The sequence below is a fragment of the Catharus ustulatus genome, chromosome 2 (genome assembly GCF_009819885.2).
Source record: "Catharus ustulatus isolate bCatUst1 chromosome 2, bCatUst1.pri.v2, whole genome shotgun sequence".
In the NCBI taxonomy this organism is placed as follows: domain Eukaryota; kingdom Metazoa; phylum Chordata; class Aves; order Passeriformes; family Turdidae; genus Catharus; species Catharus ustulatus.
Window position 1 is genome coordinate 119852658 of NC_046222.1, and position 60948 is coordinate 119913605.

The window sequence follows — 60948 nt, forward strand, 5'->3', positions numbered from 1 at the left end:
TTTAAAGCCTAACTATCCAATTAAAACCTAACATCTATATTATTTGTACTTTTGACCCAATGACCAAACACCTGCGACCTGCACTGCAGCACTTTCTAACCAACCAAAAACTATTACTGAAATCATGAAGAAGGAACAAGAAGAAAGAGCCAATGCCCAAAACCTCCATCTTGTCCCATACCTATTTCTATATTCTAAACCCCCAAATTCCATACCCTCACCATGTGATATTACACACTTCTATTCAAAGCACACACCAGTGATTCCAACTCCATCACTCAAATCTGGAAGCTTCTCCAAGGCCTCAAATCCAAAGCAGTGTTCTTTTGAGAGTCAATGTTAGAAAGCACAGGAAGCTCAAAACTCCCAGGATTTAGGCTTCCAACACTGAATATTTTTCTGGAGAGGGAAAAAAAAAAGTAGGTCAGCATTGTGATTTTCATCAGCAAAGGTGCTACAGGAACCCATTTGTGTCGATTTGTGACACAAATGCTTTGTGCTGATGGGGCCATTACGCAGTGAATGACGTGTAAAATCCCAAATACCCAATAGTCCTAAACTGCAACCATGGCAGCTGAGTGCCACCAAAGCTCCAGCTTCTAATAAAGGCTGAATAGCATGTTTGACACTGCAGATTGATTGCAATGGTGCTTCAGTGAGTGAAGATGTTCTGCTGGCTTTTAAAGCAATTGTCGCCAGGGGAAAGTTCTCAGAAATGGTTCATTTTGAAATAATCAGGAAAACTGTGTTTGGCTGACAGGGAGAGCTAACAGGGGAGAGAACTAGGACAGGCAAGGAGCTCAGAGCAGATGGGTGTTAGCAACAAAGAACAAACCTGTAGCCATGTGAACAAGGGATTTAACGCAAACACCTCCAAAAAAAAGTGTTGGTTTTTTTTAATGTGCCACTTCCAACAGGTGCTGTTCCCAAATGACTCTGGGTAGGGTATGGATCCTGCTACAGTCACACACCTCCTCTGGCAGAGCTCATGTTCAAAAGAAAGATTTCAGACAAGGTGCTAAGCTGAAGTGAAAAAAAATATGGAAACTGAAATCTTGCTCTGTTGAGAGCAGCCAAGTCACACAGTGCTGCCACAGGTCTCTGTGTGAGTCACTGACTTCATAAAGCTTGAAAACTCAACCATGATGCCATTAAACAGCTTGGAGAACAGAAAATACATCACAAGAACCAAGCCTGGCTCTCTGTGTTAAACCCAGAATGATGATCTCCAGACCCAGGTTCAGTTTCCCTCACTGCCAGACTGAGTCCAAGAAGGAAAATTCCCTGCTCTGGGGTGTTGGCTGCTAAACCTTCCTTAGGAGCAAAGTTCAGGTGAGAGTTCCAGATCTCAGGTGAGATTCCCAAGCAGCACTCTGCCAGAAACAAGAGTCCTCTTTGGGCAGAAGAGCCCATTATCACTCTGCAGACTTTTCCCTTCATCTGAGCCTTCTAAAGCATTTGAAAGCTGTGCTGGTTCATGAACATGAGCTGCCCAAATCCCTTAGGGAAAAAGGATGGTCCCTGTTCCAGCACACCTCACCAGGTACACAATGGGGCTACAAATGTGTCCTCAGTACCAGAAAAAAACAGCCAGACAAACAGACTTTGCTGTAAAAGATTTGTGCTGGCACTCAGAATGCATTCAAGTTCTAGAACCAGCTGGCAGCACTCAGGTGCTGTGGAAGAGGATGCTCCTTTTTCCTTTTTGCCTTCCTTGGGTGCTCCTTCCTCTGCCAGTGAATGGTAAATTTCCCATTTTTCACTTCATAACATTTCCTTTCATGAAATTTCCATGTACCAGAGGTGGGTAGGGTAAGAAAATAAAGTGCTTTTCTGCTGGAGACCAATGTTTTTATTCACCCAGCTGTGACAACTTCTTGTACTTTCTGATCTGCCTTTGCACACACACTGTGGCACCCAGTGATCTCCCCCTTGGAAAAGCCACCAGACAAAGTCAGGACCTTGTAGGATCTGTCTCTGAGTTAGATCTCTCAGGCTTCCTTCAACATGTACAGTAATTTCACAATTATAAGCCGCACCATTTTGACTAAAATTTTGGTCCGAACCCAAAGTGCGGCTTATAATCAGGTGTGGCTTATATATGGACAAAGAATGAAAAGTTGCTGTTTTAGTTTGGAGGACAGGTGTCTGCTGAGAAAGGCAAGAGATCCTCTTTGAAATGGAGAATGTAAACCCCCTCCCTCCAAATTATTATAATTTTGAAATCAAGGGGCTCTCAGGCAAAGAGATAGGAATTAGGAATAACAGTCTTTACTAGGGAAATTAAAATAGAAATACAGCACTACAAAGAAACAAACCCCAAACCCTGACACAGTCAGAGTACAACCTGACACCCATCAGGCAGGGTGTTGGCAGCAGTCCCATCCCATGGTGGCTGCATCCTCCTGCAGTGACAGATGTGGCTCAGTTGGAGCAGTGCTCCTGTACAAGGTGCAGTTTCCCTCCGGAGCTCCAGTGGGGATGTGGAGAAATCCGGTTTTCCTCTGGAGTCCAGTGGAGAAAGGGGCTCCCTTAGTGTCCCAAAACCTCTGTTTTTATCTTGGTAAGAAATGTTGGGCTCTTCCCCCTGGCTGGAGCAACTCCCAATGGGATGCAGTAATTTTATCAGTGCCACAGTGGGACTCAATGGCCATGAGCAGAAAATGACTGGCTGGAGGAAGGATGGGTTGTGAAAAGATAAAGAACAATGCCCTGCCTGGTTTCAATGGATGGCCCATTAGCAGAATATCTCCCAGGGAGATAAGGATCACTGCCCCACCCTCAACAGATGGTGATAGAACAGATACCTTTTATCACAGCCTGTATTGTAACCCCAGACAGTTGCCGACGCCTGGATGTGCAGTTTATAATCAGGTGCGGCTTACAATGGTGAAATTACTGTACTTCTGTCTCAGAGCACAGCAGAAGGTTGTTTTGGTAACCAGCAATTTTGAGGGATTCAGTACTAGAAGGCTAAAACTGAAATGAGAATCTGGAAGTCTTGAATTAAAATATTTCACTGCAGCTGAGCCAAATGTCTTAATTGATGAACGTGTTGCAGAAACTCTTGGAAATTCTCAGGGGTCTGACTTGAGTGTGGACTGACACTCCAATCTGTGGTGGTTTCAGAAATCTTCATGAGAAGTAAATTTGGGCAGTAAAATCCAGCTCCTTCCTGCCACAAAATGAGATTTTCCCTGCTTCTTACTGAGACTTACCATTACTCCTCATCCAAGAAATGCTTCACCAAGACACAGAATATGAGTTTCAATAAACAGAAGGAGAAAAATCAAAAGGTTTACTATCACTTTTGTTTTTTCTTTAAGTACTTTGGGGTTACTGCCTGATTGTTCTATAGGAGAAAGACAAAAAACACCTGTAAGACTCTTGATGAAGTGACAAAATCTACTTTGTATTCAACCCTACAGATGCCATGGGGATAAGAAAAAAGGTCCTAGGAACAGGTGGAGCTTTATTTTGTCTGTCCAGCAGAGCAAAACAGACAGTGGGACAAGAGAAGGACTCTGCTAGAAAGAACTGGGGGAAACAATGAAACTCTGAGGGCTGTCAGAGGCTGACAATGGATCAGCTTCATGTTTTCTGTCTGTGGAAGAGACAACACTGACTTTTTTCTCAGCCTTCCCATGTGTGTGCAGGCACAGGCTTGGAACAGGAATGTCAGGAATCCAGAAAAGCCATCACACAGAGTTAACAGTGCATAATAAAATACACAGATCCTGAAAAAATCTACAAGGCACAGAAAAAAAAAAAATAAAAGGACACAGAACCGAAATGAGGCTATGAAATTTAAAATGCACTAAACAACAGAAATGGATGCAATTAGTGTCAGTTTGACTAATCCAGCCCTTGACAGATTTTCTGCCCTTCAGTGAAGCTGGCAGCACTTCCCACCAAGCCCTTGATGAAGGCTGTCCCATGGGAAGATGTCAGTGCTGACAGCACAGCACCTGCTCACTGCTCACCTGGGCAGATCCCTGCACCCTCCCATGTTCAACGAGCCCATCTCTCACTCTGCCACCTCCTTGGGGCCTTCCAGCCTGCATTCCAAAGCAGGATTTAAATGGAGACATGTTAGAAAATGAAGTTACCCTTATTTTCAAATGCTCTTTATTTTATGAATCCATTTGGAGGGCACAGTGGGTAGGAACTGCATGTGGGGTGTATTAATTTTTGCAGTGTTGCTAATGAGAAGTTTATGGTTGGGTTATTTAACAGCATTAACTGCCATATAAAATGCTTAAAGTAATTTATGTTGCCACTCAGGCTGTGAAGGACTCCCATTCCTCCTCTTCCCTTCCTGATCTATGGACAGCAGTTGATACCGGAGGCATTTAGTTTTTGGGAACATAATTCCTTAAATCAAGTATTATTTCCAGGGCTTTAAAAATTAACATAAAATATAATCTCTGCCATCATGAGAAAACTGTCTTGAAAATGAAATCCTATGCCATCCTTAGAGCAATCCATGCCATAAGCATCACTGCTCATGTTATTTATGGGTGGTAATTATTTATTTACTTAACTTGCAAAAATTACGGCAGTTTTCTTTGGACTGTAGTGAGCAAGGAGGCAATTTGGTTGCTGTGGTGGCCTGGATGGGTGGCACTAAGACAGTGATGTTGTCTAAGATTGGCATTCAGTCCAACACACAAACACCAAGAAACAGCCTTAGAAATGAATGAAAAACCACCCAGGCAAAGTGAGTATTTACCAAAGTGCAGGACAGCCACCCTGAGCCCTCATCCTGGCCCTGACATTGTTCATGGGGCCTTGCACAGCTCAGGATTTCTGCCCAAATTTCCCTGCCAGTGCAGCAGGAAGCAGCAGGAAGCAGCAGAAGCAGGAGGCACATCAATCCTTGGCCAATGTGGATCTTCAGGAGAAACCCAAGAAATGAAAATACTGATTTCCTAAAGTAGCTGGAGACTTCCCTGATGACTGAAATGGCACAGGTGCTGTGGCAGAATGAGGAGAATGGTGTTTGTTAAATGGGAAAGGGACAGGTGGGACTGGCAGGATAAAACAGGAATTTTCTTCAGCTGGAGAGAAGGGAGGAAGAAGAAACCCACCCATTCCAGAGTGCCAAGCAGAATGCAAACAGGGAATGATCCTTTTCCTGCTCCTTGTAATGAAGCAGCACAGGGAACATCTGCCACTCACAGGTAGAAAGGACAAGATGAACAGAAGTTAGTCAGTGGAAGCAAAATCAACCAAAATTGGATGAAAATACAAAGGAAATTAATTTCATTAATTGTGTAGGATTTCTCAGAGCAGCACCCCCTGATGCTTGCCCTGTTTGGGTTGGAAGGGACCTTAAATCCCATCTAGTTCCAACCCTCAGTGTGAACTGCAGTTCTGCTTTTAAGGATTTTTACTGGATATTTCTGTAACCCACCTGGGACTGGGAATTACCTGAAACCACCACAACTGGGAACAGGCAATTCCATTGGTGGCTGCCAGGATCAAGGAGCATGCAGTGAAAATGTATCACTGCCAACACATCTTCTCTCAGACTGAGAACAAGAACAAAGGCATCTGTCTGAAAATAATAACACTTTATTTGATTTTTTTTTTCTCTTGTGTGTGTGTGTTACATTATCATAAATGTTCTCTAGTCTCAGAAAACAAAGCCCTAAGTTTGGAAAATAATGCACATACAAATCTCTTCTTACAGGTATTAAGTATACAGAAATATACAAAGATTTCTCTATCACTGTAATATATCATCAGAATGCCCCACATCCCACATTTTTACTCAGGTCCACTGTACCAGGAAGCATCAACTACAAAGGTAACAAGCAACCTGAAAAAGACATGGTTTGTATAATATAATTACATTGTATGTATATATATATCTACAACAGTGCAAATATATCACAGCGTGCAGGCAGCGAGAGTCTCTAGAGAAGCAGAATAAAATTGATTCATAGTAATGCAAATGCATTACAGGAACAAGAGACAACAATGACATATTAGATATTCAGAATATGCACACTTCAGCACGCTGATTTAAAATCATACCTTGCATTGACTCTTGCTTTGAAAAACAAAAGAACCAAATGTTAAATAATTCAGTAACAGGTTCAAGGGCAGAATCTCACAATAAGGTCAACTGACTCAGATAAGGTATTTGATAAATCTTTACTGACACAGGTAAAGGCTTGGCTCCACTGCAGGACTTGTTATCTTCTTCTTTTAAGATATATCAGTGTAATCATCTCAAATTTAATTTTCTTTTGCCATAGTTTAAGAGAATTTTTCCTTTTTTTTTTTTTTAAATGATCAACTAATTCACATTTGTAAAGGTTGGTATAATTATCATTGAGGCCAAGACAGCTGGTTTCTGGAAGTAACAGAAAGGAGTTTGTACAATGATTACCCTAAATGGGCCATTAAAATAAGCTACAATGGGGTCAGAAAAAAAGACATCACAGATGCCACTGAAGTAGAAAACCCCATCAACCTTTGAAAGTAGAAGCTTTCATGTTGCCTTGCAATCTGCTTAAAAAGACATTTTTGAATTTTGTTTTCTTCTTGAAAGAGTAAACCCAGAGACCCAGCACATTGGGGTTTTGGTAGCTCGAGGAAGTCTCAAAGTCAATCCTTCACATTTGACCATCCTGCACTCTTCCCAAGCAGCTCATTTTCACACCCCACCTGGACAGCAGCCATGAATATCCAGAAAAAAGGGACACAAGCAATTGGTAGGCATGGGCTCAGCTGCATGGAAACTCCCAGGGAAAAAAAAACAAACAACACAACAGAACCAAAAAAACAGCAAAAGGTGGATGTGTCCTGAAGGTACAACCAGTGCAGAGAATGCAGGCTGGGCCATGGCCATGTTTTGTGCCAAAGGAGACACATCCTGACTGGCCACCCTTTGCTCTACAGTGCTGGTAACAGAAACCTAAATCTCTTACAGAAAGATTCTACAGCTGACAACTACATAAAATGATCACCTGTTGTAAGATTTCAAAATAACAAAAAGACTGGAGCTAAGTTTTGTGCCCTACGGTACAATTACTCCTTCAGAAACTCTGCCTGAAATGCGTACAGAAACAGAAATAAAGCATTAAACAGAATTAAAATGAAACTTGCTATGTTTGCAGGCTCAACCTGAAACTTTTAGACATGTAATATGGAGAGTGGTATGTGGGCTGATAAAAACCACTCAGTGGGACACACCACAACAACCCCTTTGTGTGTTAAGGTATTTTAGAGGAGGGCAGTAGGAGCCCATCCCTGAAAATGCCACTGCCCCTGTTCACTAATGGCAGAGCTCCTGATTAACTCCAGTGGCACTCAGCACTTAATTTCTGCACTCACCACTGCAGTGATCAGCCTGTCACAAGCTGTCACAGAGGACATGACACGGTGTCATTTTCTGCCTACTTCTAGTTCCCAACAGCTTTTCACATGATCATACTTTATAAATGGATTTCCACACAGAAATTCCTGAGCAATTGCACCCTGTGGGGCTGTTCTGGTGGGAAATAAAGGATGGCATCCAATGAAGGATGGAGATCTCCTTAGTGCTGCATTTACAGAAATGTTTTTTAAATTTTACAACACTAGCCAGATTAAGTTCTAGCTGGGCTTTGGCCCTTCTAATTTCTCCTTGGATAATCTCACAACATCCTTGATGTCCTGCTGGTTTGCCTGTCCCTTCTTCCAAAGGTTTTTTTCCTACACCCTGTTTTGTTCCCTGAGTTCCAGCCAAATCTCTCCAGGCCAGTCCTTCTCCCCCTCTGGCTCATCCTTTGGCACAGGGGATGGATGGCCTGCTCCTGCTGTGCCTTTAGGATTTCCTCAGGAATCTCTGTGCCTTCAGGGCTGTCTCCCAAGGGACTCTGCCAATCCAGCTCCCAAGCACAGTCTGCCCTCCAGAAGTCCAGGGTGGAATTCTGCCGCCACCCCTCCATCTCCCCAAGAACCAAATCTTCTCATTCCGTGTTCACTGTGTTCCCCAGAGGATCTCCAGCTATCACATCACCCACCAGCCCTTCTCTGCTCACAAACAGGTCCAGAGGGACATCACCACTGCTTGGACCTCTTGCAGTTTCCTCTCTGCTGTGCTGTATTTCCAGCAGACATCTGGCACGTTGAAGGAACAAGGGGCATGGATCACAAGGCTTCCCATGGAACATTTAATCTGCCTCCTCATCCTGGTGGTCTGTAACAGGGTATCTGCTTTGTTGGCTCTCCCCCTGATTCTCAGAATCCCCAAATCCACCCAGCACTGTGGAAACAGGTCAGGCAGGATCTTCTCTGTGAGGATCACTGGGCTGGCACAGGTCAGTATGTACCACACTTCCTTGCAGGAACAAGTGTTTAATAAAACATTCCTTTCTGCTGAGAACACAGAGTTTGACACAAAAGTGTGGATCGAGCTGTCAATCACCTGAGACATCCAGTTCTTGGGCTCAAGTTCATTATCTCCCACTTACATAACCAGCTCTCCCTGTTACATGTGCACATATTCCTCTTTGTTAATGAAAACGGGTACTTTGTGCTCTAAATTCTAAGACCTGAAGAGGATTTCAGCACCAGTCTTCTTCCACTCCCTTTGACCTGCAACAATGGAATCTTCTCCATTTCTTAAGAGTAGTCTGCTTTCCAAATTTTATTTAATTGTAAATAATAATGCTTCAAGTTATTTTTAAAAAACCTTCAGGGTTTTTCAGACTATATGCAAGTTTCCACAAAGAAAAACAACAAAAGAAGTATGAAGGGACCTAAAGTCTTCACTAATGCACACAGTAACCAAAGCAACATCTCAAAACAAGTGAAAATAGAACAAGGAGGCCAACAGGACACTAAAGTCTTCCTGCAATCCCAACAAAAATTATACATTCATTTTTCAAGTGACTTTTAGAAACCTTTAGCCTCTTACACAACTTTTAGCCAGGCTGTGACTGGTTCAAATGGTAGTAGTGGCATTGATTTCAAAGAGTTTATGGCTCTTTATATATGGCTACAAAACTGGGGATTTGAAAATTGAGGATTTGAAGCCTTCAGAATCTTGCTGGCCTTATTATTCTTCCAAGTGAAGCCTCCAGAGCTTCACAAAGTGCTGCTCAACACAACAGCACCTGCATGCTCATTAACCTGGGAATGTGTTTTATACCAGCCTGTTAGAATTTATCTCCATGTAAAGAGGAAAAAAGCCAACCTGAGACTATGTTAAAAATCTTTGCAGTAGATGAAAGCTTAATTGGGATGGATTTTAAACGCTTCTGTCCCACAGCAGTGACAAAAGAGAGATCATTAGTTAATTTGTGAGCTAGAGAGGGGAAAAATTATCTTATCTATGTGTATCACTGAGTTTCCAGAGAATTAATTCTTTACTGGCATACTACAGTCTGAAAGCATTCCTTAGAATAGTAACTTCCAGCTAAATGCTGCCAGCTGGAAAAAGGGCTGTATCTAACAAAAAAAAAAGAGTGACAAAAAACATTCCCAGAGCAGGAATTTTCTCAGGAACACCTGTGGAGGACCAGATTTTTGGCTACCATAGCACAATACAAACTTACAGTACAGGAGGACATGCTGGAGGCTAAAAACATAAAATTAGACAGTCTAAAAGCAGAGGAACAGACAGAGATAACAAGAAATCCAAGGAATTCATACAGCTAAACTGGTCTAGATGGGAGAGAACAGCATCCTGCAAGACACCAATGTGGAAATGCCAGCAAAGCTCATCTGGAACACTGCAAGGGATTGTCAGGGTGGTATTTGGTAAATGGTGGTGGTAAACACAGAACATGAACCCTGAAGGTATTTAATGCCAGGGATGTCACACTCTTGGACCTCAGCATGGACCAGAAGTCTGCAACCCAAGAGTGATTTGGCAAATGTAGTCCTTTGTCTGCTTGCAAAAAGTGTTTGAAATGCCTGTAATATTCACAATTACTTTGAGAGTCTTGAAATAATCAAGGCACGTTGTGTTAAAGGGATTTCATCTTGTGCCTTGTTTAAAAACTGTTCACAGCTCTGAGTATTATTTAGAATAGCTCAAATTCTTAATTTCTCAAATCTGACAGCCATACAGGTTCATACATGCTCGTGATTATGCCTGGAAAAGCTGCAGAGCTGTACAAAAGCTTTTTGAGGAAAAACAGCAACAAAAATTATGCAAACAGGCTGTGCAAGGAATTTGGTTTTTCCTTCTATAGTAAAGATTGATTTTGCTTTCACAGGTAAACCTTACTTTCAGGGAAAGTTCAGCTGGCCTTCCTAAAATATGTGACTTGATTCAAAGCCTTCCAGACCACAGGCTTAGTTCAGATGTCCTGAGTTTAACAGATACACACAGTCTGTGTCTGCATTGGTAAATTAAACAGAGCTGGGCATGGGCCAGGAAAACTGGGAAACAATTTTCTTCCCTGCTAAATGGCAGAGCTGCAGCCCAGCACAGCCAGAGCTTTTCCAGACAGTGTTTGGGTGGTGTAAAAGTCAGTACAGGGGCCATTCCTCTTAGCCACAGAGCTGGCCCTGGCACTATTTATTTCCCTAGGATAGACACAGCCATGGAGTCTTGGAAAAGTTTGTGAATTTTTGACTGCTGGGGGTCAGAAGATGCACCAGGTCCCTCTTATCTACCCTGCTGCCATGAGCTGTTGGGCTCCTCAGGGGTTTGCTGACATTGAGCTGCCTCCAACCTGCAAGGCTTCAGCATCCTGATGGGAATAATGAATTTACAGAATGTGCAGGCCTCACCCAGGGGTCTGGGACACCAAGATAAATTCACAGTCATGGCAGAAGGCCATGCAGTTTGCACCAGAGTTTGCCCAATGTGAGTATGGAGGATTCATTTTGGGTTAAAAATCCAAACCCATGAAAATAGGTGACAAAATTCCCATCAGCTTGGAAACAGAATTCCCCCTGCCAAATTTACAGAGGTGAGATACCCAAAATAACAGTTTCACTGATGTTCACATCAAATGATTCGCATGTTGTGCATGTAAACTTAGGGATGAGAACAAAACTGCCTGGCATGATTAGACCTGCAGTGTTACAAGGTCATCTGTGCATTTTTTGGAGAGCCCTGCACAGAGTTGCAGATTAATGAACACCTCTGGATGAGGCAGTCACTGGTGTTTTAACACAGTGGCCCAAGCTTTGATCTGTGGACAACCCTTGCACTCCTTTAACAATCACTTTAGGGACAGATCCTGCTTTCACAATCTAATTAAAAATGAGCCTTGGAGTGCTTTGATTATTTTCAGTTGCAGGAGGTAGATCAAACAGATAATGAACAGAGCTAGTATCCCAAAATATCACAAATACTAAGGATTTAAAGACACTGCAAAGGAATATTTTTTCAACCATTCAGTGGCAGCTTGACCATGTCTAACTGCATGTGCTATCCAGTGCTGCTTCCCAATGGGACCACAGGTTTAGTGCAGATTCAGAATCTGCCTTTTCCTCTTGTCATTACAGTTTTCAGATATGAGACCAGCTCGACAAGTAAAGCACCAGAATTCTAAATTCAGACAGAAACAAAAATAATTACTTGAATCACTTTAGGTTTCTTTTTAAAAAAGTATCCATATTAAAAAGATATCTTTACCTTATTAATACATTTACAGACTTTTAGCCAGAAGGGGTAACTCTGTGGAAAAGAATTGCAAAATAATACATAGAAAACTGCAAAGATGAAATTTAAAAAGATGAGAGAATCCTATTTTCTTTGCATTCCTCGTTTTGCATCTCACTACCTTGTCTAGAGATGACATTACACTATTCTGACCACCAGGACTGGCATCCTGGTGACCTTATCCCAGAACTGGTTTTCATAAGGAAAGCTCCTGCAGCCAGGTTTCTTTTACAGTTACACTGCCTCGGTATTGATATTCTGTGGTGCAAAATTCCCTTCTAGTTCTTCCTAGTTAAAGCTAGAAAGTGTAATGGAAACATGACCCAACCCAACTGGACTGACTGGTTTAACACTGTATGTCCACTATCCCATTGTGGCTCCATGGGCTCGGTCAGGACAGCACAGGCTGGGCACTGGGGACCAGCCTGCCACAGTGAGACAATGTCAAGTGCCCTCTATTGCATGTCTAAAGTTCTCCTACTGCATTGGTTCAGCTGCTTTTCCTTTACCTCTCCGCTCGGATTTTGTATCTGAGGACAAAATAGGCAATCAGGCGCAGAGAGAAGAAGAAAATCCCAAGGACAATGAAGTCCAGGTAAAGTTTGGCATTTTCTACATCCAGTTCTTTCAGGATGGCCTCTGATTTTTGAAAATGGCAGGTGTCATCTTTGTCACAATGCAGATCTTCTCGATCCAGTCCATAGATGGAGAGGATGACTCCTTCGAACCCGTATCTGGAAAGGAGGAGGAGAGATTACAAGGAAAATCCTGATGATCTGGTAGGAGTGCAACACAATCCCTGTGAGAGCTCAGCTGAAACGCTGAGGGGGTCAATACTGCTCTGACACATCTGTCTTGGGGCACAGTTCCATCCCTGCTGCAATCAGGCACATCACATGTCACGGGCATTTTACATAAGAGGGACCAAGGGCAGGAGTTTTGCCTTTAACTGCTCCCAGCTACTACACAATGCAATTTCTCCAAAAGAAAAATGTCAGCTCAGGAAGCAGTATAACTTCAGCTCATATTCAGAAATCCCCCATTTAAAAGTGACATCATTATTTTGCTTTTTTTTTTTTTTTTTTAATTTTAAACAAGCAACAGGGATGTAATTATGGCTTGAAGACAGAAATATGTTAAAACCAGCATCAATCTAGAAAATCCCTTCCCTCTGTGCACTAATGGGTTCACTGATAATGTTCCCAGTATTTGCTTTTACAAGGAGATAAACCATCATGGATCTCATGCCTATGAAAGCTCCCTCTGGCTTCAGGAGACCCCACACGAGCCAGGCAATGGTTTGAGGCTTCACCTTGAATTCTAAATATTAATTCAGGGGTGCAGTCTCATAGGAATCTGTGTAGGACCTCACTTGGCAACAAAGAGGATTTTTTTTTTTTTTTTTTGCCTGGGATTTCTCAGTAATAGTGCAGCTTGGGCAGGGTGGGCTAATGGGGAATGGGAAAATTCCCTTCTCCTAATTAGAGCTATAAACATTTCAGGGTCTAGTCTAAATTACCCCTCCATACCAACCTATCAAGGATACAGCAGCGAATTATACAACATTTTCTTCCAAAATGAGGTGCTGGCATCAATTTCTCAGTTGGTGATGTCCCTATTATTTCATAAATCCACTGTTGCAAAATTCATGAAGATTTTCATGCTGTGCAACCCCACTGAATTCAAAGGGACTGTGCCCAGTAACCTGTTCCTACTTATTTCACAACATCTCCAACTTAAAATGCAGTGAGATAATGTGGTTTACATCACATGCATGAGTATGTTTATACTCTAAAAGAACATGCTGTGAACAGTCTCTGGCACCCAAAATAACCAATCAAGCAACCAAGCAAAGGCAAACAAACAGCATTTCTAGGTGGGAGGGTGAAGGCCTCCCCAGCAGTACCTGACATAGGAAATGTAGGACATCCACTGGAGGTATGTTGGGATGGTATCAAAGCTGACAAAAAACCCAGAGAACAGAAGGACTGGGATGGCAGTAACTGGGCCCACAAAAGTTGCCACCTGTGAAGAGAAGGGAGAGAGTTTCTCTTGTCAGAAAGACGGAGAAAAAGTAAAAATTAACTTGCTCTTCTATTACTCTTAGGAATAACTCTACTCCCCCAAATTATCACCATTTGAAATACTAGAAAATAGCTGATTCTTTTTTTCTTGTGAGGAGAAGAGTAGAAGCACAGGGATCATGCAGTAAGGCCATGTTGGTCTCCACAGGGTGGCACAGAGAGAAAATCAAGTGTTCTGCTGCAGAAACCTTGACAGCATCAATGCATATTGAGGTCAGAATCATCTCTTATCACCAGCAGTTGTGCTGTGGAATGGTCACCTCAGCTCATCTCCTGCCAGGAGCTACATGGCCAGCTTCCAGCCATGCCAACAGCTGCCACTCTCCCTCCCTTTACAGAAATTTGGGGTTTGGCAAGCCTTTCCCTACCCTTCCTTCCACAGCTTTTTCTGATGTATATGGAAGAACCTTCTCCTGAGCTACTGTGGAAAATTTCCAGTTTGTGGGGATGGAGAAACACATCAGCCCTGTGGTTTGGGATGAACAGCAAGTGCCAATCCACCCTAGCAGGGGCAGCCACAGTGGGGCAGGAACTTCAGAGCTCTACTACAGCAAGAAACTTTCTGCCTGTCTGCTCTCACCAAACATGCTGGGGACACAGCAGCTCCTGTGAGAACACAAAATCCATCAGTGTTGGAACCCTGAAGCCTGGCAATTTTGAGCTTTCTGTGCTGTCAGGCACAGATCCTTAGGGCAACACTGCTTTTGATTTGAGGCTTTAGAGAAAGCTTCCAAATTTGAGTGATGGAGTTGGAACCACAGGTGTGTAGTTAAAATCACACGGAGAGGGGTTTAGTATTTGCAGTTTTAGAATATAGTAATAAGTATGGGACAAAATGGAGGTTTTGGGGAGGAAATTTTTTCTTTTTGTTGTTCCTTCTTCTTGTTTTTAGGCAATACTTTTTTAATTAGATAAAAAACTCCACACTGTGAGTCACAGATGTTTAATCATTAGGTCAAAAGTAAAAATTATGCAAGTGTTGGCTTTTAATTGGATTGTTTAGCTTTAAAAGACCTTGTAATGAGTGAAATACAACTCCATTTTCTCTCTTTTAACTTAACTAGAAGTGCTGTAGCACTCACTATAATTTAAATAAAAATTAATAAACAAACGAGTCCAAACACGAAACTTCATCTCTCGTACGTTAATCCTGATACTGACTAAAAGAAAAAAAATTAAAACTAAACACTAACAGATCAGTACCTGGAGGGATGTGGAGGCTGCCCCTATGAGCAGGCCCAGGGACTGAGCCACCAGGGATGTCATGGTCCCCAAGGCTGCGAAGAGGACGAAGCGCAGCGCGTCCGAGGGCTGGGAAGTCATCCAGTACACGATGCTGCAGTAAGCCACAGGGAACATGATCTGCAAGGACAGGCACTGGGAGTGAGCCCTGACAGCCACACTGTCACTGCTGCTCTGAGTAGGACAGAAACGTGGGGGGGTTTGGGGAGTAATTGAAACGGGGGGTAATTTCACAATTATAAGCCTCACTGAGTATAAGCCGCACTTCCAGGTCCCAGCAACTTTTCATTCTTTGTCCATACATAAGCCACACCTGATTATAAACTGCACGTTACAATACAGAGTGTGATAAAAGGTATCTATTCTATCACCATCTGTTGAGGGTGGGGGCAGTGATCCTGATCTCAATGGGAGATATTCTGCTAATGGGCCATCCATTGAAACCAGGCAGGGCATTGTTCTTTATCTTTTCACAACCCATCCTTCCTCCAGCCAGTCATTTTCTGCTCATGGCCATTGAGTCCCACTGTGGCACTGATAAAATTACTGCATCCCATTGGGAGTTGCTCCAGCCAGGGGGAAGAGCCCAACATTTCTCACCAAGATAAAAACAGAGGTTTGGGACACTAAGGGAGCCCCTTTCTCCACTGGACTCCAGAGGAAAACCAGATTTCTCCACATCCCCACTAGAGCTCCGGAGGGAAACTGCACCTTGTACAGGAGCACTGCTCCAACTGAGCCACATCTGTCACTGCAGGAGGATGCAGCCACCATGGAATGGGACTGCTGCCAACACCCTGCCTGACGGGTGTCAGGTTGTACTCTGACTGTGTCAGGGTTTGGGGTTTGTTTCTTTGTAGTGCTGTATTTCTATTTTAATTTCCCTAGTAAAGAACTGTTATTCCTATTCCCATATCTTTGCCTGAAAGCCCCTTGATTTCAAAATTATAATAATTTGGAGGGAAGGGGTTTACATTCTCCATTTCAAAGAGAAGCTCCTGCCTTTCTCAGCAGACACCTGTCCTCCAAACTAAAACAGCAACTTTTCATTCTTTGTCCATATATAAGCCGCACCTGATTAAAGCCTCACTTCGGGTTTGGACCAAAATTTTAGTCAAAATGGTGCGGCTTATAATCGTGAAATTACCGTAATCCACAGCTGTCAGCCTTTTCAGGACTGACAGGTGTGTGATGCCTGACCTTTCCACCTGGGCTTTTGGAAACAGATTCCACTCCCATCCCGTCCCAATTCCCCTCCTGCAAATAAGCAAAGCTGGCAAACTGTTTATTAAAAGAATGTTGAGTCAGGCCTCAGCTTTTGTGAAGTCCTGCACTCTCAGGGTGTTTCTGATCCATCCCTGACCCATATGGATATTTTCCCCACTATTCCAATGGATAAAATACCAGCAGTAATCTTGGCAAGTGGGCTTGTCATTCATGAACTTAAATGGTTCTGTTTCATAGAAGGGTAGAAGTTGTACCTGAAAAGGAACATCAGCCATGGTTTTGGCGAGGTAATAGGCTTTCAGGCTGTACCAGTAGTTCAGATGCTCTCTGAGAAACACTCCCATCTCAAGGGGGACTGCAGAGAACACACATTGTTCAGTTATTGGCAGGCTGCAATTCTGCTTCACACCAGAACAACACAGTTCATCCACATCTAATCCTGCACTGCTGCAGTCCCAGGGTGGGACTGGGACAGAGCAGCAAAAGTTTCAGTCATTTGTAATGAAATGGACTATGGACCAGTCTACTCAGATGAGCTGAATATCCCTTCAAGAGGATTTTTCAATTAAAAGTGGTGCCAAAACTTCGAGAATTTGGTTATTCCTTTTGGTGCAACAGGGAATCCAAAGTAACAGCACTCCCAAAGCAAGTGAAACAGTCCATTCTGCAGGAGTTTGCTCCTGACACCACATGAATAAGCTGATTTTATGCAGGAGTCTTAACTTGGAAGCCCCAGAAAAATTATTCCATCCTCTCTGAGTCCAACCACGAGCTCAGGGCATGGCTGAGATGCAGTGGGATAAGGAGAAATTCCAGTCCAGGACTGTAACACTGAACTGTGTGTGCTGAAAAACACTGGAAAAACTGGGGAGGGAGAAGTGCCACTGGCCAAGCCTGTTTCTGCTTGCACAGGAGCGCTTCTGTGGGTGCAAGATTTATCCCCCCACCTGTCCTAGAGGTAGAATCACAAGTCAAATGCCATCTCACACAAAACCAGACACATGCCAACACCCTCCCACCCCTCCTGCAATCCCCTGCCCTGTGCTGGGACACAGTGCCAGGCACTCACAGGTGAGGACAGTCGGCATGAGCGCAGCAAACATGAGGAACAGCATGGAAAAAAAGAGGAATCCCGAGTTGCTGAGGACTTTCTTGGCTTCATTGCCAATGCCCAAGTAGAGCAATCCGATGAGCAGCCCAATGCCAATGTGTGAGGTGATCCTCAAGTGTGTCAGGACCTGTGATAAGCACAGAGGGGCGTTTATCAGAAAGTCTGGGCTCAGAAGCAGTGACAGTGTGGCTGAAATCAGATGGATTGCAGGAAAGGAGCACTTATGTCCAGAAAAATCTTATATATAAATCATTGAATGATTTGGATTGGGAGGGGCCTTAAAGATCATCTGGTTCCAGTGCCCTGCCATGAGAAATGCTCATTTCCTACTGGATAAGAAAAATTATGAGCTTCCCATGGAAATTTCTTCCAGGTAATACAAGCAGGAACTGTAAATGCTGCAGCCTGAAATCTCACTGTCTGACAATACCATGGAACCACTAACTCTTGTTCATCTGGGGAAAGACAAATTTCCCCAGAGCAGAAAAAAAGCAGAAAAGGCATTTCAGGCTTGCATAGACCCAAGAAACTTCATGAGGAATAAATTAGCTTTCTGTGCCTTCTCTGCAACACAGCATTGCCACAAGAGGCTTGGAAGAACAAAAGAAATAATAACATTGGGAACAACTGTAGAGTCTAGCAGGAAAAAGAAAATATTAAAAACAACATTGTCCTTCAATCTATACATCACCAAATCAGTTACAGTTTCTCCTGATCTTAATTCATTAACTTAATTAATCCTTGTTGACAAATGAACTTAGAGAAAGCAGGAAGGGACAGCAAGTTATGGCAAGTTATAGCCATTTTCTATTTCCAAAAATGAAGACTTCATGCAGCAACTTCACATCACACTGAAATTATTTTCTCTGCCATCCTGAATTTTCTGGAAAACCTAATACAGCACTACAACTTTTAGGATTAGTAACTATATAAGGGACCTGCCAGCACAGAGGGGATTTAAACTTTGGGTTTTTAGGCCAGGTGCTTCTGAATGCTGTGCAGAAATGAAGATTGTGGAGGTAACAGCAAGACTGAAAGATCAGCCTCTTTGAACTTGTGTGATAATTCATGGGTGGGCTGCTGGACAGGACCTTTGAGGTGCATTGCACTGCCTCACACCCAGCTGAACAGAACTTTTGGCCATAAAAGTTTTTGTAAAGCCTTTCTTACCGAGTCCCTCATGATGGTGAGGAAAGTTCTTTTGAAGAGGATGCAGAACTGGGTTAGGCAGCTGGCAGAGAAGCTGTGGCAGCCTTCTGTGGATGAGGAGTCCTGCAGAAACACACCACAGCATGAACCCCTTCCTTTGCAGAGTCTGGTTTGCTTTTCATTCACAAAAGCCCATTCACATCAGCTGAGTGTGCCCAGAGACTCCTCCACTGACCAAGGATTTAAATTCCCTCCTGTTGGAATCCTGGTCACTGAGAATTTCAGACTTTCTGTGCTGATACACCCCCCTGGAGAACACTGCATTTGACGTGAGGCCGTGAAAAGTCTTCCAAAATTACATAATAAAACTAAAATTACAACTATGTAATTTAAATATAAGTGCATAATATCACATAGTAAAAAATTATAGAAGTTTAACATTTTAAAATATGATAATATATCTAAAACAAAAGTTTTAAAACAAAAACTAGTCCTTCTTCTTCACCTTTTAGTGTGTAATTTAAATATAAGTGCGTAATATCAGATAGTAAAAAATCTTTGAAGTATGAGGTTTTAAAATATGATAATATATATAAAACAAAAGTTTTAAAACAAAAACTAGTCCTTCTTCACCTTTTAGTGTGTAATTTAAATATAAGTGCATAATATCAGATAGTAAAAAATCTTTGAAGTATAAGGTTTTAAAATATTATAATATATCTAAAACAAAAGTTTTAAAACAAAAACTAGTCCTTCACCTTTTTCTTTTCTTCATAAGTGATATTGTACAATTAAATAGAAAAATCCACACTGCGAACCCAAGTAATTAAAAATTAAAATTAAAAAATAATAATTTTTATTTTTTTTAAAAAATACAGCTCCATTCTTAGCTTGAAGTGCTGTAGAAATCATGGTTTGTGAGGCTGTAATATAGCGTAATATAACAAAAAATTCCATCTGACCCTAACAAAAAAAAAAGAAAAAGAAAAAAAAAAAGGAAAAAAAAAGAAAAAAAGAAAATAAATTAATTAAACTCAACAGCCTCCCTCCCCTGTGGGCTGAGATGCACACAGTACCTCTTCAGAGGGCCGGTGCCACAGGAAGGGGTTCAGCTCGTTGTCCCCAGCCACGTCTCTCTTGTAGTCTGTGTCACAAATCCTCTCCCTGACCGCCCTGACCAGGCGGCTGTTCTGGTCCCCGTACTCTCCAGAGGCCACCTCCATCACTGCAAAACCAGGAGGCTGGAATTACTGCTTTGCAAAGGTTTGAGTTACTGCTCTGCACTGTGACCAAGCCTTGTTATAAATTCCACTTGATGCAGCAGCACTGACAAAAATAGATTTGTTGGTTTTTTTAGTACAGGCTTTAAAATGCCACGTGGAAATTCCTGTCTATACAAACAACATTTAAATGCATCTTTCCATAAATCTCCAGAGAGATCTCTTTATCCTAGAAGTTATATGAACCAGTTCAGAGGAAAGGCAGTGAATACAGGTAACAAAAAATGACAAAAGTCTATTTTTATGGCACTTCCCATTTTTTTTTAAATTAACAAACAACACTGAAAAACCCCTCAGTGCTCTAAGCTGTACAATACCACAGTTGTACTGCTCAAGATAAAATAAAACAACCAGAACATAGGAGCCACTTAAAAAAGACACTAATACTAATTACTATGAAACACTAAAGAATATGCTTTATCTTTCATTTCCTGAACATGGACTTCTAACAGAGAGAAATATTCACTAAATTGCACCACTAGATGGCATTCAAATTACTCAGGAAAAAAAAAAATCTGATTAGGTTTATTTTGAATTTTGGTTCATGTATGGACAAAGCACATAAGAATATGTGACAAGTATAAATCACACCATGGTTCCCTTCACTTTTAAGGCAATGATATAATATAAAATAAATAAAATAAACTATTCAACTGTCCTTACCAAAATCTGCTGGGTTGTGGTAGGTTGGACAATTCAAGCCCAAATCTCTCAAGTAAGGGACAAGGTTTGTTACCTTCCCACGGTAAATGCACTGACCTTGACTTAGAACATAGAGCTGGAAAACAAGAAGAAAAAATAGAAGAAAAAGATATAAGAAAAAAAGTGAAATAGTATCAAAATATTTGAACCTGTTCCTATTAACATCTCCTTGTCCCTGTGGGAAGAACACCTTGGGAAGATCTGTCACCACTTGAAATTAATTTTGCCTGGAATTACAACTAATGGAAAATTCAGTGCCTGGAGTTTGAATTCTGCACACATTGCCTGCAGAACTTCAAACACATTAACACAGAAACACTAATTCCAGCCTTTGGCACATGCTGAAAATAGGCAAGGAGCTGGAGAGCCAAGCCATCTAATTTCCACACATTATGGATATTTTGGGCTGGTGATGCAGGAATGGAAGGAGAGCTGGGACAGCACAGCAACAGCAAACAGCTCAATCACTCTCATTTTTAGCCACGATATTGACTTTAAATAAACCTCCCTGCCAGACTGGCAATCTGCAAGTTTGTTCACCTGTGGTGGTGGAGGTTTTCTCTCAGCTCTCACAGGACTAATCTAAATCCTCTAACAAGACTAAAATACATTTTTATCTAATCTAAACACACATGGTCCACATGCCATTGTTAGCTTGGAGAAAAGTTCTCCAATGGACGTAATTCCAATTAATTTTCAATACTAAATTAGATTATTGTTATTTCATCTGAATTAACTCTGCTTGATCTCCACCTGTGTGTCCAGGATGGGAATCTATGCTTCAACATTGCAGACATTGAGACTGCAGCTCTCCTGCTTTTATATTGCTCTGATTTACTTCAGTGACAGGAGCACTGCTGGATGGAGGCATGATAATCACCAGTGCAGCAATCAAGATTTCACAAACCTAGCAGCAAGATTCTCCACAAACATTACATGTAAATAAAGGAAACAGGCAGAAAAAGAAAAAAAAAAAAAACCCATAATCAAAAAGTATATGTTGCTGTTATTTATTTAATTTCTTTATATGATTTGTAGCCATCAACTAGATGGCTCAATCATGATTTTGATTAAGGAGTGTAGCTTGAAAGTATAACCACCCTGAACTACACATGGAGAGAAAGTTTGAGAGCAATACCTGGTCAAAGAGCTCAAACAGTTTTGCACTGGGCTGGTGAATGGTGCAGATGATGGACCTGCCACCCTGGGCCAGAGCCTTCATCAGAGAGACCACCTGGAAACATGATGCACTATCCAAGCCACTGGGAAAAAAACCAAACAAGTTTGTTACCCACTCAAAACCAGCACATGCACTTGCTACTTGGTCTCCCATTATTATCCTTTCACAAATTTTCTCTGTAGCAGTTTCATTTTATCATATGCCAACCTTATGCTTGTATTTCTCCATCAGGCTTTTAATTAAGTTGGAAGCATGCCTGAGAATGAACAAGAATATTCTCAAAGCTGCCTTAAGGGAATTCTGCATTTTAGGGCTGCAGATTTAAATGCTCCCTACTTTAATGTATAGATACATATTCATAGCTTTCCCAGACTGATCACATTCATTACCAAAAGTCAAATTTTAAAATGTTTATATTCAAGCTTGAAAAATAAAATCTATGCCACAATATTTTCCTCTCTCTTTCCCTCCCTCCTGCAGTTTGTGGTTGCTTTAAATATTATCCACAGCCCCACAGTCCAGCAGTTGCAGCAGTGACCCAAGGCACCAAATTAATTTTTGGCCTTATTCAGTGCTTGCAGGCAACACAAAATGAGCATTTTCCAAGGGTTTAGAGGTAAATAACTTTCCTGAAGCTCTGTTCTACTATGCAAAACCATATTTGTCTATCTTTAATTTTTGGCCTTGAAGTACATACCTGGTTGGTTCATCAAAGAACATGACAGGAGGGTTGTTCACCAGCTCCAAAGCAATGGCAAGACGTTTCCTCTGCCCTCCAGAGAGACTCCCAGTCCTCGTGTTGGCACACGCCAGCAAACCGAGGGCTGTCAGGATTTCCTTCACCTGGAGGGAACAGAACATTCCACAGCACAATAAAACACCTCCAGCCTCTTCACTGATTTCCATGGAGGCTGTGAACCAGCTCATGACTTTGTTTCATCACCCACTTAAAGCCTTTTTCCATCTAATTTATTAGCATTTATTAGACTCAGCATTAACAGCCTGCCATTTAGTGTTTTGACCCGAATTCTGCTTGTTTGTCCTACATGACCTCACTCAGCCAAGAGGTGTAAAAGGAGTGGAAATCAGTTCTGTAGCTGTGTATTTATGGATATGGCACTGGCATCAAAAGATGCAGCATGTGAGAGGTTCTTACAGAGTGAAACCAAAAGCTGCTTTCAATAGAACTCTGGGGCTGTCTCTACAAGGGACTCTCTAACAAAAAGCACTGGTTTCTGTAGAGCAGTGACCTGCTTTATCTCATCTGTTCTCCACACTCTCCTCTTTCAAGTGCAGCCATTGATTTCAAGTGTTTCCCTTCCACTCAGAGTCAATTCAGTTGTCCCAGGTGCTCTCAGATGTTTGGGATTTCCTCAAGGCACAGCCTCAGGAAGGGCACAGCTCATCCCAGGGGTTTGGAGCAAAAGGAGAACAATCCCAGGCACTGTGATTTTCTCTGTTTCAGTGACTGTAGATCTGGGCTGCTAGCTCTATATAAGGGAAACAGCTCTCTGGCCTCAGTGAAAGCATGGACACAAAAATGAGTGAATCCATGAGCTATGCTGCCCATGTGATTAACAAACTCCATCATTTCAAAGAAAGCAGCCCAGACATTTAATATTTCACTGAAGTTTAGGAAACAGAGCCCACAATTTTTTCAAAGTATAAACTGCTTGGATGGAGTGAGTGCCTGTCCTGGTGAAAATTGGTGGGAACAACCAGGGTCTGACCCTTTGCTTGTCCTGATTTTGATTTCCAGGACTTCCCTCTCCCACTAAGAGGGAGTGAAAAAAAACCAAAACCCATTAAGCCTTGTTTCTCAGAGGAAAAAATCCCAACTGCCTCATTCCTTTAATCTCTGGGAAGGGTAAACAGGACTCAGGCAGCATAAGCAAGGACAAATAGAAACATAAACTGTGGTTCACTGGAGGGTTTTCACTTGTCCCTGCTTTAAACAAGAGTCTGCAATCCTGCTAGCACAAGTGTATAAATTCATAACATTTATCTGTGATAAACATTTACACTCCAATTTACAACAATAAAATGAATTATCTTCTCCTGCACAGGCCAGTAACACTAACCAGAAAATTCTTCTAATGTGTGGAATAAACACAGCACAGTTTTTAACTCAAAGAGCTGCTTGTAATTACAGTGAGAATGTGAACAAGTGAATTAAATAACTTGCTTGGCCTAACTTCACTAAGGTCTAGATGAACTAATGCTTCCAAAGTATGACTAAGTTTACAGCTGTTTCTATATAAATTTATTTTCCAAGTAAAAAAACAACCAGTGTTTACCAAACATGAGCTGTAAGTTTCCCTTTCTGATTTTCAAGGATTCTTTTGAGTCTGAAGAAATGCCAATTGCTCCAATTTGGAAATAAACAGAGACAAGGGACAGCCACAAAAACAGCTGCTCTACCTAGGAAGTTGCCACAGTTTTCATATTTCAGTTTTCATATTTCAGGACAAGTTGTGCTTTTCCCCATGGGTGGGTTAGGGGAGCACAGTTCCTAGGGCAGGTCCAGCTGGGTGATTTCTGTCACCCCACACGATTTGCCTGAGCCCCCAGACATGCACATAAGAGAATCCAAGGTGCTAAGGTGCATTAACAGGAATCCTGCAAAACCTGTGCATTTGTTTCAGTAAATCTTTTACAATTTTCCAGTCTCATACTGAAAGTAGCTTTCATAGAGACTGCAGTGAACATTCCCTGAGACATCAGCCTAGAGGTTATGATTTATTCTGTCATTACAAGTCCAGTGCAGTTCAGTATTAGCTAAAAACTGTCTGCTTTACAGAGCTCACTTCTTGGCATCCCCCAAATTCTAGTCTGATTGGAAGTGTACATACCATTTCTCTCCTCCCTTCATCTTTCTCTTGAAGTTTCAGATGAGCAGATACCTGGAATGCAAAACAATGGAATTTGATTTTGAACTGGTCCAAAGCACTTAGAGAAGATGTCTCAGGCACAACACTCCAAGATACCACTTAAAGAACTTCTTTTAACCCAGTCAGAAAATCTGAATTTGAACTACAATGTTCCAGTCACAAGCATCACTTGTTCCATCACCAAGCATTTATTTTTCTGTGTAGTAAATAACTGAGTCTAAATTGTTTTAGGCAAAGCACCTGACAAAACATGTATTAGAAAAAAAGGCCATTCTGCAAGTCAAAGAGCTTTACAGGAAGATGGGAGAGTGACATAATTTGCACATCCAAAAACCTTCCAGGCAATGCTAGAAACACAGTTTATTTGTGCTTCATTCACACTGTAAGGATAACTGCACTGTGCCATTCTCCAGGATGCAAACAAGTGAGAAATAAATAATCTTGTGAAAGATGTCATCTGCTATCCTGAAAGGCAGCTCCACAAAACATCATGATTAACCTTTATTAAAAGCAATTAATCTGTTAAGTAATTATTTTTTGTCAGAGCCTTGATTGATTAATTTTAGACAGAAACTGTAATAATCTGGGCCCAATTCTGCAAAAGTGGTCCTGTGGGATTCTGATGAAAACACTCAAGTAAACAAAGGAGAAGCAAAACTTCTCCACAGAAAAGAGCCTTTGCAGAAGATTAGCCACATAAAAACTGGAGTGATTTCTTCTGGCCTTAAAATTTGTGAATTGAGCTGGCACAGTGTGAGCAGCCTGAGCCTTGTTTTGATAACAATTTCTGAGAAAAACTGGCACATTTCTCAAGGTGAGCTACAGACACTTGCAGACTAACTGGTCAAGTGGCAATTCATAAACTTCCTGATGCAATGCAAAACAATGAGAAGAATTTACATTGCCTTGTACATCTTGGATTTTTGTTTTTCCATGGAGAAATGAAAGAGATTTTATAAAATGCCTTTATTTTTAATAAGGCACAGAAGAGTAGAAGTGGCAGAGAGATCACACTGAAGCGTAAATAACAATTTTCAGTCAGAACATGAAAGATGGGGAGAAAGAGAGAGAGATGAGGTTACTCATCCACCACCCAAGCAAACAGATGGTCCCTACAAAGGCTCATTTGTGAAGAATTTCAGGTTCTACTCTCTAGGAGATCTGAGGAACAGACACTTAGATCTCCTTCCAAATAACAATGCTGGGCACAAATTTGGAAATTTTAAAGCCTAGAAGGATGAGTCTGAAATGGAATTGAAAGCACCAACAAATTCCAAGAACTTTCCTTGAGCAGACAGGGATAACAGCCTGTGGCGCTGCCAGGAGTAAGACCCAGGGCACAACACAAACCATTTTCCCCTTTTCCCCTGCTCAGATAAATGAGAGCAAGAAGCAGAGCTCACCATCATAGCCTCCTGCACAGTGAGGTGAGGAAGGAGCATGTCATCCTGCATGATGTAGCAGGAGACCTTGCGGAAGCAGCGCAGGTCGCGGGGCTGCCCGTTAATGAGGATTTCTCCTTTCATTCCCGTCTCTCTGAAACCAAACAAAACAACCAGAGGTGAATCCTGCTTTCACCTGTGCTGCCTCATGACTGAGCACGTGGAAGTCTTAGGTGTTATTATTATTATTGCCACCAGGAAATAAATTTGATAGACTGGATAGAAATTAAATTATTTCCTGATTACGCTTTGTTTCATACAAAGCTTCACGCAATGTTGCTGGAAATTTTATTCAAAATGTGTGCTGTCATATATAAATATCTGAAAAAAAATATCAAGAAGTTAAAGTTAGGTTGCTTTTAGGTTTGTCTATCCTGTTCCTTATGCCCCAAATGACAACAAGGCAGAGACAGCTTGTATGGCCACACAGGAGGGGAATTAGAAAGATGAAGCACAGTCACTGCATTTTGGTGTAGAAGACATCAACACTGTGAAGTGCTGACTAAAAAGAGTAGATTTTCCAAGTGTTTATGTGATTTAAAAAACATCACAAACATAAGACACTGAGTCAGATTTGTTACACAGCCAAAAGAGGAGATTTTCTTTATATGTGTGTTTTTTTGATTTTAAATTGGTTCTTATTTTTGGATCAGATCTGTTAAGAGATAAATCCCAAGTGACCAAAACAGGACACAGAGAAAAAAAAGATAAGCAATAGGAATCTAATTCAAAATCTTTGAAGTGCCTGTTTTGGACAAACTCTAGGCTAAAATTTCTTCTGCTGTTGTCTCCAAGGAGCCCTCAGGCTCAGTGATCTTACCTTAACTTGGGATTTTCATTGGTACTGACCTGTATCCTGCCAGAATATTCATAAGCGTTGACTTCCCAGCTCCTGAAGGTCCCATAATTGCAACGAGTTCTCCACTGCTGAACTTCCCTGAAATTCCTTTCAAAAGGGTCTTATAGCCTGGAAGAGAGAAGGAAGAAAAGTTCACTGAACCCTTAATCACATCTGGGGAGCAATGAAGGTTCATTTCCACTGAATATTGGTGACAAACAGGCGTTAACAGCCACATCCTGAGAGGCTGATCCCAATATCAGCATGCTGTAATAACTATCAGAAATAACTATTAAAATCCAAATTGTGAGTGGGAGCAGCAGCTTCCTGCCGTGACACAAGTGGGATTACAGGGTCTCACACTCTTGGCTTGCTGCAGGATGATTTTTAAACAGTGCTATGAAATCTTGCTGCCATTGTCTAAGTGTTTTCTGAGAGTATTTTACCAGGATGCTGTTAAAATATCCAGTACTCCACAGCTAACAGTCTTGGAGCAGGCTGCTCTCCAATCACTGCAGTTTCAGTGCCAAAATTCTGCCCTCTCACCAAAACATCAAATTCCTAGAAAGATAAATAGCTGAGATCTCAAAGACCTTTACCTTTTTCCAAAAAAGAAATGGAAAATATGTCTGAAAAGAAACTCATATATATGAAAATAAACTTATCAAAAGAAGATACACAAACTTTTTCATTCTCTTTCCACAAGAACTCTCTTACCAGAGGAACTCTAAAGGCTTTTCTAGACAGGGAGACTGATCACAATGACTGCAAAAACAATTTCTAGGGAAACACTTATTCTGGATTAAGAACATGCAAGGGTTTTTCTCATTTAGATTAATCCATTTCAAAGCTTCATGCCACTATAATTACATCCTCAGGCAAGGATGTTCTAGAGTGACACCACCACCTCCTTCAAGCATTTCAACTTATTTCTGAGTTAATTATCTTTGCCACTAAACCTTTATTAAAAGCCTTAAATCCATGTTATTCTAAGTGTAAGCAAACCATGCTCCAATGAAAATTCCAGATTTGGACCAGCTGTATCCAGCTTGCCCTGAAGGATTTCCATGTAAAGGCATAAAAACTGTGTAAGGAAGGAGGTGAGAGCCCTGACCAGCATTTAAATTTTTCAGGATCTCTTTCCCTTTTAGGTTTTTTGTTTTGGTTTTGGGTGGGGTTTTTTTGTTTCTTTGGTTGGTTGTTTTTTTGGTTTGGTTTTTTTTTTGGTTGCTTGTTTTATTTTTATTACCAGTGCTTCTAGCTAAAACTTTTAATAATAAAAAAATGCTAAGTAAGGTGTCAAAAACCAATCTCATATGTTGACAATGTTGATGTGGTTCAATTAAAACCAAGACAGAAGGGTGGAAAATCCATTTACATGCAGAGTCAGGATTTGGCAATCCATTTTGCCACACTGGTGGATACTCAGGCAGAATATAAATTCCACATGTAAACTATCCCAGACCTTTGATCATCAGCACAGGCTGTAGCTGGAACATGAAAATGCTGTAAAAAAAAAAAATCATATTGTCTGCAAACTCCTAGAAAAAAAGCATTGTGGGTTTTCTTTGGATTTCTCTTTCTTCCTAACTTCATTATTTGTTTTCATCTCCACTTATTCTCTCCAGATTTTCTTCTTGTCACCATTCTGGATTCACACTCCTGTGCACAAAAGAGCAAACTTTGCACCAAAATCATTGTCATGCTGCCGTGGGGCTTCCCAAATCCACAGCAAATTTTCTTCCCTGAGCACATTCCAGCCCAGGGGCAATGCAAAACCTCTCCAGAAATATCTGATCACACTGTTTTCATGGCAGATGTCCTAGAAAATGTAACTGACTAAATGGATCAAAATAACCATTTTCTTGAGTGCCTTTTTTAAAAAAAAAAAACAGGTCAGTAACTTTTCACTATAAATCTTGCCCTGGGCTCAAAGAAAACAACTTTTTTGGAAGCACAGGTATGAAAATAGCAGAGTATCCACACTGGCTGCTTATGGCACAAGTCCTGAAAAGGAAAGCAAGGACAATCCATCAAAAGGAACAGAGACTTTGAAGAGAGAAATCCACAAGGTCAACCAGCTTGTCCTTCCCACCAATGCCACCACCCACAGCAGCATCTGAAGGGAGAGTGAAGGAACAATCAGCCCTTTCAGACATGGCAATATTTAATAAACAGGATCTGTAGTCCTTCATTCTACCTCTGCAGTGAAATGAGAACCAGCTCCCTCCCAGTCCTGTTAAACCTGTAAGGGACTCAAATATTAGAATGTACCACCAATTATTTGCATTATGCACCAGGCAGTAAATATTGCACAAATTTTTGAGGGAGGATAAAAAATGCCATAAACAAGGGACATGCAACCTAAAATACAGCTCAGCAGCTGCATACATGTGGTAGCATAGATATCATTACCTAAAGTGGAAACCTTTCCCCTCCTTATGTACAACTGAGAGATTTAACATTACACACATTAAAGTCACTTTTCCAGAGTTTCACAAATGATGATTGGTTTCCCTTTAACTGCAGTATATCCCCCTTTGTGACCTGCACATGTTTCTGTCCCTCTGATGGAGTTTTCCTTTTTAAGTATCCTGCACACAATGTTAAATCAGAGCAGGACTCATCACAGAGACACAGAATCAGCTTGGAAAAGACCTCCAAGATCATCAAGATTTGACTGATCAACCAGCCCAGAGCAGTGAGTGCCACATCCAGTCATTCCTTGGACACCTGCAGGAATGGGAGCTCCAAACCTCCCTGGGCAGCCCCTGCCAATGCTTCACCACCCTCTCCATGAGGAAATTCTTCCTGAAATTCTCAGCAAGTCATTTGCAATACAGTAGAGAAATATGCTTTAAGTAGAAACAAAAGAAAAGCCCCAAAACTATGAATATTAGATTAGGATCCTAATCTCTGGCATTTTAAGTTGCTACAAACTCAAACCCATCTCTTCCTTTGACTGGGAGCGCATAATAAGCTTTTCCATTACAAAGGTTAATTTAGCAAACCCACAAAAAAAGATTGACACTGTGGCAGTAGTGTGGTGCCCCAGTATAATCCTTTATGAGGAATTAAAGTCCCCTAAGTCACCACAGTCTTCCCTTTCAGAATATCGAGGCTAATCTTCAACTGAATCTGTTGACCTAAAACTTCTATACCGGGCCACATGTCTTCCACGAGAAACAGATTATGCATTTGGAGGGGATTGTATTCTCACAGTACAGGGCCTGTTTATATATCAGGAATTTCTCACTGTCTTCAACCCCAGCCCACCTCGTTTTGCTCAGTCCCTGCAGCAGGTGATGCCTTGAGAGGCTGCCCAGAACAGAGGCCAGACAGTGTTAATTATAAAGTAGGGATTTATTAAAAGGCCTTCACAGGATTCACCTTGGGCAGTTCAAGAGCCTGGTCAAGGCTGCACCCAAGATGGACCCCAGGACATGAGTTCTCACACTTTTATAAGTTCTGCTCCATTCCCATATTGGGTTCATTGTCCAGTTCCAGATCCAGGCTCTGCAGTCCCACCCTCCCAGATTCTCTCCTCAGCTCCCTGTTTGCACTTTTTGGGGCTGGAGCTGCAATGTGTCCTTGGTTCTGGAGAAGGATTTGTGTGACTGAGCTGTGAGAACTTGCCAACCCTCTATGGAGTTCAGAGTTACACACTAATGCAGTGCAATGTAAAAGCTAAAACTTCAGGCATCACAAGGTTTGGATATGGCAGATTTAATGGAAGGCTGGGTCTCACAGCCAGCCCAGGGCAGGGTGGGTGCACACTCAGTTCCAGCACCACAGCAGCTCTGTCCCTTTGGACTCAACTTACATCAGAACAATTATAGCTTGTGACTTCCTCATTTCTCACTTCTCCTAAAACTGTTTCAATTTCCAATGGAAATCAGCATGAATCTTTAAGTTTTCCTATGTCCCCTCCTGAAGTTACTGGGACACAACCTTTAAACATATATATTTAGGGGCTGATACCCATGGGAATTTTAATATCAGTTTGCAAGAACTGCTTAAAATAAGGATTTGACATTAACACACCATCACGAACCAGAACAGCCCCTCAGCAAATTTCTCAGCCCAACCCCCTAAAAATAGAACACAGCAGAAACAAATCAAAACTGAAACAGAAAGTTCTAGTGATGTGAAACCTTTTGGTCTGAATTTCACACCTCCCATTGCATTCCAGAGTTCAAATGCTTCTCCTCAGAAGCAGAATGTGTTTTGTTTTCCCATGTTAGGATTTCCCATTAAATCAAACATTGGGCACAGTGATATCTGACCAAATTCACAGCTGAACCACCTGCCTGGCCTGGCCAGACCCCCATTCCAGAGGGGGAATTCCCTCCCTGCCTGGCAGCAGCACAGAGCCCACCAAAGTCCCTTTTTCAATGAATGGACAGAGGTGACCTCATGTCTCTGATGAAGATGCCAAGGGAGCTCTCCTTGCTCAAGTCAACAAAATTTTTACTACTGGAATGAGCAAGGGAGAAACATGCTGATGGTTTTATGTGATTCCTTGTGGATTTAACAGAGATTTATGGGGAGATCTGGTTTTACCACTCCCACAGAAATTATGATTAATCTGGAAAGAAGCAAGCCATCCCCTCCTCATCCTCAGAGCAATTCAGGATGTGTCTGAATCAGCATCAATTAAAACATAACCAAAACCCACTCCTACCTCACAATGAATTTCCTCAGGTAAATACCACCTCTAGGTTTTTTTACTCAAATGCTTCATTCATTTGCATCTCATCACCAGTAATCCTGTTTGTTACTCAGAGAAATGTCACACAGACCCGTGGAAGTTTCTAGGTGTTGTAACCTATTTCTGCCTCCATCAGGAGGCACCCAGCCCTCATCTCAGGTCCCAGGTGAGCACAGCAGGCTTTCCCTGCTCGCTGCAAGTAGAGCAGGATTTGCCCTTCCCAATGTATTTGAATTTCTCTTCCATCACAAGCTCTTCTGGGGGCAGGAAATCTCTGCTGGTGCCCTGCAAGTGCCACTGGCCTGAAACTGCTCAAAGTTTCTCAGAGCATTTATTGAAGTAAAAGGCAACGCAGGAAATCTCAATTCAAGCAGCGTGAGTTTGGCAAAGCTGTGAACAACTGGAAACTGAGCCACAAAGAAATCAGCATTTGGCACTTAAAAATCAAAACCAGAGACATCATAACCTGCTCTTTCTGCACTCTCTGCCAGGCACAAATGAGGCATTCCTTTATAAAAAACGAAATAATTATACAAGAACTACATTTCTGCATCTCCTTGTGGTGCTTCTTTTAGTTAGGATATATTCCTGCTGAGAAATATCCAGCTGGAAATGCAGAAGACATTTCTTACCTGCCTTACTTTAATGCTTTCAACAAGAAACCTACTTCTAAAACAGCAGTTTAAATTTCAATCCACAAAGTTGTTCTCTTACTGTATTATCAGCCAAATTGTTTCATAAATTATGACAAGAAACCGCAGCAATTTCTTGGCACTGTGTATTGACCCATTTAAGAATCCCCACTGTATTTTCCTATTCTAAAGTTTTCAGGCTCAGCCCTCATCTCCTCTGATATCAATTTAAAAATCCACAAATTTCTGCAGAAGTCCAGGGAATTCTCCAGCACAAAAATGAAATAAGGGGACGTGGAACCAAGCAGTCAGATCTTTCCCCTTGAGGCAGGAGTAAGGAATCCTCCTATTAAGGAAAAATGATCCTAGAAAATTCATTACTGGGAAATACTGGCAGAAACCCTACAGAGAAACACAAGGTGAGAAACACACACAGGTAACAGCTCAAAGCCAGATTTACATTTGGAGATGCAATAAAATGTTAGCCAGGAAACATTTTTCCTTTCTGATTTTTACATCATCCTTTTCCATACACTCAGGTTGTGAATATGCCAGAAAAAAATTCTCTTGCCTGCTTCTTCTCAATCTATTACTCACTTTCTGCATCTCAGCCCTTTTCTCACTCTGACAGAAAAATATCTTTGTGTTCAAAGGGACTACCCCAATCTGTTTCATCCAGTGATAAAAGTAACCTGGGGCTTTTCACCTAAACCAGGATGAGATCAAAGGCAAGGTGTTTCCCTAAGCTGGAATATAGCCAGGGAGGTGTTTGCCATGTATTTCTAATTCTGCTTTAACCAGCCAGGGCACCGTGTTCCCCACCCATTACTTGAGTACAGAACACTTTCCTCTCCCTGCTATCAACAGGGTTTGGAGCTGTTTCAGTTTGTAAATTCTCAGTTGAAAGGGATTATCTGTATCAGTTGATGATTATTTAAATAATTTGGATTTTAAAAACCCTTTTGATGGGGATTATTTAAATGGAGGTTTCTTTCCCAAGCTCCACACTGAGTTCAAACAAGCTTAAGTTAAAGTGAATTAGAGGCAGAGATACTGGGGAAGAAAAAAAAGCATCTTTTAATTCTGAGAAAACCTGGGGGACAGAAACAGCCTTCCTGACAAACAGAGTGAAAAAATATATTGCTTTAATAACAGGCACCTTCCTAATTTTATACTGGTTTGAACTGTACCTCTACACAGCCTGGAGGGGCAAAGTCACACTAGAAATAATAAACATGTTTAAGCCTACCAAATAAAACCTGTATGTGAACTCATGTGTCATTGGTTCATAATTCCTGCCATCCATTGTGTACCAAAAGTGAATAAACCTTCTTCTCACCAATCATTTTCCCACTCTAGTTTCTGAATCAACACATCCACATATTTCTGTTGTGTTCACACAGTCTCTCAGGGACATTGAACAATAGGATTTTCCATTGTCTAAGCTCTGAGCCCTGCTTTAGGACAATTAAGGGAATTTGCAATTGTAATGTATTCTTGTACCTTGCCTCAGAGAAACGACCTTCGTTATGTAAATGTCTATAAAACAGCATGCCAGGCACCAAAACATCAGGACAGAAAGGGCAGAGAAGCCAAGTGAGTGCTTGAAGTAACCAAATCAAGCTCCTCTGCCTCACAGCTCATTCCAGCTCAGAAATGAGGAATTTATTCCTCGCAACCTAAAATAATAAGTCTTTCAAGCTTTAAAAAAAGAAAAGAAATCCCCCTGTGGGCAGCAAAGCTCTTTCTTTGTAGGGGACTAAACTGCATTTCTTAATATAGCCCAGAGCCAGGCCTTCTCAAACATATTGCTCTTGATCCACAGCCGATTTCCCACTTAGTGGTCATGAGGTGGATTAGGTGCAACTCAGATGCAGGGCTTAGCCCGTGCTCACAGTCAGGCTTGCAGTGTTCAATCCACCTAATTTGACACATCAAAATGTTGGATGCTTACCCTGAATTCATTTCTAGGGCCCACACGTTATCAGTGGATAGGAACTGGCACACTGGACTGGTGATTAATTCTGCTTATTTTGCATTCCTGCTCTGGGAAGGGATAAAAAACCCCATGGAAGTGCCTCTCTTCACCACAGTGGGAGTTTAGGACAATTAGCTTAGGTGAGACTGAGAAATCCCATCCACTGCCATGAAAACAATGGCAGACTTTAGCATCTTTTTGTGGGTTTAAATGTCAGTTTGATTGTCCCTCATTTGCTCACACCATGGCAGCAATTGAGCCCAGCAATTGCACATTCTCAATCTTAGACTGGATTGGAACTCCACACCTTTGGATGCTCCCTGTGAATTTGCTGGATCCCACAAATCTGGGGTTTTTGAGCTTTCTGTGCTGTCTGGCACTGACCCCCTGGAGAACACTGCTTGTGACCTGAGGCCTTGGAGAAGGCTCCACATTTGAGTGATGGAGTTAAAATCACAGGTGTGTAGTGAAATATAAATGTGTGATTTCACATGGTGAAGGGTTTGAAATGTGGGGTTTTTAGTATATAGTAATAGGTATGGGACAGGATGGAGGATTTTGGGTGGTATCTCCTTTCAGTGCTCATCTTCCTTCTTCTTTATGGTTTCAGGCAGTAATTTGTGGTTGGAGAGTTAGTGCTGCACTGAGGGTCACGAGAATTTAGTAATTGGGTTAAAAGGATAAATAATATTGGTGTTGTTTCTCTATTGGACTATTTAGCTTTAAGAGACCTTGTAGCAGCTGGGTTCTCCTCCTTTTTGCTCACTTTTAGCTGGTAGCTAGAAGTGTTGTAGAACTTTCTGTATTTTTGATAAGATTTAATAAACAACCAAGCCTGAACATGAGAAAATCCATTTCCTTCGTGTATTTTTTAATCCTGGCTCCGAGTGAAGACACAAGAGACTCCAGACAAACCACTAATTAAGTGGTGCAAACACCACCACTGTTACAGGAACTCATCAAGAAGAGCAGCCTGGCCATGTTCAGGATGTACAAAGGTATCAGATGCTGTTTTCACTCTGTTTTTAAGACCTGGCACTTACTTTGCTCTCTGATAACTGGGGACAGTTCACACATTTTTTCTTCAAGCTATCCACTAGCTCGAGCACACAGCCCTGTGCTGGGTTCAGACTTAGCCAGAACATCTCAGAGCCTGAAAAACCCAAATGAACTTTGGAAGATGCTACTCAAAAGCTAAATGTTTGAGGGCAAACTTAAAGGCAAGTTTTGAATTTTGTTTGTAAGAATGCCTGACGTTTGACACCAGTGCACTTCCTCTGTGCTGAACAGTAACTTCCTTCTGTGGCAAATAAGAAAAACACTCAATAAAGTGGAGCCTCAGGGGTGATTGTGAGCCCCCCAAGTCAAGATTTACGACACAAAAACCCCAGGAACTGTAGGTCATGTTGTATAATAAAAGAGAATGATGAGAAGACGGCAAATCAGGCAAGAAACCGAGTTCCAGCACAGGGAAAATCTTAAACCAAGCTGTAGATTATAAAGAATCTGAAAAGTCCTTTAATTTCATTGTTCTCTCAGATCCATGGACTAGATACTAAACTTATGCAAGACACTGGATGTGACAGTTCACATTGTGCAGTCAAACAAAAAAAAAGCCCTGACTAAGTAAAGATTCCACTCCTTTGAAACTCTGAAATAAGAGTTACGTGCACCATGCTCTTTCTCTGCTATCCTGGCTGCTCATCACATTATTTTAGTCTCTGAATGCTGCTCTTCCTCAGAATAACTAATTAGATAGGACACTCTGTTCGGGTTGCAAGCTCTGCAGCCCCCTCATTTTGACCTCCAAGGCACAAAAAACTGAGGTGTTTGCAGGTGGACACAGAATTCAGGTTTTCTTGAGAAATGTTCCACCAATGGAAGAGAGGAACAGAGTAAGTGTCACCAATATTGTGACAAATCTCCTTGCTCCTGTTACTACTGGTTACACCTCCCCACTGTGCTGGGAGATGGATGGATTTGTGCCAGCCTCCTTTAATTCTATATTTTTTATGGTTATGACCAGAGCAGAAGCATCTAAGTAACCTGTGCTTCCTAGCATTCACCTTTTCTGTGTCCCTCTTATTTGGTCCTGCAGCCTTCTACTGAGATTCACAGGATGGCTACTATTACATGTGGGTCCAGGGGTCTTATTCTTATTCTTATTCTTATTCTTATTCTTATTCTTATTCTTATTCTTATTCTTATTCTTATTCTTATTCTTATTCTTATTCTTATTCTTATTCTTATTCCTTTATTCTAATTCTCATTCTTTTATTTTTATCATTGTTGCTATTATTATTATTATTATTATTATTATTATTATTATTATTATTATTATTACCATGCTACATCCATGTTAAGATTCAATTCTTGGGTGTTTTTCTGTGGAATGTTTCTGCCTGAGAGAGTTAAAGCTGCTCCTCTTCCCTCCACAGGCACATGGAGCCATATGCCTGCAGCAGGGGATAAAGAATGACAATTAAATAGGTCAATGAACGAAAGTAACCTTCAGACATGAATGCAAATAAATCTCTACTTGCAGCAGGACCTGATGGCTACAGAAGCAGTATTTACATGTTGAAGCATTTTGGAGATCTGGGGCATAGCTTGTACTTTGCCTGCACAGAAAATAGCTACCCTAATTTATCTTCAACCCTTAGGAAATATGAAAGGAGGAAAAAAAAATGACACACAGCCTCATCTTCCTTCTGAATCTAGTAGAATTGTCTTTTCCAAGCAATATCCATAGCCTAATCTTTGTTTGATAATTGCTTTTTGCTGCCTTTTTATTTTATTTTTTTTAATTGCCTTTATTTCTATTACTTCAGCACACAGGAAAGGTTTTCCTTGACAAAAGAAAAGCCAACCCAGTTTGAAATGAAAGGCTGACACATTCCCTGGAATGACAAAGCAGAGTCACGAGCCTGATACACTGTGAGATGAAAGCTGTTTACGTGTGACAATCAGGCAGAAAGCAATTTCTCATAATTGCAGTACCTTCACACATCAAGGTACAAATAGTGTTATTCACAGTCTTGCAAACAAATAAAATCCTTCACAAGATCCCCTTCTTTTTGGGAAAAAAATAAAAAATCTTGAAGTGGGAGATATTGTGAAATATCCCAGCAGCTGTTCTGAACTGAACTGCCCCATCTGCCTTCCCTGCCCAGCGTGGATCCAGCTGGGTCACTCTGCAGGCAGAAAGCCTTCCTCCCTCAGAGAGCCCTGCTCTGGCTCTCCTGGGCTGATGTGAGCCCCCTTTCACTGAGAATCCTTCTTTTCCTCCTCCCAGCCTCCCCATCCTCAGGTACCCAGAGCAAGAAGAAAGGAAGGGGAAAAAGCAAAAGCAAAAATTTGGTTCTTTCCTCCTATCCACCTATGTGAGGGTTAGAGGGGAGCCCTGGGGCTTTCTAGAACTACATCAGGAGTTATTTAGCATCTCTTTCCTCCACACTGGGCCTCATGGCAAGATCTGGTCCAAAGAGTTGGTGCACAAAGGAAAGCCTGCTGTGATCTTCATCACAAACTCTAGGTTAAACTGGAACGTGATGAAATGTCTCCTGTAAGCTGCAGAGGGAAAAATCCCTTTTCTCAGACTGTTAGAAACAGAGTTTTGTCTAAAACAGACTTCTGCCATGGTTCACATGCTCACAATGCCCCCAGCCCTTACAGACATGAGGAGAGAGGTTTCTTGGATCCTGAGAAGTATTTGCAGCCATAGTCAGTGCAATTTAAAAGCTGCCAGAGAGTCTGATATCAAGACAAAAATCACAGTTCATTAGTCAGCTTTGGAAACTCAAATTGTCACATTTGACTCCAACCAAATTCCATTTTTTTCACATCAGTCTGGTTCAGGAACTTTCTGTGAAGAACAGGCAGCCTCGGCCATCCGACCCTGTGAGCAGCTACGGCACATCCCTGCCCTGCCTCTCCCCACGCTCCCAAACCAATTCTGCACTGCAAACCCCCAGATGCACTTCCATCCCCTCACATTCCCACTGCTCCTGTCCCATCCCCTCCCACAAGAAGCTGAGGAATGCTTGGAGCCAGGAGGACCCTTCAAAACACACTCAGGGGTGAAGATCAGAGGTGTTCTAAAAAGCAAATTTTAAGCTCATGCACCGAATTTTTAACCCTGCTATTCACACCCAGGAGCAGAGACACGGAGAGGAACCTCCTGATGGTCCTTCAAGGCTGGAAAAGCTCTGTCAGAGGGAGCAGGAACGTGTTTGGGAGCTGAGCTGCAGCAGCTCTGACAGCAGCAGGACATCCCTGCTCCCTGCCATATGGACAGCCCAGCACGTGTGCTGGGAGCCTGCTATTTTCAGAAATAGCCACACTGGTTCTGAGCACTTCTCCTCCAAGCACTCAAGTCTTTAATGGAACAGGAACGCAGGGTAATGTATTTACTTTATTTCAGCACTAATCTAGTAAAAGGTACAACCTATGAATGCAAAAACCAAGGGAAGCCTGAAGTGTGTGCAGAAATAAACCCTGGGCTGCCTCCACTTCTCACATTTTACCTGGAAAAACTGTGGTTTTACCTCTCTCTTCTAGAATATTTACACTAATGAAGTTGCCCAAATTAAAATACTTTTCATTGTCAGTAAACTAAGTAAAACAATCCTTTAAACACCTCAGAAGTAATTACCATCTTCTGCAGCGTGCTAGTGCTGAATATGTTACAAACAAAAGCCAACTGCTGGTTGTGGAATGGAAATGAGGTAGAATCAGCACCTTTCAGCACTCTGATTTCTGCTTTTTTTTTGCATCTGCTGAAGCTGGCATCCTCAGCTATAGGGACATGCATCCATTGTACCACCATAAACTTCTGAATTTCCATTTGTTTTTAAAAGCTGACCTACATTTTATGTTATGGATTAGTTAAAGCTTATAGAGTAGCATAAACAAAGCAGGAATCTTGTTGCTAACCACATATCCTAAGCAATTAAATGTTTCATCAATAATGTGTCCCATGGAAAAATCAAGAGTTTTTAAGAGCAAAACTCTTCACACATGAAACAGAAAAAATAGTAGTATAAATACCATCCATTTGATTAATTTTGATTTTGCAGACTAAAAAATTTCAACACATTAAAATGATTTGAAGTTTAAAAGACATGATGAACTTTGATTCACATTTTCTGGATATACTAAAATAAGGCATCAGAGACATTCAACATTTTGGGAATCCTGTCTTTTAGGAATTATCTACAGAATTATTATTGAAGCAAGGTGGGAAGCAGTAACTCATACCACCATGACTTCCACTACAGGTTTCCCACCTTATTCTGAGGCAGAGAGAAAATTCAGCTTTGAGTTTTGGAGGTGGATTTTTTTTTTTGCTTGGTTATGTTCTTGGCAAAGCAGCAACAAGTCACTCCAGAGGCCAGTGGAACTCACTGGGGTGAGGATGATCCAAGCCTAAGTCCTTGAGTTGGATCAAGAACTTCAACTTGGGTCTCCTAGAGTTTCCAGAGCCCTGGTCATCCACTCAGCTGGGTTTTCTCTCTTCCTAACTACAAAGTCCTCAACCTAAATCTCCTGCATGAAAATGTAGCCAGAAGAAAATACAGTGAACAAACAACAAGTTTCTACTCTGATGCACTGTCATTTTCCAACAAAGAGAGGATATTGAGAATTTCCAGAGGGATTTTCATTACAGGCTCATCAGGAGGCCCTCTGTGTTAACAGCCTTTTTTCCCTTGTATTTTCTACTCTGTGTTGGTTCATTTCCCAGTAACAACTGTAACTTCTTTTGACATTTTCTGTCCTTCTTTACAATTAGGTTATTCAGCTCTTCAGTGAAGAGGCAAAGGGTAAGCTATGGGCTGATTTAAGCTGGCTGATTCAACTGGTCTAATTAGGCAGGAGAAATTTGGTAGTAAAAGCAGCTGCTTCCTCCACAAACTGGAAGTCCATCAAAAGAAATGAGCTGTTTTAATGGCCTGAAGACTCATGTATATCATTAATAAGAGAGACACACATAAAAAATGCTGGTCTTCTCATATCCTTCTAATTAGATGTCTCTGTAAACCATATTCCAATACACAGCTTTTCTCCCAAAGTCAAGGCAACGTGTTTCCATTCATTTCCTGACCACCAACTGAACTGACAAGGACATTTCAAATAAGTATTGGTTGGATGCATTACCAGAAAATTCAACTTGATTTGTCCCTTGAGGTTTCTTTGTTCCCTTATTATATGACCTTGTATCACTGGTCTACCTATACCTTACTTCTTCTGTAAGTGTTTTATTTCTGCTATCTATTAACACATCAGTATACACAGGAAATAAAGAAGAGACAGAGTCCAGGGTGTTTGCACAGTTTCCCCCACAAATACTGTCATTTTAAATGAAATAATGAACAGACACAGAAGAATATTCGTGTCGCCTTAAAACATGCTGTGATCCTAAAAATCTAAAAATCACAGGCACTCTCCACACCCAAACGACATAGCACCACTAAAACCAATGGAGTGACACAGGTGTTGGTTCAGAAGCTGCCACAGGCTCAGGGATTAAAAGCAGGGATTCATGACCACCTAGACACAAGGCAATATTGCACCACCCAAAAAGTGGAAGATGGAAACCTTCCATGTATCAGCACCTCAGAACATCACTGTGGGGTTTATTTTAACCAGTTGCAAACATCTGTGAAGTAAATACTAAATCTGAGCTCTTGTGCTGGGTCTGGCTGGGACAGAGTGAATTTCCTGCAGAGCAGCCCCCATGGAGCAGTCCTAGAGCAGTATTGATAGTGTGAAAAACACATTTCAATGTCTTGGTAAGATTTAAAAGGTTTAATAGAAAGATAATGGGAGATACACATAAAGCAAAGGGTTAAAACGGCTGGGTGCTTGGCAAGAGTTGTTTTGGGAATGCTTTTTTAAATACATTTTACAATACATTAATTTGTTGCATATTCATAGTTTTTTATGCATGGTTTAACTAGTTTAAATTTTTGAGAACTATTTAGCATGGCTACTCTTTGGGTTTGCTTTTTTAGAGCATGCGTGTTTCTTGGCTTGTGGTTTTAATTTTCTTTTTATCTTTTTTTTTTTTTTTTGGGGTGGTGGTTTTGGCTTTTTGCAGTTGCTGAGTGTTGATAATTGTTGTGTCAGCTGCAGTGTCTCTATTACACATTTACAGGCTGTTAGCTAAGCAGGTAGTTTAAGCATACTATCTCTAAAAAAGTATGTCTAACTTTTGCTATTAGAAAAAAACTGTATTTATACAGAAAAGCTATTTTAACATTATAAATATAGCATATATATATATATATCTTAATAGTTGTGTAAAGCCAAAATATGTCATGCACTTGTAACAATACCAAGCTGTGTTCTGGCTGTTGTTGGGCAGGCCTTGCACTAAGTCAAGGCTTTCTTTTTTTTTAGGGTAGCATGGGGTGTGCCAGAAGCTGGGAGGGGACACAGGCAGCTTGGTTTCACTAATTAAACTGCCCTGGTTTTCATACATTAATTTTCAGCTTTTCTCTCCCCTATTCTGGGGGTGTGGAGCAGACACTGAGGGAGTGGCTGTGCGGATGCTCAGCCACCCCACCACAGCTGTTTCCCCCAGGAAATGTGGAGATTCACTTGGCTGGCATCTTTTGGGTGAAATTCATAGTAACTTACCTCAATGAAACCTTTTCTCAATTAAAAGGAGCCCAGGTTGTTGTCTAATTTGTACAGATACTCTTGCCTGTAGAACATACATGGATTCACAGCTCTGCTGTGAGGAAAGGTCTGGAGAACTGGTTTTATTCAGCCTGGAAAGGAGAAGCTTTTAGCCACCTCACTGTGGCTTTCCAGTGCCTGAAGGGAGGTGACAAGAAAGGTGGAGAGGGTTTATTTAAAAGGGGTGGAGTGACAGGACAAAGGGGAAATTGGCTTCAAATTAAAATAGATTTAGATTGGATATTAGGAAGAAGTTGTGCCAGGTGAGGCCCTGGCAATGGTTTTCCAGAGAAGCTGTGGATGCCCCATCCTTGGAAGTGTCCAAGGCCAGGTTGGATAGGCTGATGGAAAGTGTCCCTGTCCATGGCAGGGGATTGGAACAAGATGATCTCTCCATTCCCTTCCAACCCAAACCATTCTAGGAACGTGTCCAGCCCTGTTTCTCCCTGCTGTGAGACACCTGAGGAAAAATTTGCTCATGCAATCCACATTTTCAAAAATACCTTAAAAATAAACAATACCTTAAAATAATTAAAAATCTCATTGTCACATGAATTACACACAGAGACAAAGCAATTGTGGTCTGCCAGGCTACAGACAGTTCTCAGGGCAGCATGTTCAGTGCCATATGGGCAATGCACAAGTTCAGAGTTTGGAAGGAATTTTATTCTAAGTGTATGAGACAGAGCAAGGCACAGTAATAACAGCTGTAGCCTGTGTGCAAATGGAAAAATAAGTGCTTCTAATATTGTTAGTTTTCATTTCAGTGCTGGCTAAATGCTTCTGACCATTATGTGCAAGTGATGAATGCACCACCTGTGTCTTTTTTTGTCCCTGTGCCAACAGGTGAGATTACCTTATTCTGACAGGGGCTGCAGCAATCTGGGTGATGGCACAAGTACAGAACATTGCTCTGCTACCAGATCACAACATTTTCAAAATATTGCCATGTTTCTAAATTCCTGTGTGCATGTGTTAAAACTGAGTCACTGCTCCACTTCCAATGAAGACCTGAGTAGAACCCAACACGCTGCTTTTAAGCTCTGCTATCTGCCCCCAGTGGATGAGCTTCTACTTCTATAAGTAGAACTTGTAATATTTGCAATAGTTCTTGTGTATTTACTGATATTACTGCTAGCACAGCAGCCTCCACATGCCCTGGCCCCACGTTCTTAATCTGCTGACATCAAATATTAAGTCAAGACCTTGGAGCAGGGACAGGATCTTACCTACTCAATTCCTGTCTCCCACACTCTCCATTTATTTGCTGATGATAAATTGTCCTTATTACAAGTGAAGGGTTTATTACAGCTCCCACAGCACTGCTCCCAAGACCCTCATATGTCAGGAAGGTGAAGGTCACAAAGAGTGGTTTATTCATAACATAATAAAAATTAAAATTTGGCTTTGCCCACAAAAATCCCACCATCTGTTAGGTTAGAATAATGTTTGGGGACATTGCACAAGGCATGCTCTTGTGGAGGGGTGTTTGCTGAACTCAAACCAGAAAGTACTTTCAGAACTGATGCAGAAGCAAGGGCAGAGAACAGAGCACGACTCCCAAAGTACATAAACTCCAAGAATGGGGCCTGGGCTGGTGGAAACAGCATGAATGGCTCAAAACCAGACCTTGTCCTCTTTCCAACAGAGCTGTCGTGTTTCTGTCCCAGCAGACCAGGGACAGCAGAGGCTGGGGTCACCCCCAGAGATCACCCATGAGTTGTGGTGATGCAGGGGGGGCAGAAGTGTCTGGAGGGAATGCACATGAGGAGAACATGCAACTGCCTTTGGGGAGGTTTACAGCTGTCACTTTTTCCATCTTGCAGAGCTGCAGAGAAAATGGTGTAGGTGGACGGCTCAGGATTGCTCTTCTCAAAGGCTCCCTCCTGAAATGGGTGCCTACGCTCTAATACTGACTAAGCTGCTGGGCTTTGCTTCTGATCTCATTAGATAATGATACTGCCATACAAAAGGAGAGGTTAATCTTGACTATCTCCCCAATCTCCTTTCCTTGTGTACAGTTGTAAACACCCTGGAAGCAGCTGGAGCCACCAGAATGGTACTGGAGTGGATGGGGCAGCTGGAGGAGGGACAGGAAGACTTTCTAAAAGCCACTGGGCAATTCACACAAATCCCGAGGTGTGGGAGTGCCAGTGTGGCCAGCAAAAATGCCAGTACAGCTCTTGTCACTCCTACCCCACTGTCCTCACCGCAGTGACCACAGACCACTCCTGTTTGCAGCTCTGAGATGTGTGAGGGGCACACAGAGTGAATCCTCTCCAGGCTGACCACAGGCAGGCAATGTTCCCCCAGCCCATTCCCTTTCCCACATCAGAGGTGCTCAGGGAAGGCAAATGCAGCCCCAGGGCAATGGGGACACCCACCATGTGCAGATCTGCAGTGCTTTATTTGCCTTCCTGGTGCAGTTAAGGAATGTTTCTAGTCCCCAGAAAAATCAGCCAGAAGAACATCTCTACTACATCCCTGTTCTCTGCTCCACTCTCTTGGTGGCTCTTGCAAATTGAAGCACATTATTCTACTCTAAAACCTCAGTATTTTCTTCCTGCACTCCAAGATACACAACTCCCCCCAGTTTTCACCAGCAAACCACTGTTCAAACAAACAGAAGTAGCAGCCATTTATCTGGCACATAAACATACTCTCCTTTACACCCAGCAGGAAAGCAAGCTCCAAAAAGGCTCAGCTAATGAGGAAATTCAGACAGTGATGTCAGCAGCTATAAACAGGCAAAATTGCCCAAACAGGTCTGAATTGGACCAACCACTGCTACACCAAAGCCCCAACCAATTCTTACAACTTCTAAAGGAAACAAGAACAAAGCACAAACAATCTGATTAGGAGAGAAATGACTGGGAGCAGAAAATTACTCAACTTATGTAATAAGTCCCTATTGAAAAGCATCTGTGAAATACTGCCATTTCTTCATGCCATTCTTTTCACCACTCACACTCAGATAAAACAGCTTCCATTTTACATTCATTTTTCCTGCTATTTTAGCCTGTTATGCTGTTAATCCAGTAGCAACAGACCTGAACCACTTCTAAGCAACCGATACTCTCTTGATTTTCATTTTAAAAAAACCAAATCAGGTTGCTGCTGCTTTCCCATAATTATATCCTCTTGTCACTACAAAGGAGGAGGAGGAATATACACCTCGATTAAAATGTTATCTTCAAAGTATTTGTTGCAGTGATATGCAGCCAGTTTTTGTACATAAATAAATATACCTGAGTGTATGTGCCTATATATATACAAATATGAAAACAGAGATAACCTATAAATAGCTATACATAACCTGTATATAGATATCTATATGGTCTGTGTGTATATATATACACACTCATATTTACAGGTATCTATCCAGGTAAATTAAATGTATATATATCGAACATATTTATATCTAGAAAGACAATGCACATACAATATACTTGTAATATATTACTTTTAGTACTCTGAAAGGGGGTCCTCTGATGCTTTCAGACACCTCTATACAGGATGGTGTCTGCTGACACATTCCATCACCATATAAACATGCCTTGCATCTTGGTGACATTTGACACTGACATTTAAAATTAATTTCATTGCCTTCTGTGTTTTTTAGAATATAGTTTTAGCAGTGAAACATAAAAATAAGTGAAAAAGTTCCTTCTGGTATTAGGCCATACCCTTCCTTCATTAAACTTTATTAATTTCTGTTAATTTGGTCCAAAATGTTCTATCATAAGACAACAGCCCTGTCAGAATGCTGATACCTGTTCCTTGGCTAAACTCTGTCATTGCAGTGATTCCAACATTCATTTGGGCCTGTACTTTTAGAACAGCACACTGTGAACATCAAATGAGAATTGTAGGTTGGCTTTGAAGTTATTTTTATTTACTGTAAAATGTGTGCCACCTCTTGTCCCAATTCACTTTGCTAGAGGAACTTATTTTTACTGCCTGTCAATAAGAATCAAAAGATGAGTGCTGAAATGTCAGAGCCATGCCCTATTTGGGAAGGCCTGCTTTATTTTTATTTGTTTGGTTGATTTTATAATGTGAATAGAATCTATGGGATTCAGGAGACTGATGCCCATACTTCTGCTTGGAGACTAAAGAGCAAATCTGTTAAGTATTATCATGTATATTCAGAAGTTTCATCTTTCTTTTGGTGTCCCCAGATGTCAGACCATGCACAAGACACAATCATTCTCCATGAGCACCAAGTCTTACAGTGACCCCAGGCTTCAGGGACTGGTGAATACTTCAGGTTATGTATTTCTCCTTCAGGTTTACATCATGGTTCTCCTAGGCAAGAAATCAAATAGCCAGCCTCCTTCAGGGATGTCTGTCAAGCTGCTCTGGCTGTTTGTGATACAGCAGCTCACACATAACTCAGCCTGTAAGACAGCAGAACCTGATTTATTATAATCACAACTGCACCAGCTCCATTCCTTATTTGCAGTCACTCACAACTTTCCTGAAACTTTCACATGAGAGGGTAAAAATGTGCCCAGTGTGAGTTCCACTTCAGTGATGATTTACACCACAGGGTACTTTCCATGGGCTTAAATAAATGACTGGCCTGCCATATTATTTCATTTATTTTTAAATTCAATGCTTGGAAAAATCCAACCAGCCAAGAAGGTCTAAAAATGGTCTTTGCTGAGTTCTGTGATAAAAGACCAGTCAGAGTGAGCACAGAGACTGAGCTGAGGCTCAGAGATACAGCTCTGAATTGGCCACTCTGAAGATGCTAAAATGAGGAAATCCACCAAGATGTGTCCACAGGGAAATTCTTTCCCTGGAATATTGTACTTTACCATGCCATGCAGGGGGAACAGAAGTTTGGGATGGTGTAAAACCAGCCATGGAGTGGCTATGGGAATTACAGAGTGAGAAATATCCATCATAGGACACTTAGGGGACAGGGAAGGGGATGGATCAAGGACTGAGGAGGAACAGGCTTGAGAAAATAGATGTCAATGAGGATTAAAGGGGCCAGAAGCATGTGAGGAGGCAGCTGCACCTGTCTGATGAGCTCCTCATCACTGCAGCCCAACCTGCACTCCTGCTAAACCCTGTTCCCAGCTTTCTCACGTGGGAATGGCCTCACCACTGTGAGTTCATGTGCAGAGGCAACACCACAGACTCAGGGCTCAGTAGCAGAAATTTTTGCACACTTGCTGGAGAAAGAGGTTGCAAATCTGAGGGGTAACTGCAGGTCCAGGTGCCAACAACTGAAGGAGACCAGAGTGTGACTGGATGGGCAGTGTGTCCAAAACCCACTGGTGGAGAAACCTTTTGTGTGGGTTTGTGTGTCAGCCAGAGAGGGAAATGTCAGTGAGACACTGGGCTGCTCAGTTTGCCAATTGTCACCTGTGTTTAGGAGGGAGGAACAGCCCTCTGTCCTGCTGGCACTACAGCTGGCTGGGTGCCCTGCCTCACCCCCAGCTGGATTTGGAATTACAGAACCAAGGTGCCACACCCCAGGGCAGGAGGAATCCCTTCAACGTCTCAAAGCCCCACCAGTTCCAGCTATTCAGACTAATTTTCACTGTCATTACCATTGACACTCTTGGTGAAGAACTCAGCAGCTCTGACTGACCCAACTCACTTTCCAAAAGGCCTCCCATCAATCATCTTTGTATTTATGTACTGTAATTTGTTCCTCTGGGGCAAATTCTTCTTCAAGTAATTCTGCAAGACTCAGGGTCAAAATCAAAGCCCAGGGGAGTGATTTTCCACTGCCAGCTGTGCACAGATGTGCCCCTCTGCACTGTCCTTGGCTTTCTCACTCACATTAGACTTTCACCTCTCCAAGTGGAGAAGGAAATGGAACTCCATCCCAGACAGCCACCCACAAGCTTCAGCTTTATGAGCCTCAAATAGCATTTTAGACAGCCAGGCCTTGATATTCATATGCAATAAGCTGGCTGCAGTTTGTGGCTTTTTGACCCAGAAAAAGAAAATGCTCTTCCTCTAATAGCAAATATTTAGCTTCAATCCCCTTTCTTTTAATTGGGTACTCATTTACCCATTCTAGCCCTGCCATGCTGGTGTTATTAGAGTGCTTAATTTTCAAAGCACTTGAGGTAATAACTGCATCAAAAAAATTATACTGGCCAGGCTCTGCTGGTGCAGCCCCATCCACTTGACTGCTTCAAAAGCACAAAACTGATGCAACAGGGCAGAATTTAACCTCACTGCTTAACAAGAGTATTAAAAGCTTCAGTTTGTGGTGGGTTTTTTTCTTTAAATTTCATATTAACCGGGTGCATCACTTAATTTGAAACTTCTTTTCTTCTGTCTGGCATAAAAGGCTACCCTCTGAAGCTCAGCAAGAGACAGAGCACAGGTCCATTCCCATTTACCCAGGAACCTGACCACTGCACATTCTATCTTCTCCTCTCTTTTGTAGCAGATGTGCTGCAATTATAAACAACATTTGTCATTACTCTAAACATGAGAAGCCGGAAGAAATATGATTCTTACACAAAAGATGCAAGCTGTACATACTAGATGAGAGGCAGATGGTAAATTAGCTTGTAAAGCCAAGGTCTCTGCCATTTATTTTTATTTGGAACAGATACATAACAGAAAAAAAAAAAAAAAAAGAATTGAGCAAACAAGTGGTTATCTCTTTGGCTATTATGTAATTCCATGTAGTTCTGCCTGCTAAGAATCTGGATGGTTTTATCCCTGTACCTTCTGAAGAAAATTAAGTCTGCAGAGTGCATCTGTTTCCCCCACAAATCAGCAAAGTCTAAATGAGCTGTAAATGGGAACAGGAGCCCAGCAGTGACAAGAAGCACACATCTCCAGCCACACCATTTCCTTTACAGAATTGTTTTGTCCTCATTCCAGAGATACACAGGACTTGTCCTGCTGTATTTTACGCCACCATTCACATTCAGATCAAATATTCCCCCTGAAATCTTCTTTTCAAAGCGACAACGTGTCCAAAGGCCAAATTAAAATCAAACATCTGCACTAAAGCACAGAATTCACAAGGGAGCCACTTTCACAATAATCATTAATGGGGTATTTCAACAGGGCCCCTTACAGTTACTTGTAGGGAGTTACTGAGGTTCAAAAAGTTACTGAAAACAACCACAGCTGTTTGTGCTGTCACCCTTCTCCATCATGCCATAAAGAATTGGTAGAAGAGGGCAGTAATTCTTCCCTACATGATGTGTTGTGTATTCTTCTCATGAAGCTGGTGAAAAAGTGACTACATTGGACAATTTGTGGACCCTGAGTTTTTCCATTTCCTAATAGACTTTGTTATCAAGGTGTCTGTAAAGCTTGGTCCTGTATTTGATAAGGAACACCCTGCCAGTCCTAGGGACTAGAGCTCTGCTTGTAAATTATTTTCACAGTAGAAAACTAAATTTTCCATATGGTTCAGTCTAAATAAGGGCTGGTAGATTTGCTGTCCTCCATCCAGTGATGTTAACCAAAAAGTGCTGGGTTCAAAGCTGGCACAGTGAACAGGCAATCTGAACCACCAGCACCTCAGCTTCTTACTGTCCCAAGGCTTTTGATAAAAGGCCTTGTGCAGAAGGTTCTGATACAAGATTAGGCAGTATTAATTGCATGTGATTTCCTTTAGTAGGAATACCTAGAAAAAAAAGAGGGGCATTTTTTCATCTTACATGGATGTCATGTTTCAACAGGGTTTTAAATTGAATTTATTAAATAAAATAATCCCACAAGAAGGTACATGGCCAGTTCTCTCAGATGCCTGCAGCAGAGAAAGGGACTCTGGGCACAATGACCCAAACTCCCAATTTCCTTTTTACAAAAACTCAGTCTTATGTAAGACATGTTCTTCTGCACCTCACCAGCTGCAAGTCACAGAGGTTCTGGGGTTAAAGCATTGCTAGTTGATTTAGGTTTTGCCTCAAGGATTTTAATTTTGAGAATGAACACCCACCTTTCAGCTTGCAATGCTTTAATTATAAATCCAAATCAGTTCTTTCCCACGTGCTAAGCTACCGTGTAAATTTTGCTGGGGTTCTCCTTGCATGTTGTTTCTTGTTAAGTCTTGACTTGTTTTAATAGTAAGATGAAACACTGTTTTCTAATAGAAGACAAAGTTATCCATCCAAAGTTTAAAGGCTGCAGATGTGAATTATAAAGCAGATGTGAATTATAAAAGAGTTGAGTGAGGGCCTGCCATATTCTGAGTAGTGTCATGTTCTGTCTGTCTCCACAGTTTACCTACAAGAACAAATGTGAAGCAAATAATTTCTCAGAGGACACAGAGCTGAACTCTGAGATATTAAATCCCTTTAGAACAAAACTCTGCCCTAGAGAGCTGGTAAGCTCAGACCCCAAGGACTTCCAGAAGGCACTTTCCAAAATGGCCTAAAAGTGAACAACAAAAAATGACCTTTAATAGCACTTTTACTCGAATTAGCTTCTACTTTTGTCTGCTCTTGTGATTTCTCTTTCCTTTTAGTGAGGTTGTGGAAAACCCTGATCGACCATGTGATGTCTGAAATCTCCAGTTGCAAAATGCCTCTTGCTTCATCTTTCCTTCAGATGGATCTCCAGACCACAAAAACCAAAGTCTACTCTGAAACGTGACAAAAGTACCCCCAGATTTTGGTGCATGTTGTCTCTGCTTCCTCAACACCTCAAGCAGAGCATGACCACCTATGGGCACAGGATAAATCATAAATCCCAGCCAGCATACAGAAAGCTGTAGTGGAAGGGTGTCAGGGTGAGTTACAGCCAGCCCTCAACACATTTTCTGAGAGATGGAAACAGCAAAGACCAGAGCTCAGACTCCCAACAATTCACTGTGACCTCTTCCTGGCATATAAATTCCAGAATGCTTTAATTGATATCTCTCAAAAACCTCCTTCCTCAGCCACAAGTTTTCACAGCAGCAGTTAATAAAATTTATTGGATCAAAACATTAGCTAGAATGGAAACCAGTGAGGTCATTGTAATGTTTAGGTTTAATAAACAATACAGCAAAGAGAAAGAAGATGTTCTGCTTTAAGACTCAGCAACCAAAACTCTGAATCAAACTCAAGGCATATTTCTTAAAAAGCTCCAGGTCCAAAAAAACTCCAAGCAAACAAAAAAAACCCCCAAATCCCAACAAAAAGCAAACCCACAATAACAATGGATTCTGCTTGAAGGAAAACAAGGAATGCTGAAGTAAGGTCATACTGAGCTGGGAAACAGTAGAAGGATCAGACAAAGGGGCTGACCAAGACTTGTCCCCAATAACCTCTGTTTTACAGAACAAATGCAAGAGGACACTGGGAAGAGTTATTTATCACTTAATAAAACTGTGAACTATTCCAGTAACAGTATATTTTTACCATCTTGACACAGCTTAAGTGTTAAAAGAAAAACTGCACGGATTTTATCAAGGTTAAAAAAGAAAGCCTCTGCTAAAAAATCATGCCTCGTTCTAATTAATTTTGCCAACACTTTAAACAACTGAAAAGGAATCTATACAATGTTTGCCTGAAAAGAGCCTTTTACCAGTATCACAGTTGGTTTCAACCGGCCTAACTTGTTTATTCTCCCTAACATATGGATCTTAATTTGCACAGGGAGATGAAAACACGGTCTCAGACAAAGCAGGCAAAAAATGATCGAGAACAATACAACCCATCTGCCAGAGAGGCAAGGAGGAAAAAAAAAAAAAAAAAAAAAAAAGGGAAAAAAACCTCTCGGAAAGTGGGTTTTTTGTGCATCTTTCCCTCCCTCCTTCCCATCTTAGCAACAGAGCCTGGAGCAGCCAACCAGGCGGGAGCGCTCGGCGGGGTTACTGCAGTGCATCGCCCGGCAATAACCGCGCCGGGAGCGGGCGGGATGCGGCACCGGCATCAGCATCAGCATCGGCATCAGCACCGCTCCATCCCGGACAAAGCCACCCCTCCCGCTCCATCCCGGACAAAGCCACCCCTCCCGCTCCATCCCGGACAAACCCACCCCTCCCGCTCCATCCCGGACAAACCCACCCCTCCCGAGCCTCTGTTCCCTTTGGGTACCACCGGAGGGCAGGTGTGTGAGATCTTTGCAATGAAGGCATAAAGGAGGATGCTGCAAAATGAAGCGCGCAGCTAAATAAAGGAAGGGGTCTGTCCGAGCGTGTGCACCAGAACTAATTTCTAAACCAGCACCGAAGCAAATCAGCAAAGCCCAGGCTGTTTAAATCTCCGCTGATGGTTTGACAGCAAGTTTCCATCTTATGCAGAGAGCGGTATTAACATAATGCACAGCCCTCGGAGGTGGAAGGGAAGGATCGCGCTGTTCTGATGACACTGCCTCAGCTGTGACGGCCACTTTTCACCTTCCATGAATACCAAACAACCTGCCAGAGCTCCGTGTTCCCCCATCGGACACCTCGGAATGAGCCCGCTCCTTCATCCCCCTCCTCATCCCAAACCAGCAAAGCCAGCAGCGCCTCTCCGCTTGGCTTCCTCGGGCTTTGGGCCACCAGAACAAACCCAGAACAGCAAGAAACGCCGCGTTTTCTGCTGAGCAGGGATTTCTGCACTGCTCCTAAGCTCTCCAGAAAACCCCCCGGCTGCATTCTGCCCGGCCGGTTCCCTCCGAGGTTACTCGAGACCAAATCCTATCAGAACTTGCACTCGAACGCAACACAAATGACTCATTACAGTCCTAAAAATAACCGCGGAGAAATTTCCAACTAAAACGTTGCCTAATTAACCATGAATACTGAGAAGTGTGAGAGAGGAGGGGAGGAAAAAAAGCAATCCCCGAGTTGTTGTGGTGTTTTACAAGCAACTTTATTTCTACTTTCTTCCTGGATGCACTCAATTCTATAAGCAGAATATTTTCATTTCCATCCTATATTACAGCAAGCCCACCTAGAAACAATAGAACAAATGTCCTTTCATGGTTATATAGAGTGGATGTATCTTTTTAAAGCAAAGCTGAATGACTCTGACCTAGACAGAAAGCTCCAAAGTACTTTTCATGCCCCCTTTGTATAGAGGACTATACATAATTCATCCCCAAACCACAATTCAGATTATTTCATGGTGCTTTTAACAAAAATGACAGAGACCCGAGGCACTGACTTTTCTACCAAATCCTCTTGCAAACAGTTTTCAGGCAGTCCTGCTACGAAAACCTACGCATCTATAATTTCTCTATGAACTGCTAAAACCAATCTCTGTGTTCCTGTGATTTACATTTCAAGCTGAAGTTTAAACATACAGCTCAAAAGCCAAGACCCACTTTAATCTCTTTCTCAACCCTTAGATAAATGAATTTATGATGAGACAGTGAAACTTCAGCCATGGTTTGTTCCAAAGCTCTGCAGATCTTGCTTTTCACATTTAAGGATCCACACTGGATCTAACACAGGACTCTTTCTTTTCCCCTCCAAGCCAGCTGGGTGCCTCATCCTAAAAGCAAGAAGTGTCCTGGGACTTAGCAGCGCTATTATTGCTAATAAATGTGCTGAAGTTGCCTTTTTCTGGCTTTGCCAGTCCATCCTAACCTCACAACAGCTCCTCCAGGAGTCCTGGGGCTTTCTGAAATCATGAAACTCACTGACCCACAGGAAACCCCCAGGACATGCTTGAACATAGCCTGGATTCAAAGACTGAGAGACATTTTCAGTTCTGGAAGATCCTCAACCTCACAAGCCACTCAAAAATCTCTTTCCTTCAAAACTGAAGGAATGGTTGTTTCTACCTGTTGACCAATTCCCTAAAAGTTTACAGGGAAAATGCCAAAGTCAACTGAGACCTTCTGAAACTTTTACCTCTCTAACCTCTTCCAAATTCCCATATTTGCAACAGCTCCTACTGAATGGGATGGGTCAGACAGAGCTGCTTGGATCAAGGACTGACCTGCCATACTCCTCCCCGTTAATCCCACTGACCCCAGGGGAAATTACACCAGGAATTAATCAGCTCCAGAGTCACACCAATCTCTGCTATAAAACCTCATAAGGAGAGCAACATTTATCACATAAACCTTAAAATCAAAAGGCCCCTCCTTATATTTAAAGAGAAAATTACATTTAATAGTTTAATTAAGCAGTTTAAGGCTGAGACAAAAATCAATGAAAAATTCCAATTTGAAGTCTACTGTGGCTTATTTAGCTTCTTTGGTGTTGACAAGCAATGCAAATTCATCTTTCTTTGGGCTTTTCATGCAAAGTAAAAGACCTGACATACCATGAGTTGCATTGTCTGAACAATCAACCTAAGTACAGAACACAATGGCAGCACTACTAATTATTCCTCCTTCTGCTAATTTAGAGCCCAACCTTAACATTACTTTGCAATGCCATTTTTACTGAAGGGAATTGCTCTTCAGTTAAATTCCTGTCCAACATGCTGGCACAAATTGTCTTTGCAAAGGAAACTGTACTTCTGCCTTTGTGATCCACCACTCTTGAAAGGTTTTAACTAATTCATTACAGTTATAGAGAATGATGCAGAAATAGTAGATTTTCTTTTTCAAGCACCATTTCAGAATAGAAACACCATTAATTTAAAAGGCACATTTTTGAAACAGCATCCCTTATCGCCTCTTACCACAACCAGTACCCAAGAACAATGTGAACTGAGACACATCTCCTTTTTTTCTTCCCCCCAGCATGTTTTCTGCTACTCTTCTCATAAAAAGTGAATTCAAATATTTTACATTACAGCAATGAGAGAGACTTTTAGCACAGGGAATCCACAAGGAGTGCTGAACTGCAGCAACCACCAGTGTTTGGAGGAACAATATTGCCCTTCTCTTGGGCACTGCAAAGTCCCAGTTTCCCACTGGAACAGAAACCAGTATAATGTATTCACAATAGTTTTATATGTAATGCACTCAGCTACAAATCCATCAGGTTTGAACAGACACATCCCAAATTACACACAAAAAACTTCTACTTGCAGAACTACTAAACAATTCAAAGAATCTGAACTGTTTGATTCCTAGCTTCACTGGAGACTATTTAGGAATTTTGGTTTTCTGTTTCTCTAATGGAAAATCCTTTCTGTTAAAACCAATGTATTGAGCCAGTCCCTGGAGAAGGGAACGTGGCTGGGAGGAAAGTTTGATTCCAGAAGGTTTCTATAATCTCACCAACAACTCATGAAATGCTGAAGTGACCTCTGGAGGTCACCTGGCCCAACCTGCTACTCAAAACAAACAATCACAGCTCCAGGTCAGATCAGCCACACTCCCCTGGGCTGGAGAAAGCCCCACTGTCCCTGGGGACACATCCCACTATCCAGGGAACAGGTATTTATTATTTCCTGGTGTCCACCCTAACCCACCCAAACTGCAATGTGTGGCCATGGGCTCTTTGTGATTTATCACCTGGCACTACTGGCAGGAGCAGCCCAGACTCCTCAGCTGCTCTTTGTGGGTCCCCTGAACCATTCTCTACCCCTTTGACAGACCCTTTCCAGCTTCCCAGTGTCCCTGTTGATATGAAGCACCCAAAACTGATAAACTATTCCAGCTGTGCTCTCACTGAAGAGGAGAAGGGCAAGGACTCGCCTCCAGCTGGGAATGGCCTCAGTCACAAGATGTGATTCACCCTCCTGGCTGGGAGAGCCCTCTGGATCACAGGCACTTGGCACTGAGTGCAGACCTCCCCAGCCTGTGTCAGGTCCTTGGCAAGCAGAGAGAGCCAAGCCCTGCTGGCAGAGCAGCTCAGGACTCCGAGGCTGCCCTTGGTGGTCCCAGGAATGGCACAAGGTGTGAGACCAGGTGAGGAGGATCTGAACCCCTCCCCACACACAGCCAGGGAAGTTCAGTCTCCTTCAAATCCAAACGTGGTGACACAGTCACAGCCATATCCCAGAGTTAAATACCTCCACAGGTCATTTTCAGCTGCAGGATGTTTTGCCAGGATATTGTTTTGTTCAAGCTAAGTAACCCTGGCATGTCAGAAAATCTGAACAGAGGTTCTGGGTACAGAACCCCTCAATCACTTCTGGCCAGTGAGAAAGAGATTCAGTTAGAAATCTCAAGCTCTTAAATCTTAAATGAGACATTTTGGCATAGCTCCATGTTTTGGAGGACAAAAAGCTTTCAATGTTTTGTGCTTGTTCTGATAAGATAAAGAATAATTTTGAATGTACCAAAGTTGCTGCCAAACCAAGTTGTTCTCCTATGGACAATGTGGCTCCATGCAATTTTAGCAAATAATTAAAAGAAGGCCAGTGGGTCTACATACAGTTTTGATGTTGAAAAACCCATTAAAGCATGAAATCTGCAGATCTTTCAACAAATGAATAATTGTATGCACAGCCTGTCCACATACAGTAGCACTTTCATGGCAACAGCTCCAGTGCTTTTCATACCACACATTTTTAGACTATTGAAGCTGTGGTGTTGTGATAATGACACAATTTACAGACAGCCAAGTACTTTGTGGAACAATTTCAAGTGGAACTTTTAAGCCAGGATTTATAGTTTCAGGGCCCGTGCAGGTATCAAGTATGGCTCAGGTGAGGGCTGCACTGGCAGGGTCTTATCTCCTAAAAGAACTAAAGCACACAACCATACCAATTTACATTTCTGGGAGAGAATTCCTCCAGGAAGGGCAATTATGTCACTTAGCACACAAAATTCTCCTGAAGATTTCAATATTTTCTGTTGGGCATACTTCTTTTTGCTGGCAGGAATTTACTGCATGACCTAGTTTTCCTTTCAGAGAGGACTAGTCACACACAACCAAAAAAAAAAACAAAAAGAAAAAAACAAACCCACAAACCAAAAACTCTCTAGGAAACACACAGTTACACAAAGCAAATGAAAGCATGAAAGGAATTGATGCCAAGCAGAGGAGAAAGGACAGAATCACCTTTTAGAACTGCAATCAAAGAACCTATAAAGAAGGGAACTGAATAATCACTTCTTACTCCCAACACTTCTCTTCCTTCTCAATATCTATATTTTGGTAAGCCCTGTGTTGCAGGCTGTGAATTCTTTGCAGTGTGTATCAGCAAAGGAGCTACCCAAAGAGCATCCTGGTCCTTGGCTGAACATCAGGATTCAGTCCCAGCAACAGCCACTGATTTCATCAATGAAATTATAAGCCTAGAGAGACTCATCTAAGCTGTAGAGACCTAGAGCTAACAGCATTTCTTTTCAAAAACAGCCTTTAAAGAAAACAGTTTTTATCCTGGTGTCTAATGCCTTCTGAAATGCTGAGATTCTCGCTGTTCTGAAAGAGTAGAGGAAAAACAACCATTTCACAAAACAGCCAATTGCAGGAGTAAAAAACAAAGCCTCCTCACTTCCCCCACCCCCATCTTTAAACTCCTGCATGCTCTACCCACCCTCAACAATAAATTGTAGACAGGCAAGATCACAGGACAGATATTTGGCAGCACAGCAATACTATATTTACTTCAGATACTTAAGAATTGAACTGCTGCATTTACAGCTTCTTGTGGGTGATTTCCTCACCTTTCTTTCTCCACCATGGCCCTTCCTGGACAGAGTAGGACAGTTCTTTAAACTCAATGTTCACAGCTGGCCTGCGGGGCAGGTAGGAGAACCTGTGAGCTTCTGTCAGAGCATTGTCCACTTTTTTTAAGTGTCCATTCATGAGCCGGATGTCCTGGGGGTCTGTGCCATTGGAGACCACCTCGTCCACCGAGACACACACAGACTTTGGCTCGGCCATGGTGCAACCAGAGCTGCTGCCACCCTGCAGGGAAAGTGGAGAAAGTTCACACACTTTGGGAACACCATTCAAAACCTTCTGCATCAGAGGAATTATTCTTTAAATAGCACAAAAACTCCGGTGCTGTAATGCGCTGCAAGGTGAAAGAGGAGTAAAATAAAGCAATGTTTTGTTTGTTCTTTTGCCTGAGCCTTGACAGAAGAGGTAAAAGAGCCCCTGCAGCACGTACAGTTCCTTCAGCACTAGTTTTCCTTTCAGATCTTGCACCAGATTAATACATTTATAAGTTCAGTCCCCATTGTGTTTGGTTTCTCATGCACTCAAGGAATTCAAGGTTCTAGTTACTGATTCCAGGGCTTGGGACAGAGCTGAAGGGGGAAGGGAGCTGCCTGCACAATTATCTGTGCAGACATTTCAAAAGACAACCACTCAAATTGTCCAAGAGCTCTTGTTCCTCTGGATCAGCCTATGCTTCTGTAAAGGTGAAATTATATTTCTGAGAATTTTCAAATGTACTATTTCACGCCTTATTTTCTCCTGCACTGATAGTTCCTTGCAACCTGAGACAACAGTACAAGTTCTTTTCTGGAGGTCTTTTAGGAAAGCACAATGCTTTGCACCCAAAATCCTTGAGTGCTTTCCATGCTTGATAGTGATAACTAATGGAAATTTTATCAGCTACATAATCACACAAACCCTGCTCCAGTTCTTGCACCACTGACCCTGTAAGGTCAATGTCCTGTGCTCACAGCCATCCCTCTTGACACACTTTGCAATCACAGCACTCAGTGCAATTCCACTTGGCACTTTTTGGACTAAATCTCCTTCCCTTCCTCTCCTGACCATGACAACGGCCTTCCACCCATCTTTCTCTTCTTTTTTTTATTTTTTTTAAATTTCTTTTAATTATACAAAATCTGAATTTTTCCCCCATTACCAGCACAGGCATCTTGTACCAATATGAGCAGGATGTGTGTAAGCTCAAAAGAAAAACAGCCATGAATTTTCTTCAGCTAAACAGAATTTTGAACAGTTCAGAGACTGTTTGCTGTCATCTGTTGTTTGGTGGATGTCATAAGCAGAGCCAAACATCTGCACAGTTGTCTATTAGGAAATGTAGTGGTTTTTAATGCAGATTTGAATTGGAAAGGACTTCTGCAGATGGTTTCTGTGCTAGGCTTTCCATGCTGACACATCTGCCCAACGATCTACAAAGTTATCTCCTGGAGAGCAGATGTGCTGCACTGCTTTTCAATGCATGAACACAAACAGAGCTGCAGGTCCTGCCACTGCTTCCCTCTATTATAATATTAATACTAGAATACTAAGAAGTGACATTGCCTCCTCTCCCCTGGGCCACTTTCATTTCCCTCTCATGGTTCCTGGTCTTCCCATCTTTGCTGTAACAGCAGCCCAGCTCAGATCAGTCACTTGTCATGAATGTTGACAAAAAACATTTAAAAAACCCTCCAGTCCTACATAATCACTGAGGAAAAAAAGGTACTCCTGCATAACCACTCCACAGCTGGCACCTTCACATTCTGCACACACAAGCCCCAAGTTTAGATGAAAAAAATCTGCTCTGCTCACCACATTTTCTCAAGAAAGAGATTTTAATCGTGCTCTCAACTTACTTAGAGGTCAGGTATCCAGTAACACTAACTGTCAAATTCTTAAATAGTTGACTGCCAAGGTATGTAATTTGAACATAACAAGAGTAATGTGAAACATCTTAGAGCTCAACAATTAAAGCAGGGGAACTTCCCTAAAAACTAAGAGGAGGCAAGTTAACAATATTCTTCCCTGAATGTTTTCAAGGCTGACTTTGGCAGTCATAATCTGTTTTGTTCCGAGGAACAACTGAGCACCTTCACACAATCAGAGGGACTATCCAAAAACCAACTCTCAATGAGCAGGTCACCTTGATTATTCAGAGCTTCTCCAGTTTAGATCGATTCAAAAGGAAATTTCCTTCGGACAAGACCTCTGACTACTCAATCATCCGAGAGTATGAAGCCAAAGACTTTTGTTACTGGGACATTTATACAGTTTCAGCCACTCTGTGGAGGGAACTGCCTCCTCCAGGGAGGGTGGGTGAGGATCCCCCCGAGCAACCGGGACGGTCCAAACACCTCCCGGTCTTGGCATCACCTTCTCTTGAACAAAAACGGGGCAATCCCGTGGCTAGGACAGACTGAGCCAAGCCGTGTGTAAGGCACAGCCACACCTGAACCTCCAACACCTGCTCTGTCCTCCTCTGTCACCCCCAGCCCCGCACCCCGAGCCGTGCCCGCACCGAGCCCCGCACGCCGGGCAGGGCGAGCGCCGCTCCGCACACCGCGCTCACCTCTCCGCTGTCTTTGGGCACTTTGGGCTATTTCCCATGCAGTTTGCTGGAGCCGGAGAGGAGCCGGCAGCGCCCGGCGGGGACGGCAGCGCCCGCCCGGTCACAGCAGGACGGTCCCGGGGGCTCTGCCCGCTCCGTCCCCCGCCGGCCCCGGGCGTTATGCAAAGGTTACGGTCCCTCCGCAAATCCTCTGGGAAGCCGGCGGGGCGCAGCGGCGCAGGGAGCATGCTCGGCGATAATCCCCCCGCCTCGGCTACAGGCAGAGGTAACCAGCGGTCAAGTCCCGCCGTGCTCCGCTCGCACTCCGGCATCCTTCATCCCTCATCCCGCATCCTTCATCCCTCACCCCGCATCCTGCACCCCGCAGCTCGCATCCCTCAGCTCCCCATCCCGCACCCTCCGACCCTGCTTTCCCCTCGGGAAGCGTTTCGGGAGCTCCGCCGGCTCCGTCTCCATCCCCCAGCCCCGCACCTCGCCCGGCGCTCGCCGCGGCCCCGCGGAGGGAAGGCAGGGCTCGCCTTACCAAAGCGCTGCCCAGGGAGAAAGCCGCCATCAGACATGCCATGGGCACCGCTGCCCGCCCGGCTGCTGGCGGAGCAGCCTCCAGAGCCGCCTCTCCGCCCCGAGCGGCTGCGGGAGGCGGGCGGGCAGGGATGGAGCTGGGGCCGCCCCCGCCCCGGCCCGCCCCTGCCGGGGATGGGGAGAGCTCCGGGCTCGGAGCACCCCCGAGCACTGCCAAAGGTGGGCAGCGTGTCCCCAGCCTGGCTGTCGCTCTGCCCAAACACGCGGCACACGCTTGTCCCGGGGAATGGGACAGCCAAGGTCGCTCGCAGGGACAAAATGAGGAGGGCAACTGGCAGGGACGGGCTTCCTGACGGGCTCCCCGAGGCATTCCCTGAGGAAACGGGGAGTAGGAGCACCATTCAATATCACCCTGTGGTCCTCATGAGGACGACACAGCTCTTCTGGCCCTGGACTGCTAGCCACTGATTTATGAGCAAGCCATTGTAGTTCAGAAATGGAGAGGAAGAAAAGTTGTCACTGAGCTACGTTCTCCATCCATTTATTCCTTACATCGAAGACCTGCATTTCAGCAAGGTCACACAATCACTAAATCACAGCATGGTCAGGCTGGAAGGGACCACAGTGGGTCACAGGATTGTGTCAGATGGTTCT

General features: G+C 42.5%; 1 protein-coding gene across 2 annotated transcripts; it reads right to left on the minus strand.

Annotated features, from left to right (window-relative positions):
• Positions 1-5555: 5555 nt before the first annotated feature.
• ABCG1 (ATP binding cassette subfamily G member 1) lies at positions 5556-60408 on the minus strand. 2 transcript variants are annotated; one of them, XM_033051994.2, is made up of 15 exons: positions 60296-60408; positions 57206-57449; positions 26778-26895; positions 25890-26022; positions 24448-24498; positions 22293-22438; positions 21554-21677; positions 20377-20491; positions 19510-19658; positions 18455-18556; positions 17243-17411; positions 16428-16528; positions 14908-15066; positions 13527-13645; positions 5556-12354 (listed from the first exon to the last, which is right to left on the minus strand). In XM_033051994.2, exons 1-15 carry the CDS (start codon positions 60335-60337, stop codon positions 12126-12128), a joined length of 2001 nt encoding a protein of 666 aa, XP_032907885.1. In that variant the 5' UTR covers positions 60338-60408; the 3' UTR covers positions 5556-12125. The 2 variants fall into 2 exon arrangements, with proteins under 2 accessions (XP_032907885.1, XP_032907886.1); XM_033051995.2 differs by lacking the exon at positions 60296-60408 and adding an exon at positions 59773-59857.
• Positions 60409-60948: the final 540 nt, after the last annotated feature.

Bases quoted from the DNA above. Each gene is read 5' to 3' on its own strand.
- ABCG1 (XM_033051994.2), bottom strand. From the start codon at position 60,337: ATGGCATGTCTGATGGCGGCTTTCTCCCTGGGCAGCGCTTTG. The intron at 22,439-24,447 runs GTATGTACACTT...TGTTCCCTCCAG, and splicing joins ATGAAGGGAGGAGAGAAATG to GTGAAGGAAATCCTGACAGC. The intron at 17,412-18,454 runs GTAAGAAAGGCT...TGCTTATCACAG, and splicing joins TCACCATCATGAGGGACTCG to GTCCTGACACACTTGAGGAT.